This window comes from Gossypium arboreum, chromosome 5 (genome assembly GCF_025698485.1).
Source record: "Gossypium arboreum isolate Shixiya-1 chromosome 5, ASM2569848v2, whole genome shotgun sequence".
Lineage (NCBI taxonomy): Eukaryota > Viridiplantae > Streptophyta > Magnoliopsida > Malvales > Malvaceae > Gossypium > Gossypium arboreum.
In genome coordinates this window covers 89,698,031-89,770,119 of record NC_069074.1, presented here as the reverse complement: position 1 = coordinate 89,770,119, position 72,089 = coordinate 89,698,031, and the positions used below count along the sequence as shown (strand labels likewise).

The window sequence follows — 72,089 nt, the reverse complement described above, 5'->3', positions numbered from 1 at the left end:
TTTCGTGGTGGTCGTCCCCCTGGTCGTGGTCGTGGTCGAAGCTTTCGTCCTCGCATCCAATGTCAGATCTGCAGTCGATTTAGTCATCTCGCGCAGCGGTGTTACTACCGCTATCATCGTGAGGGGCAGCCGTCTTTGGAAGCACAGGTACTGGAAGAGAGCCATGGTGGTTTTGTGTTTGGTGAGAACAGGGAAGAATTTGGACGTGAGAATCGAATCCCTATGTATGGTCAAAATTAGGGTTTTTCTGGTCAACATTGGAGGCCTCAAATTCGGCTGAATGAAGTGTTTACTGACCTTCCATCACGTGGGCCATCTGCAAGTTATAAAAGTAATGGATTTAATCTATTTAATCAAGCTAGTAATGGGCAGAATGATGGTGCTGGCCCAAATTTCAATTCTAGAGCTTATGGGCGTAATGACTTTGGCATTGGACGGCGTTCCCTTGACCCACAATTTGGTGGTGATTCTTTGGGCCACCCGTATGGTGGGCCGACTTATAGACCCCGTGGGCCTAGTGGGTCGGTTTGATCCCGTTCAAATGATGACCGTATTTTGCCGAAGCCTTCTACTAATTGCGTCAATGTTACCCGATCTTGGCAGACTGTTCATGAGGCTCCGTGGCGTACTAAACCGTGTGCTCGTGTGTTTAATGTGGATTCTTCTTCGTATGATTCGTCTCAATTTGTTGGGATCCCTCCCCGGCTTTCTGAGTTGCATGCTTCGGGTTATTCTGATGCTACAACTTATGATTCCAATTTTAATACCACTGACTCGTATGTTCCTTTGTCAGTAGGAAGTACGTCATGGTGCCCAGACTCAGGGGCAACTCATCATGTTTGTCGAGACACTTCGGATCTCCATGGTTCCACTCCGTACTCTGGTAAGTCATCTCTTTTGATGGGTAATGGAGTATCTACTGATATTTTATCTATTGGAAGTGCGGTCATACCTACGAAGCAGAAATTACTATATCTTTTCAATGTGCTCTGTGTGCCCAGTATTCGAAAGAATTTGCTGTCTGTATCTAAATTTGCTACTGATAACAATGTTTTCTTTGAATTTCACCCATCGTATTGTGTGATTAAGGACATCTAGACATGGGAAATCTTAATGCGGGGCCAAGTTCGTGATGGGCTTTATCATTTCTCGGTTGGTTCGGATAGTGTTTTATCTTCTGTTCCCACAGCTGCTCACGTTTACTCTTTTGTTGATGATGTGTTTAGTTTGTTGCATAAAAGGCTGGGTCATCCGGCGGATAATATTGTAAAAAATGTTCTAACAAGTTGTCAGATTCCTTTCAATAAAAACCATCTTGATGGTGTTTGTGTAGCTTGTCAGAAAGGTAAATCACATAAGTTACCTTTTTCATCTTCTAGCACTAAAATGTTGACTTGTTTGAATTGGTTGTTTCGGATTTGTGGGGCCCACTACTGTTTCATGTGAAGGAAATTTGTACTATTTGTCTTTTATTGACATGACTAGTCGTTTTACCTGGATCTACTTGATCAGTAGAAAATCTCAAGCTTTAGAGTGTTTTGGTCAGTTTCAGAAGATGGTTTCCACTCAGTTTGGGAAGCATATTAAGCAATTTCAAAGTGACTAGGGAGGTGAGTTTCGTAAGTTCTCCTCCGTTTTAGCAAGTCAGGGAATTATTCATCGCGTCTTTTGCCCTCACACATCTGAATAGAATGGTGTTGCTGAGCGTAAACACAGACATATAGTGGAGACTGGTCTCACTCTTCTAGCTCAGGCTAATTTACAGATGGATTATTGGGGTTATGCGTTCTGTAGTGCAGTGCATCTCATTAATCAATTGCCTACTTCGGTTCTTGACGGGAAGACCCCATTTCAAAGTCTATTTGGTCATGCACCAGTTTATGATCATCTCCGTGTATTTGGATGTTGTTGTTTTCCGTATTTACGACCGTTTGGTAAACACAAGCTGGAATTTCAGTCTCAGCAATCTACATTTCTGGGGTATAGCTCGCGTCATAAAGGTTATTTCTGTCTAACGCCCGATGGGAAAATCATTGTTTCTCGACATGTTGTGTTTGATGAGAATCGATTTCTATTTCTGATTTCTCCTACAAGTACCAAGTTGCCTCTCAATATCACTATGTATGTGCTAGTGGTTCGGTCTGCTGTACCTCATACGGTTCGTTCGGATCCTGTCTCTGCTACTGAGGACTCTATAAAGCATCCTGGTCATAATGGTACCAGAACTCAGCCTGTTGCCCCTGATAGTGCTCATTCAAAACCTATTGTCCAAGAAGAGGTTACATCTAATGTACGATCTGTTGTTCAAGAGGAGGTTTCATCTACTGTAACTTTTCCTCCTGAGCCTCCTACTATTCCTCCTGTTTCACCTACTAATACTCATGCCATGGTGACCAGGTCCAAAGCTAAAATATTTAAACCCAAAGCCTTGTGTGCAGATAAAGTTGAGGTAGAGCCATGTTCTGTCAAAGAAGCACTTGATCATCCAGACTGGCGACTAGCTGTTCAAGTTGAATTTGATGCTTTACTGGCTAACTCAACCTGGGAGCTGTGTCCTCTCCTTCCAGGTCAGAGAGCTATCGATTGTAAGTGGTTGTTTCAGATCAAGAAGAATCCTGATGGGACGATTAACAGGCGTAAGGCACGCTTGGTCACTAAGGGGTGTTCTCAGGTCCCTGGCTGTGATTTTAAGGAAACGTTCAGTCCGGTAGTCAAGCCTGCTACCATTCAAACCATCCTGTCTGTTGCCGTGACCAAGGGGTGGTCTTTACGATAGGTTGATCAACAATGCCTTTTTGAATAGAGATTTAACCGATGAGGTGTTTAAGCAGCAACCTCCAGGTTTTGAGCAATCTGGTCCAACTGGTGAAAAGTTAGTATGTCGATTGACTAAAGCTTTATATGGATTACGACAAGCTCCTCGTGCTTGGTTTGACAAATTGAAACAGTTTCTTATTTCTGCTGGGTTTCAGTTGTCAAAGTCAGATGCCTCACTGTTTGTCCGCTCATCTTCTGGTCATACTCTCTGTGTTCTTGTCTATGTGGATGATATTGTTATCACTGGTAACTCGTTTGATGTAATAAATTGCTTTGTTCAGCAGCTTCACAACAAGTTTGCTCTAAAAGATATGGGTGAGCTGCATTATTTTTTGGGTATTGAGGTCAGTCGGTCATCCTCAGGTAGTCTTCATTTGTGTCAGTGCAAATACATTCGTGAGCTGCTTGCTCGGAGTTCTATGACTAATGTCAAAAGTGTTCCTACACCAATGGTAACTTCTTCTTTGTTATCAAAAGATGAGGGTGAACCTCTTGCTGATCCTACTGAATATCGTAGTATTGCTGGAGCTCTTCAGTATATCGTTTTGACAAGGCCAGATATTGCTTATGCTGTTAATCAAGTGTGTCAGTTCATGCATGCTCCTACTTCTCTACACATGATAGCGTTAAAATGAATTTTACAATATTTGTCTGGTACTCTTTCTTATGGTATATTGTTTCAGCGATCTGATTGACTGTCTTTGGTCGGCTATGCTGATGCGAATTGGGGACTTGATTTTGATGATCGTCGGTCTACTACGGGATATTGTGTGTATTTTGGACACACACCTATTTCTTGGTGTTCTAAGAAACAACAAGTTATTTATCGCTCTACGGCAGAGGCTGAATATCGGAGTTTAGCAGCCGCTGCTAGTGATATTACGTGGCTAGTCTCATTGTTAACAGAATTACATCGCCAGTCAATTGATCCTCCGACGGTATGGTGTGATAATTCTAGTGCTGTTGCTGTTGCGGCTAACCCCGTTATGCACTCTAAGTTCAAACATGTTGAGCTTGATCTATTTTTTGTTCGTGAGAAAGTGGCCAGTGGTGAGTTGGTTGTTGGCGAAGTTCCTGCCTGTGATCAAGTAGCCGATATTCTCACTAAGCCGTTATCTGTTTCGGTGTTTACTCATTTTCGTAATCGTCTTAGGGTCGTCCCCATTGAGGAAGCTAGGTGAATGTTATAGACTGAGGTTTATGCATGTGATTAATGTGTGGATTAGGTGGTTAGGCTAATATGTGGATTAAGTGGTTAGGCAGTTAGTGAGCTGGTAGTTTGTTAAAGGGTCTCAAGTGTATATATACATGTAGTTGGGCACTATTCAAGGTAAGCAAAGTTTAATAAAATCTGAATGAATATTATTTTCTAATTCTATCGTTTGGTAAAGAAATTCACTAGTTTACCAGGTTCTTATCACACTTCAACAAAAACATAATAGCAGCATAGTTGGCTTACAAGTAGAAGCATGCTTGTCTTGATATATATAATATTAACTTACAAGAATTTTTGTTAATATTTAGGTTTCAAAAAGGAAATCCAATTACTCAAAATGTTATGTAACTTATCTTCTTCTTCTTACCCTAACTGCCACGTTGTCTTCTTCATCTCCCATTTTAAGCTTCATGGTTTCTGATTTTTATAAGCATAAATTTTGTCAGCAAGCATTTTGGGGAGCATGCAATAGTTAATAAATAAACATGAAAAAAAATTTTAAAAAAAAAGGTTAAAGAAAGTTGAATTTTTACTAGTATTTGGTGCATACCCGCTAGCTTCAATAGGTTTTAGCATCCCATTTCCAGAAACCTTCTTATCCAACTCCTCAAAAGACTTAGATTCAACTTTGGCTTTATCATTTTCAAACTTGCAATTCTTACTTCTTAAGTCCATAATTTTGTGTTCTTTCTCATACATACTCTTCAATTCCTCTGAAAATCTATTACACCTTTCCTTAGCATACTTTCCTCTTTCCCTTAAAACCATACTTTCCCCCATTTTGTCATGGAATATCAGAGGCTTGGTTTCGGAACCCAAAATCGAAGCCATGGGTAGAGTTATTAGAAAGACAAGGGAAGATATTTTTTTTTCAAGAAACCAAGCTAAAGTCGGTATCTATAGAATCAGTTAGAAAACTTTGGGGGGATGACAGTTTTGACTTTAAGGTTTCTCCAGCTATGGAAAAATCAGGGGATTTTTTATCGATTTGGGACAAAAACAATTTCGTGAGGGGTTCTGGGATGTGTGAGCAGAGGTTCATTGTGGTTGCTGGTAAGTAGGCACTTGAGGGGATGGAGGCGGTGCTAATAAATATATATGCCCCGAATAGCAGTACGGACCAAAGAATTCTATGGGATGAGATCATTGGATTGAGAAACCAAGTCAATAGTGCTTGGATAATTGGCAGAGATTTTAATGTAATACGAAATAGAAGCGAACGTAGAAATTGCAAGAGTAATGAGGAGGGCTCCAAAGAGTTTGGTGAGTTTATTGATAAATGTAAATTGATAGACTTGTCGTTAGTGGGGGGAAAATTCACATGGTTTGGTCTGGGTTGTAAGCGCAGTAGATTGATAGATTTCTAATTGAGGAAGAATGGATGACTTATGTTAAGGATCTTCAGCAGCAGGGGCTTAACAGGTCCATATCGGATCATATCCCAATCTTCTTGTGTAATGATTCGATCGATTGGGGGCCTCGACCTTTTAAGTTTATAAATGCTTTGTAACAACCCAATTTTCGGGAATCCTGTGAATGTTGGCATAGGTTTAATTATGTTAGTGGGCCTCTAGAAAGCCTAAGCTTAAGATAGAACCCGACAATTTTAGTTAATTTTTGTTCCATAAGAAAAAGGGGGTGAAATTATGAAATAGGACCTATGTGAAAATGTTTGAAAATGCTATAGGCTAAATTGAAGTGGCCAAATAAATAGGAGTGCAAAATAGGAGGATTTGCATGACAAACCTCCCATTTTACATGAAGTGGCTAGCCATCATGTTGTTGTAGACAAAATGAACACTTGATATCCATAATTTATGGTACAAATTGATACAAATTGATAATATGTTAGGTAAATGTTTCATGATAATAGGTTAGGTAAGTGTTCCATGATAATAGGTTAGGTAAATGTTCCATGATAATAGGTTAGGTAAATGTTCCATGATAATGGGTTAGGTAAATGTTTCATGATAATGGGTTAGGTAAATGTTTCATGATAAGAATTTCATGTCTTTTGTATTAAAGAATTAAATGGATGAAATATGAAGTTTTATTAAAAGAAAAAGGGGTGAAAAGAACAAAGTTTTGTCCATCTTTGTTCATCATAGCTGAAAGTTAGAGAAGAGAAAAGAGAGGAGAAAGCTCTTGAGTATTTGGTCATTAGGAGGAGGAAAATTGAAGGTAAGTTCTTGGTACCTTGCTTCTATCTTGAGGTTCATGAGTTCTTCTTGATTCTACCTTAACTCTTGAAGTATATTTTGATTTTTAGTTGTGTTGTGAGCATTTGGTCATGAATTAAAATGAAGGAAATGGTTGTTGTTTCATGTTCTTTTGATGAAAAATGGAAGATATGTGAAGTTGAGCCAAACAAATGAGCATGCATGTGCCTTAGATGCTAAAGGAAAAATCGGCTAACATGTTGTGCTTTAAAATGATGAAATGGAGATTATGCTTAAGTAAAATCATAGATATGTGATGATTGATTGGTGATATACATGTTTAAATAACATGCATGCAAGATAGGTGTATGAAAGAGTGATTTGGTAATAAATCTGCTTGGGACAGCAGCAGTAACGTGACTTTGGAAAATCACCATAAATTGTGGGAGATGAATTAGAAGCTGAATAAATTATGTAATTAAAGCTTAATGAGTCTAGTTTCAAATGGAATAAACGAGAACATATTTTGAATTTTGTACAATGAGAAATTTGATTCGTAATAAAGAGTGGTCAGATTAGTCAAACAGTGAAACATGCGAAAATTTAAGAAAAATTTGGTATTGATTGGCCAAACCAAAAATTCTGAAAATCTTATGAATAAAAGATATATGAGTCTATTTTCAGGGAAAATTAACGGCACTTGATTTGGAGTTTCGTAGCTCCAGTTATAAATAATTTAGTGACTATTGCTCAGGAAGACAGCTTGCAGTGAAATTATGATTATGTGGTAAACATTAACAAAAATTTGTTAATGAGTTGCTTATTGATTTCTTATAAGCTTACTATGATCCGTAGGTGTGGTTGGCGAATATTGTAAGGGGTTAATATGTAGTTTGTATTTGAATAGTTAGATTAACGTGTTAGTAATCCAATTGTAGGCGGTTCGTGTGTGGATCTCGTCAACATATCGTCGCAAAGCAGTGTGTAACTAACACCCTCTTTCTTAGTCTAGATCAGCAAAAGTCGAAAAGCGAAATGCCGAAAACCGGTATTTTGTAGATTTGCGAAAAGTCTGAATGCTCGTGAAGTAAATCGATTAATGTTTTTGGTAAGCTGTAATGTTTGGACCGCAAAGTGCATGATTTACATATTTCGATATTTTTGGGCTTAATGGGCCAAAATTGGAATGATGGGCCAATCGGCCCAATTCGATAAGAACACTCGATGCGTGATTACATTAGTACGTGAAAAGTAGGAATATGCATGAAAAACCCTAAAATAGATAAATTACTGAAATACCTTTAAAAGTGGAAAATTTACGCTTTACCCTAGGAGATAAATTACCAAATACCCCTAGGTTAAATTGACCTAAATGCATGTTTGATTGTTGTTATTTACGCATGCCATGTTGTTATTATCGATGCATGGGACCGGGATATTGACGGAGGAAGTACTGAAAGTGGCTTGTCCACGTCTTGGAGGCCTTGCCTCAATTCTATGATAATCGAGCAAAGGCACAAGAATCGTGGAGTGTTAATGGGTGGGTTGAGCTATTCCTACATGGAGTGTATGGCTGGTACGGGTGGAGTGTAGTGGTTGGTGGGTTGAGTAGTCCCCCAAATGGGCTTGCATATGTTTTGATGTTGCATGTATTTTGAAATGAGCCTATGGGCCATCATTATTATCTGAATAAGGGCTAAGGCCCGGTTTATTATAATCTGAAAAGGGCTCTAGCCAGCACCACTGCTATTACTGAATGGGCTTAGGCCCAATGGGCTTGAGTGACTTGGGCTTTGAATGGGTTTTCCTTACACACCGAGTTTCCCCAAACTCACCCTTTTATTTTCATCCACACAGAAATCCCCAACCATAGTGGGCTTGGAGTCGTGAGGGAATTGAGTGGCCACCCGCTCAAAGTTTGATTTTTTCTCGTGAACTGGACATCCTTTTATTTACGTTTGAAGTTTTGGGTTTTAAATGTAATAAGGCCGCTTAATTATTTTTGATGGTTTTAATATGTATTACTAAGATAGGTATTACTTATTTTAAATGTTGACATTGGATAGCTTTAGGGCACGTTTTCAAAAACAACAATTGATTTCAAAATAACACGACAACAAGCAAAGCTTCCGCAATGAAAGTATTTTCCAAAATTAATCACTTTTCCTAAAAATGACTTAATCAAATCGGTTTCCTAGAAATATCCATGACGTTAAGGTGTGGCAATGGCGGTATGCATGTCTAGGATTGGATCCGAAGGAGCTTGGTATAGCGGTCCGATGGACTCACCACCTCTTTTCCGGTTTCCTACCTGGTGCACAGCTTCCATTCACTTTAACCCTTAATGAATTAATCTTTTGAACATCAAGTACGATTTTCTGGACTTAGAATGAAATTTTTTTTTAACATTTTTTATGTGGCATGCCGGATCCAGCCATAACTTCTGGGCCGAGTTTGGGGTGCTACATTTAGTGGTATCAGAGCCTAGGTTGCAACAACTCGGCTGTGGAATAGGTTTACAAAAACAAAGATTTTCGAAAGCGAAAATTTTATAAAGAATGCGAAAAACTCGATTTTCAAAATTTAGATCTTTAGAAGGTGGCATTCCGAATCTCCGGCTCAAGTCTGTAAGTATTACTCTGAACTTTTTGAATATTTTCCTGAATTATCTGCATCTTCAAACCCTACTAGGACACTCTAGATAGGATGATACCGAAAGCATAGGAAAATCGATAAGAGCTCAAACGTAGCTAGACTTGATTCTGCGAAAACAAACTCGAACTACTGTTTGATTCATAAAACATCTGTAATAAACAATGGAATATTAATTGATGCATAAAAATTCATAATCAAGATAATACGATATGAGTACAAGAGGCCGTGGATGGGGTCGAGGAAGTGCTCGAGCGAGATCTTCATCTTCGAGACATATGCCGGCGGTGGATGCACTGGTACCACTGGCAATAGAGGTAGAGTCTCATGGCCGCAGTGCCGGGGATGATGCCCTATCACAGGCAATGCTTCGTGTTCTGGAAAGGGTTGCCGGAGAAAGTACGGGTAATGGAGTTCGGGGATCTATTTCTGAACGACTTCGGGCTAACGGAGCGGAGATCTTTAGGGGCGTGTCTGGTACAGCCCCGAATGTGGCAGAATATTGGTTGGAGGCCACAAAACGGATTATGGACAACTTGGACTGCTCTGAGGAGATCGTGAGTGGGGTATCTGTACTAAGTCCCTTGAGTCACTCGGTTAGGGTAGACAAACTGTATAGGAATGTACCCTTAGAAACTCAAGGCAATATTTTTCCTGAAGATCTGATGGAGTTACCGTTCGAAGAGTTTGACCTCATTCTGGGAATAGATTGGCTTGTTAAGCATAAGGCGACTCTGGATTGTGCTTCTAAATGAATGGTGTTAAGAACTACAAAGTATGAGGAGGTTATGGTGATAGGTGAGAGAAGGGATTATTTGTCCAATGTGGTGTCGGCATTAAGAGTCGAAAAGTGGATTCGAAAAGGTTGTGAGGCCTAATTGGTATTTGTAAGTCAGTCGGAAGAGGAGGGACTGACAGTGGATAAGGTTAGGACCGAAAAGGAGTTCCAAGATGTTTTTCCGGAGGAGCTTCCAAGATTGCCTCCGAATCAAGAAGTTGAGTTTGGAATAGACTTGTTGCCTGGAATGGCGTCTGTGTCTATCGCACCGTATAGGATGGCACCAAAGGAGTTAGTAGAGTTAAATGCTCAAATTCAAGAGTTGTTGGATAGGGGCTTTATTAGGCCAAGCGTGTCTCCATGGGGAGCACCAGTGCTATTCGTGAAAAAGAAGGATGGTACGATGCGGATGTGCATTGATTATCGCCAGTTGAACAAACTGACGATTAAGAATAAGTATCCACTACCAAGGATTGACGATCTATTCGACCAGCTTAGAGGAGCTTCTGTATTTTCCAAGATCGACCTTCGATCTGGATATCATTAGTTAAGGGTCAAGGAGGCAGACATCCAAAATACGACATTCAGGACTCGGTATGGTCATTACGAGTTTCTGGTTATGCCATTTGGACTAACGAACGCTCCTGCAGCGTTTATGGATCTGATGAATCATGTGTTCCAACCATTTTTAGATCAATTCGTAGTCGTCTTTATTGACGATATCTTGGTATATTCTGAAACTAAAACGAAACATGATGAGCATCTCCGTATAGTGCTGTAAGTATTAAGGGAGAAGGAACTCTTTGTGAAGTTCAGCAAGTGTGAATTTTGGTTGAGGGAGGTAACTTTCTTAGGACATGTGGTCTCTACTGAGGGGATTAAGGTGGACCCTCGAAAAATTGAAGCGATTTTGGAGTAGAAGCCGCCTAGGTCAGTGTCAGAAATACGGAGTTTTCTAGGACTGGCACGATACTACAGAAGGTTTGTGAAAGGTTTTTTCTGTGATGGAAGCACCTCTGACAAAACACATAAGGAAAGGAGTACCGTTTGTATGGACTAAGAAACAGCAGGACGCTTTTGAGAAGTTGAAGAAAGTTCTGACTGAAGCACTTGTGTTAATTCAGCCAGAGTTTGGGAATAATTTTACTGTGTACAGTGACGCATCACACGTGGGTTTGGGCTGCGTGTTAATGCAAGAGGGTAAGGTGGTTGCATATGCATCATGATAGCTTAAGCCTCATGAGGAAAACTATTTGACTCATGATTTAGAGTTGGCAGCAGTGATATTTGCACTTAAGATTTGGAGACATTACTTGTACGAAGAAAGGTGTATTATATACACTGACCATAAGAGTCTTAAGTATTTATTGACTCAGAAGGAGCTGAACCTTAGGCAAAGGAAATGGATTGAGTTGCTTAAGGATTATGGCTGTTCGATCGAGTATCACCCAAGCAAGGCTAATGTGGTAGCCGATCTCTAAGTCGTAGAGTTGTATCTGATCTGAGAGCAATGTTTGCTCGTCTGAGTCTATATGATGATGGAAGTCTGTTGGCTAAGTTGCAAGTGAGGCCAACCTGGGTGGATCAGATTAAGGAAAAATAGTTGAACGATGAGTCTTTGGTCGCTCGTTTTCAACAAGTTAAGGAAGGGGAAACTTTTGAGTTTGAGAGCCAGAAGAGACGTTGCAACAGCAATACCCTCATCTGTTTGGATTACGTAAATTTCGAGGATGAAATTTCTTTAAGGAGGGTAGAGTTGTAACGCCCCAATTTTCGGGAATCCTGTGAATGTTGGCATAGGTTTAATTATGTTAGTGGGCCTCTAGAAAGCCTAAGCTTAAGATAGAACCCGACAATTTTAGTTAATTTTTGTTCTATAAGGAAAAGGGGGTGAAATTATGAAATAGGACCTATGTGAAAATGTTTGAAAATGCTATAGGCTAAATTGAAGTTGTGACAGCCCAAAATTGACCCTAGTCGGAATGTGGTCTCGGGACCACAAAACCGAGGCATAAAAATAATTTAAAATTTATTTCGATGCCTATATATGTGTGTATTCATGTGTGACATCTTTGATGTTTCGATTTAGAGTTATAAAGGTAAATTTCACTAGAGAGGACCTAGTAGTAAACTTTGAAAGTATGATGGGAAGATGTGTGATGACTGGTTGATCATGCATGCAAAAATAAAGGATTTGCATGTCAAATTTCCCCAAAAGAAGCTAGTGGCCGGCCATGACATGGTTTATGGGCAAAGAAAACATGTTGAAACATGTTTTGTTAATGCATGATGTATTAAATGATAAAATAATTAATGATGTTGGATGAGAAACAAAAAAATCAAAAAAATAGCTCATCATTTCCCCCATTGCCGTGCAAGTGAAAGAAAAACAAAAAAAAAATTGTTCATCCTTGTTCTTTCCTTTTTGGCCGAAAATACTAAAGGAGGAGAAAGGAGTTTTGCTTCATGCTTGGTTTGGAAGAGAACAAGAAGGTGATTTGGCTATACTTGTATCAAGATTAAGGTATGTTTAAGGTTGTGTCATGAGATTCAAGCTTGTTTTGGTTGCTAACTTGATGTGCATGTTAGCCATGGTTCAAATCCTTGCTATGCCATGAAAAATGGTATTTGGCCAAGGTTGATATTGTGTTAAAGCCATTGCATGCTAAATGTGAAGCTTGTTGATGATGCATGTAATGATGGATTGACTACTCTTGAGATTTCTTTTTAGTATTCTTGAGTAGGACATTGAATTCTTTGTTTAACCATGACCGAAGTTGAAAGAGTATGGTTGTGATGTATTCGGCCATGGTGCATTCATGAGCATGATTTATGCTTGTTACTTGATTGGTAAAATTTGTGTTTGGATGGGTATGAACCCCTTGAGATTGACCTAGCACCTATATGTGTATACATGTTTGCACATGATGTATTGGCATGACATATATACTATTTCAAGGTATATATTTGCTTGTGATGATGTTTCGGTTATGAAGTACATGAGATATGTGTATTGAGCTACAATATGTAATGCGTTAGTTAGTAAAATGCATGCTGTTTTTGTGTGGTATTAAGTGCATAATTGGCCTCAACATGGACATGCATATTCGGTCACATGAGGGAAAATTGGTGTGCATGCATTCGGTTAGAGGCAAGCATATTGATGCCTATTCTTGGCTTAGAAAATTGACTAAGAGGAATATTAACTAATGTGTTGAGTTCGATTCGTGATCTCGTACATATGTGACTTTGATGCCTAATGAGCATATATATTGGCTAGGTATCTTGAATTCCTCTTCGATGCTCAAATGATAAAACCAATTTATTTGTTAAATTAAGCTCAAGAGCAAAGGGAGCTAAATCCGATAAGGGAAGGAAAAAGTCGTCGAATAGCCGTCGAAATCGTTCGACCACGTCCGAGGTAAGTTTTGATATCGAAACTTAGATTTCGATTCGATTAAATGAAGTAATAAGCAATCAATTTGTGCCTTTGTATGTGGCCATTGAGCCGAAATGATATTTTGCTAAGTGAATTGTGCATAAAAGTTGTGTTATGAAATTGAAACAAAGATGTGTATGAATGTTCGAGTGATATCGGGCTAAGCCCAAGGCAATTGTGCGAGTTATGATATCCGGGCTAAGCCCGAAGGCAATTGTGCAAATTGTGATATCGGGCTAAGCCCAAGGCAATTGTGCGAGTTATGATATCCGGCTAAGCCCAAGGCAATTGTGCAAATTGTGATATCCGAGTTAAGTCCCAAGGCCTTTGTGCGGGTTACCATAACCGGGCCATGTCCCAAGGCGTTTGAGCAGTAGCTATATCCGGATAAACTCCGAAGGTATGTGATTCGAGAACTTTGAACTTGCTGGAAAATTTTCAGTTAATGCACTTGTGAAATTCCCAACAACAAGGTATGTTTTGTGTGCTTCGCACTATGAGTAAGTGTGTATGAATATTCACTCTAATGATAAATGAGCTATCGGCATTAACTAGGCCGTTATTTGTGTATGAATATAAGAGTTGGGATAGTGAAGTAAGAATGTCTTTGAGAAATTGTGCATATGAATTATTGTTTAGCTACTTGAATGCTATGCTTTGGTTGTGTGTATATTATGGCTCGAAACTTACTAAGCATAAATTGCTTACTCCGTTCCTTTGTTTCTCTGTTTATAGATTTTGCTCGTTAGCGATCGGATTCGGGATCATAGAAGTTGAAGTCAACCACACTATCAAAGCCCTTTTGGTACTCCTTTAGTTGAGTTTTGGATATGGCATGTATAGGACTACCCTCGGTTGTTTTTAAGTACTTGTGATGTATATGTGTGCGGCCACGCGAAAATGGTTCGTAAAAGTGGAGTATGGAATTCGACCATATGTGGTTTGTAATTATATTTGGTTTCATAATGTGATTATGGTTTGGAATGAGAGAGTTGGTCACATGATCAGCCATTGGAATGGCTAAATATGATCATATGTTGGACCAAAGTATGACTAGACTATAGTTGGTTCATGGGAACTACAATATAGGTAAAGCCTACCTTAAAAACAGATGCTGCCAGCTGCAGTGACGTGAATGTGGAAAATCACCAAAATTTGTAGGAATAGTGTTAAATAGTGAATAAATTACACGATCGAACCTTGACGAGTCTATTTTCATATGAAAGTAACGAAACGATCATATGAACAGTATACCGAGAGATATTAAAGTTCTCATGAGACAGGGCCGGAATGGTTTCTGGGGCCCCTGTCGCGACTTTGAAAATTTACTACAAACTATCCAGAAAGAATTAGAAGTCTTTCCTTATATGTGCAGATTCCTTTTTGAGTCTAGTTTCATTAGAAATAAACGGCACCAGTATTAAAGCCCTGTACAGAGAGATATTCAAGTTGTAACGCGCGAAGGTCAGTGTAGTCGACCCCTGTAACATGGGTGACTTTAACTAATAAACTGTACGAATTGGCCTGACCAAAAATTCTAGAAATAAATCCAGGGATGGATATATGAGTATAAATTTAGGGAAAATTTACGGAATCAGTTTCCGAGTTCTGTAACTCGAGATATGCTTTTTAAGGCAACAGTGACGCAGTTTTCCAGCTTGCCTGGGAATGTCAAGTTGGTCGGTGCTATAAGTGGTTTTGGCTTGTTAACCCCTCGTGTCCGACACCGGCAACGGTCTCGGGTTCAGGGTGTTACAATTTTATTGGTATCAGAGCCACGGTTTAGTCGATTCTAGGACTACCGTGATGTGTTTGGGGTCTAGCTATACATGCCATTAAATGATGAATCGATAGTGTGGTGATTTCTGACAATTTGACTTTGTGTTTGTTTATAGTAATGGATCCCGATCCCAACCGAGCCGATAGCTGATGATGTGGAGAGTGTGGCCCTACTCCCGCGCAAGGGACAGCGCCGCGGACTCTCAACCTATGGCCAGCAATCCGAATGATGAGGCTAGGCAAGCCTTTTATAGTGTGATGAATGATTGGTTTAACCAATACATTCGAACTAACACGGCTGTTCCACAACCTCCATTTCCGACTAATGCAACCCCCGCACCTACAATACCTCCGGTAACTGACCAAATAAGGTCAAGTAAGCCCCCAGTCGACAGAATTCGTAAACATGGGGCCACTGAATTCAAGGCTACGGATAGCGACGATGCCGAGCAAGCTGAATTTTGGTTGGATAACACTATCCGGGTGCTCGATGAGCTATCTTGTACACCCGATGAGTGCTTAAAGTGTACCATCTCCTTGCTACGCGATTCCGCCTACTATTGGTGGAGTACTCTGACTTCTGTGGTGCCTAGAGAGCAAGTGACTTGGGAATTCTTTCAAAACGAGTTCCGAAAAAAGTATATCGATCGAGATTCATCGACCAAAAGCGAAGGAATTTCTTGATCTTAAGCAAGGCTCTATATCGATTACCAACTCTGAACGAAAGTTTGTGAGGCTTAGCCGTGCAGACGCGAGAATGCATTTCGTCCGAAGCTATTATGTGTAAACGCAACGAGGATGGGCTGAATGATGATATAAGGATGTTCGTTGGCATTCTCGAAATACGAGAGTTCGTAGTACTTGTTGAGCGAGCTTGTAAAGTCAAGAGCTTAGAAAGGAGAAACAAAAAGTTGATGTGGGAACCGGAGAATTCCAAAAGGTCCTCGGAAAGTCTCTTCAACAGCATCGAAGAGATTTCGAGATGAGGTGAGCCGGTCTAGAGGCGCCGGGCTTTTCTAGACGAGGACACGATCGACCCCTGTGACCACACGAGTCACTTGATCGCCATGGTGGAAATGATCGCCGAGAGAGGGCGAGTGTCTGCATTGTGGCAAATGGCATTCGGGAGCTGTTGGTTCCGTGATCGCTCTCGCTATAAGTGTGGATCGGCCGACCACTTTATGAGGATTACCCGAGGTTGCTTGAACAAAATGTAAGTCGAGTGGAAACCCGGTGCTACCACTTGCTCAAGTAGGCCACCCGAAATATGGGCAATGTTAGTGGCGGTCGAGAGGATCTAGAGATGCTACCATCGATCGAGGCTCGTGCTCTGCTAGGACTTATGCCATCTGCCACGCGAGGATCTTGCCTCACCGGATGTCATTACCGGTACATTCACTCTTTTCGATACTAATGTGATTGCTTTGATTGACCCTGGTTCTACTCATTCTTATATATGTGAAACCTTAGCATCCACTAAGACTTTACCTATTGAGTCTACTGAGTTTGTAATTTGGGTGTCAAACCCCTTGGGTCATTACATGCTTGTCAACAAAGTATGCAAGAAAAGTCCCCTAGTATTCCGAGGTACTTGTTTTCCGGCGGACTTGATGCTTTTGCCGTTCGATGAATTCGACGTTATTTTTGGTTTGGATTGGTTGACCATGCACGATGCGGTTGTAAATTGCAAAACCAAGACCATTGATTTGAGGTGCGCGAATAACGAGATAATTCGGGTTGAGTCTACGGACTTAAAGGGATTGCCAGCTGTAATATCAGCAATGTTGGCTCAGAAATACGTAAGAAAGGGGTGTGAAGCATACCTTGCGTATGTGCTCGATGACAAAGAGTCAGAAAAGAAACCCGAATCTGTGCCCGTGGTTTGTGAATACCCGGATGTTTTCCACGAAGAATTGCGGGTTTACCACTGTTCGAAATAGAATTTGGCATCGAATTGGTACCGGTACCACTCCAATTTCGATAGCTCCGTGATCGTATGGCACCAACGGAATTAAAAGGAGTTGAAAGCTCGGTTGCAAGAATTGGTGGATAGAGGTTTTGCTCGCCTGAGTTTTTCGCCTTGGGGTGCGCCGGTGTTGTTTGTGAAAAGAAGGATGGAACCATGAGGTCAGCATCGACTATCGTCGACTTAATAAAGCGACGATAAAGAACAAATATCCGTTATCACGTATCGACGATTTGTTCGATCAACTGAAGAACCTCGGTGTTCTCGAAAATAGATTTGAGATCGGGCTATTATCAATTGCGAATTCGAGATTCGGACGTACCCAAACCGCCTTGAGCGAGATATGGTCACTCGAGTTCCTAGTGATGCCGTTTGGGCTTACTAATGCCCCTGCGATATTTATGAATTTGATGAATCGGGTCTTCAGACCATATTTGGATCGATTCGTAGTCGTGTTCATTGATGACATCTTGGTCTATTCAAGAAATGAGACCGAACATCTTGAACACCGAGGTTAGTCTTTGCAAATTTTACGGGATAAGCAATTATATGCTAAGTTCAAGCAAGTGTGAGTTACGGTTAAGAGGTTAGCTTCTTGGGTCATGTGGTATCTGCATCGGGCATTCGAGTTGACCGAACAAAATTTCAGCCATACTTAGCTGGAAGCCTCAGAAATATTACCGAGGTTCGAGCTTTTTGGGGCTTGCCGGTTATTACCGACGATTTGTAAAGGTTTCTCAACGATAGCCACGCCAATGACGGCTACTCCAAAAGGATGTTAAGTTCGAATGGACGGAGAAATGTCGAAAAGTTTCACCAATCGAAAACTTATTTGATGAAGCCCCAATTCTAGTGCAACCCGAATCGGCAAAGAGTTTGTCATCTATAGTGACGCCTCCTACTTGGGTTAGGTTGTGTATTGATGCAAGAAGGTCAAGTTGTGGCCTATCGTCGAGGCAATTAAAGCCACATGAGAAAAATTATCCGACCCATGATCTCGAATTGGTCGCCATCGTATTCGCCTTAAAGATTTGGCGACATTACTTATTTGGTGAGAGGTGCCATGTGTACTCGGATCACAAAAAGTCTCAAATATTTGATGACCCAAAGAGACTTAAATCTGCGACAAAGACGTTGGCTCGAGCTGTTAAAGGATTAAGAGCTGGTCATTGACTATCACCCGGAAAGGCGAATGTGGTTGCGGATGCCTTGAGTCGTAAATCATTATTCGCTTCTGACGATGAATGTGCACTTGTCCGCTCGATCCGACAACGTGTTAGTAGCTGAATTGAAAGCCAAACCATTATTGATACATCAAATTTGTGAAGCTCGGAAGGTCGACGATGAGTTGGTTGCAAAACGGGCCGAGTGTGTTCAACAAGGAATCGAGTTTGGATCGATGATGACGATTGTTTGAGGTTCGAAGTCGTCATGTGTTCCAAGGAATTGAACTTATTTCGATAATTCTGAACGAAGCCCATTGTAGCCGAATGGCAATCCACCCGGGGAGTACGAAGATGTACAACGATTTGAAACGTCGATTTTGATGGCATGGTATGAAACGAGACATCTCCGACTTTGTTTCGAGATGTTTGATATGTCAACAAATGAAAGCGGAACATCAAGTGCCTTCAGGATTACTTCAGCCGATCACGATACCCGAGTGGAAATGGGATCGAGTCACAATGGACTTTGTATCCGGACTGCCATTGTCAGTGAGTAAGAAGGATGCGATTTGGGTCGTTGTAGATAGATTGACTAAGTCGGCTCACTTTGTCCCCGTATGTACGGACTTTTCAATGGACAAACTAGTCGAACTGTACGTTTCTCAGATTGTGAGATTGCACGGGGTGCCTATTTCCATCGTGTCGGATAGAGATCCGAGATTTACCTCGCGATTTTGGAAAAAGTTGCAAGAAGCTTTGGGTACCAAGTTGCATTTCAGCACCGCCTTTCACCCCCAAACCGATGGTCAATCCGAGCGGATAATTCAGATACTTGAGGATATGTTGAGATGTTGCATCTTCGAGTTCAGTGGTCCATGGGAACGGTATTTGCCGTTGATTGAATTCGCTTACAACAACAGCTTTCAATCAAGTATTAAGATGGCACCCTACGAGGCTTTGTACGGTCGTAAATGCCGTACACCATTGTTTTGGACTGAGCTCGGTGAAAGCAAAATTTTCGGGGTGGATTTGATTAGAGATGCTGAACAGAAAGTGAAAGTAATCCGTGAAAGTCTGAAGATAGCCTCCGATCGTCAGAAGTCGTACGCGGATCTGAAGCGTAAAGACATCGAGCATCAGGTGGGAGATAAAGTGTTTCTCAAGGTTTCACATTGGAAAAAGATACTCAGATTCGGCCGTAAGGGCAAGTTGAGCCCGAGGTTCATTGGGCCATATGTGATATCCGAACAAGTCGGTCCAGTTGCATATCATTTGATTTTGCCCCTTGAACTCGAAAAGATTCACGATGTCTTTCATGTTTCGATGCTTCGACGCTATAGATCTGATCCATCGCACGTGATTAGTCCATCAGAGGTTGAAATTCAAGCCAATATGAGTTATGAGGAAGAACCGATTCGTATCCTATCACGTGAAGTGAAAGAGTTGCGAAACAAGCGGGTTACGCTAGTGAAAGTGTTATGGCTCAAACACGAGATAGAAGAAGCTACTTGGGAAACCGAGAACTCTATGAAAGAGCGATACCCAACCCTATTTACCGGTAAGATTTTCGGGGACGAAAATTTCTTAAGTGGGGGAGAGTTGTGACAGCCCAAAATTGACCCTAGTCGGAATGTGGTCTCGGGACCACAAAATCGAGGCATAAAAATAATTTAAAATTTATTTCAATGCCTATAATATGTGTGTATTCATGTGTGACATCTTTGATGTTTCGATTTAGAGTTATAAAGGTAAATTTCACTAGAGAGGACCTAGTAGTAAACTTTGAAAGTATGATGGGAAGATGTGTGATGACTGGTTGATCATGCATGCAAAAATAAAGGATTTGCATGTCAAATTTCCCCAAAAGAAGCTAGTGGCCGGCCATGACATGGTTTATGGGCAAAGAAAACATGTTGAAACATGTTTTGTTAATGCATGATGTATTAAATGATAAAATAATTAATGATGTTGGATGAGAAACAAAAAAATCAAAAAAATAGCTCATCCTTTCCCCCATTGCCGTGCAAGTGAAAGAAAAACAAAAAAATTGTTCATCCTTGTTCTTTCCTTTTTGGCCGAAAATACTAAGGGAGGAGATAGGAGTTTTGCTTCATGCTTGGTTTGGAAGAGAACAAGAAGGAGATTTGGCTATACTTGTATCAAAATTAAGGTATGTTTAAGGTTGTGTCATGAGATTCAAGCTTGTTTTGGTTGCTAACTTGATGTGCATGTTAGCCATGGTTCAAATCCTTGCTATGCCATGAAAAATGGTATTTGGCCAAGGTTGATATTGTGTTAAAGCCATTGCATGCTAAATGTGAAGCTTGTTGATGATGCATGTAATGATGGATTAACTACTCTTGAGATTTCTTTTTAGTATTCTTGAGTAGGACATTGAATTCTTTGTTTAACCATGACCGAAGTTGAAAGAGTATGGTTGTGATGTATTCAGCCATGGTGCATTCATGAGCATGATTTATGCTTGTTACTTGATTGGTAAAAATTTGTGTTTGGATGGGTATGAACCCCTTGAGATTCGGCCTAGCACCTATATGTGTATACATGTTTGCACATGATGTATTGGCATGACATATATACTATTTCAAGGTATATATTTGCTTGTGATGATGTTTCGGTTATGAAGTACATGAGATATGTGTATTGAGCTACAATATGTAATCGTTAGTTAGTAAAATGCATGCTGTTTTGTGTGGTATTAAGTGCATAATTGGCCTCAACATGGACATGCATATTCGCCACATGAGGGGAAATTGGTGTGCATGCATTCGGTTAGAGGCAAGCATATTGATGCCTATTCTTGGCTTAGAAAATTCAGCTAAGAGGAATATTAACTAATGTGTTGAGTTCGATTAGTGATTTCGTACATATGCGACTTTGATGCCTAATGAGCATATATATTGGCTAGGTATCTTGAATTCCTCTTCGATGCTCAAATGATAAAACCAATTTATTTGTTAAATTAAGCTCAAGAGCAAAGGGAGCTAAATCCGATAAGGGGAACGAAAAAGTCGTCGAATAGCCGTCAAATCGTTCGACCACGTCCGAGGTAAGTTTTGATATCGAAACTTAGATTTCGATTCGATTAAATGAAGTAATAAGCAATCAATTTGTGCCTTTGTATGTGGCCATTGAGCCGAAATGATATTTTGCTAAGTGAATTGTGCATAAAAGTTGTGTTATGAAATTGAAACAAAGATATGTATGAATGTTCGAGTGATATCCGGGCTAAGCCGAAGGCAATTGTGCAAATTGTGATATCGGGCTAAGCCCAAGTCAATTGTGCGAGTTATGATATCCGGGCTAAGCCCAAGGCAATTGTGCAAATTGTGATATCCGGGTTAAGTCCGAAGGCCTTTGTGCGGGTTACCATAACCGGGCTATGTCCCGGCGTTTGAACAGTAGCTATATCCGGATAAACTCCAAGGTATGTGATTTGAGAACTTTGAACTTGCTGGAAAATTTTCAGTTAATGCACTTGTGAAATTCCCAACAACAAGGTATGTGTTGTGTGTGCTTCGCACACTATGAGTAAGTGTGTATGAATATTCGCTCTAATGATAAATGAGCTATCGGCATTAACTAGGCCGTTATTTGTGTATGACTATAAGAGTTGGGATAGTGAAGTAAGAATGTCTTTGAGAAATTGTGCATATGAATTATTGTTTAGCTACTTGAATGCTATGCTTTGGTTGTGTGTATATTATGGCTCGAAACTTACTAAGCATAAATTGCTTACTCCGTTCCTTTGTTTCTCTGTTTATAGATTTTGCTCGTTAGCGATCGGATTCGGGATCATAGAAGTTGAAGTCAACCACACTATCAAAGCCCTTTTGGTACTCCTTTAGTTGAGTTTTGGATATGGCATGTATAGGACTACCCTCGGTTGTTTTTAAGTACTTGTGATGTATATGTGTGCGGCCACGCGAAAATGGTTCGTAAAAGTGGAGTATGGAATTCGACCATATGTGGTTTGTAATTATATTTGGTTTCATAATGTGATTATGGTTTGGAATGAGAGAGTTGGTCACATGATCAGCCATTGGAATGGCTAAATATGATCATATGTTGGACCTAAGTATGACTAGACTATAGTTGGTCCATGGGAACTACAATATAGGTAAAGCCTACCTTAAAAACAGATGCTGCCAGCTGCAGTGACGTGAATGTGGAAAATCACCAAAATTTGTAGGAATGGTGTTAAATAGTGAATAAATTATACGATCGAACCTTGACGAGTTTATTTTCATATGAAAGTAACGAAACGATCATATGAACAGTATACCGAGAGATATTAAAGTTCTCGTGAGACAGGGCCGGAACGGTTTCTGGGGCCCCTGTCGCAACTTTAAAAATTTACTAGAAATTATCCAGAAAGAATTAGAAGTCGTGCCTTATATGTGCAGATTCCATTTTGAGTCTAGTTTCATTAGAAACAAACGGAACCAGTATTAAAGCCCTGTACAGAGAGATATTCAAGTTGTAACGCGCGAAGGTCAGTGTAGTCGACCCCTGTAACATGGGTGACTTTAACTAATAAACTGTACCAATTGGCCCGACCAAAAATTCTAGAAATAAATCCAGGGATGTATATATGAGTCTAAATTCAGGGAAAATTTACGGAATCAGTTTCCGAGTTCTGTAACTCGAGATATGCTTTTTAAGGCAACAGTGATGCAGTTTTCCAGCTTGCCTGGGAATGTCAAGTTGGTCGGTGCTATAAGTGGTTTTGGCTTGTTAACCCCTCGTGTCCGACACCGGCAACGGTCTCGGGTTCGGGGTGTTACAGAAGTGGCCAAATAAATAGGAGTGCAAAATAGGAGGATTTGCATGACAAACCTCCCATTTTACATGAAGTGGCTAGCCATCATGTTGTTGTAGACAAAATGAACACTTGATATCCATAATTTATGGTACAAATTGATACAAATTGATAATAGGTTAGTTAAATGTTTCATGATAATAGGTTAGGTAAGTGTTCCATGATAATAGGTTAGGTAAATGTTCCATGATAATAGGTTAGGTAAATGTTCCATGATAATGGGTTAGGTAAATGTTTCATGATAATGGGTTAGGTAAATGTTTCATGATAAGAATTTCATGTCTTTTGTATTAAAGAATTAAATGGATGAAATATGAAGTTTTATTAAAAGGAAAAGGGGTGAAAATAACAAAGTTTTGTCCATCTTTGTTCATCATAGCTGAAAGTTAGAGAAGAGAAAAGAGAGGAGAAAGCTCTTGAGTATTTGGTCATTAGGAGGAGGAAAATTGAAGGTAAGTTCTTGGTACCTTGCTTCTATCTTGAGGTTCATGAGTTCTTCTTGATTCTACCTTAACTCTTGAAGTATATTTTGATTTTTAGTTGTGTTGTGAGCATTTGGTCATGAATTAAAATGAAGGAAATGGTTGTTGTTTCATGTTCTTTTGATGAAAAATGGAAGATATGTGAAGTTGAGCCAAACAAATGAGCATGCATGTGCCTTAGATGCTAAAGGGAAAAATCGGCTAACATGTTGTGCTTTAAAATGATGAAATGGAGATTATGCTTAAGTAAAAATCATAGATATGTGATGATTGATTGGTGATATACATGTTTAAATAACATGCATGCAAGATAGGTGTATGAAAGAGTGATTTGGTAATAAATCTGCTTGGGACAGCAGCAGTAACGTGACTTTGGAAAATCACCATAAATTGTGGGAGATGAATTAGAAGCTGAATAAATTATGTAATTAAAGCTTAATGAGTCTAGTTTCAAATGGAATAAACGAGAACATATTTTAAATTTTGTACAATGAGAAATTTGATTCGTAATAAAGAGTGGTCAGATTAGTCAAACAGTGAAACATGCGAAACTTTAAGAAAAATCTGGTATTGATTGGCCAAACCAAAAATTCTGAAAATCTTATGAATAAAAGATATATGAGTCTATTTTCAGGGAAAATTAACGGCACTTGATTTGGAGTTTTGTAGCTCCAGTTATAAATAATTTAGTGACTATTGCTCAGGAAGACGGCTTGCAGTGAAATTATGATTATGTGGTAAACATTAACAAAAATTTGTTAATGAGTTGCTTATTGATTTCTTATAAGCTTACTATGATCTGTAGGTGTGGTTGGCCGAATATTGTAAGGGGTTAATATGTAGTTTGTATTTGAATAGTTAGATTAACGTGTTAGTAATCCAATTGTAGGCGGTTCGTGTGTGGATCTTGTCAACATATCGTCGCAAACAGGTGTGTAACTAACACCCTCTTTCTTAGTCTAGATCAGCAAAAGTTGAAAAGCCGAAATGCCGAAAACCGGTATTTTGTAGATTTGCGAGTGTGTGAATGCTCGTGAAGTAAATCGATTAATGTTTTTGGTAAGCTGTAATGTTTGGACTGCAAAGTGCATGATTTCTGTGCGCTCGATATTTTTGGGCTTAATGGGCCAAAATTGGAATGATGGGCCAACGGACCCAATTCGGTAAGAACACTCAATACGTGATTCTGTTAGTACGTGAAAAATAGGAATATGCATGAAAAACCCTAAAATAGATAAATTACTGAAATACCTTTAAAAGTGGAAAATTTACGCTTTACCCTAGGAGATAAATTACCAAATACCCCTAGGTTTAAATTGACCTAAATGCATGTTTGATTGTTGTTATTTATGCATGCCATGTTGTTATTATCGATGCATGGACCGGGATATTGACGGAGGAAGTACTGAAAGTGGCTTGTCCACGTCTTGGAGGCCTTGCCTCAATTCTTTGATAATCGAGCGACAAGGCTACAAGCGTGGAGTGTTAAATTTGGGTGGGTTGAGCTATTCCCACATGGAGTGTATGGCTGGTACGGGTGGAGTGTAGTGGTTGGTGGGTTGAGTAGTCTCCCCAAATGGGCTTGCATATGTTTCTTGATGTTGCATGTATTTTGAAATGAGCCTATGGGCCATCTTGTTATCTGAATAAGGGCTAAGGCCCGGTTTATTATAATCTGAAAAGGGTTACGGCCAAGATTATCATTACTGAATGGGCTTAGGCCCAATGGGCTTGAGTGACTTGGGCTTTGAATGGGTTTTCCTTACACACTGAGTTTCCCCAAACTCACCCCTTTTATTTTCATCCACGCAGAAATCCCCAACCATAGTGGGCTTGGAGCGTGAGGGAATTTGGAGTGGCCACCGCTCGAAAGTTTGATTTTCTTCGGTGAACTGGACATCCTTTTATTTACGTTTGAAGTTTTGGGTTTTAAATGTAATAAGGCCGCTTAATTATTTTTGATGGTTTTAATATGTATTACTAAGATAGGTATTACTTATTTTAAATGTTGAAATTGGATAGCTTTAGGCACGTTTTCAAAAACAACAATTGATTTCAAAATAACACGACAACAAGCAAAGCTTCCAATGAAAGTATTTTCCAAAATTAATCACTTTTCCTAAAATGACTTAATCAAATCGGTTTCCTAGAAATATCCATGACGTTAAGGTGTGGCAATGGCGGTATGCATGTCTAGGATTGGATCCGAAGGAGCTTGGTACTAGCGATTCGATGGACTCACCACCTCTTTTCGGTTTCCTACCGGTGCACAGCTTCCATTCACTTTAACCCTTAATGAATTAATCTTTTGAACATCAAGTACGATTTTCTAGACTTAGAATGAATTTTTTTTTTAATGTTTTTTATGTGGCATGCCGGATCCGGCCATAACTTCTGGGTCGGGTTTGGGGTGCTACATGCTTGGTTTAAAAAGAAAGATTGTATGTGTTTAATTGAGAATGAATGGTTAGGTTTGCGTTGTTTTAAAAGGAAAATGGCTGTGAAATTGAGAAAGCTGAAGGGGATCCTGAAGAAATGGAATGTGGAGGATGGTAATATATTGGAAAAAAGAATCATCGAAAGCGAAAGTAGAATAAAGGAGATGGATGAAATTAGTAAAAAAAGAGAGTTAACAGTGAAGGAATTAGAGGAATTAAAACATTTGAACACTGAGATGTGGGATGCAATAAGATTCAAAGAATCCATTTGGCGGCAGAAATCAAGGATGACTTAGTTAAAAGAAGGGGATGCCAATAGCGCTTTCTTCCATAGAGTAGTGAAAATCAAAGTGAAGAGGAGAATGGTTTTTAGTCTAAGAATTGGGGACCGATGCTTGAAAGAGACAAAGGAAGTAAAAGAGGGCTGTACAATTATTTCAAAAATTACTTCAATTGCTCGGTGAGAAGGTGGAAAATGGGACTAGATTTGAAATTTAAAACTCTTAGCGAGGTTAGAATGAGGAAATTGGAGGAATCGTTTTTTATGGGAGAAATTAAAGAAGCAATTTGGAGTTGTGACGAATCAAAAGCACCCAGGCCGGATGGTTTTAATTTGTGCTTTTTCAAAAAATGTTAGGAGACTGTTAAGGATGATTTATGTGATTTAATATCGAAGTTTTTTTCAACAGGGAAGTGAAAAGTGTTTAAAATTTTTTTTTATTACTCTAATTTCGAAGGTGGAGAATCCTATAGAAATTATAGATTTTAGGCCAATTTGCTTGGTGAGCTCATTGTACAAGATTGTGTCAAATGTGTTGTCCAGAAGATTAAGAGATATGGTTGGGGAGGTGGTTAGTGATACTCAATGAGCTTTCATAAGAGGAAGACAGATCTTTGACGGGGTTTTAATAGCGAATGAATTAATCCATTCGGTTAAGATGAAAGGCAGTGATGGGGGGTTTTTTATTTTTAAGTGAGATTTCTCTAAAGCTTATGACTGTGTTAGGTGGGATTTTCTGGAGCTAGTAATGTTCAAAATGGGTTTCGAGGATAAATGGAGAGGTTGGATGATGGAATGTATTTCCACGGCTCGAGCTGTGGTGATTATTAATGGTTCCTCAACTAAGGATTTTGGTTTTCGTAGAGGGCTCCGTCAGGGTTACCTATTATCTCCTTTCCTGTTCATTTTAGTTACGGAAGTGCTCCATTTGGTGTTGGACAGTGCAATGGAGTTGGGGCTTATCGGAGGATTCAAAAATATTATCTCCGGGTTGAATTTTTCTCACCTCCAATTTGCAGACAACATGATCCTCTTTTTGAAAGCTGGTGACATAGAGGTGAGCAATGTGAAGTATATCCTTAGGTGCTTTGAGTTATTCTTGGGTTTGAACATTAATTTTAAAAAATCATGCTTGGTGGGTTTTAATGTAAACGAAGAACTCCTATCTAGATTGGCAGTAATTTGTAAATGCAAAATAGGCTCGTTGCCATTTGACTATCTTGGAATTCCACTTGGTGCAAATCTGAAGAGAATAGCTACATGGAATCCGATCATTGATAGGGTAAGGAAAAAATTAGTTGGTTGGAAATGTCATTCTTTATCATGGGCTGGAAGAGTGGTTCTAATTAACGCTGTGTTATCGGCATTGTCGATCTATTTTATGTCTCTATTTTACGCTCCAGTATCTGTAATAAAAAGGATCGATAAGATTAGAAAGAATTTCCTATGGGGGAGTATTGATGGGAAGAAAAAATGTCAAAAATTAGATGGAATATTATTTGTAATCCTAAGGTCAAGAGGGGTGCAGGAGTGGTCAACTTAGGTGTTAAAAACAAAGCCTTATTAGCTAAATGGAGTTGGAGATTTGATGTTGAAAAAGAAGCTTTGTGGCGAAAGGTCATTTTAGCAAAATATGGTTCGAATGTCCAAAGTTGGCGATTCAAGACAATCTGTCCAATAAATATGTCTTCTATATGGAAAGGAATTATTGAAATTCTATGGATGCCGCTGTTTCTAGATGTGTTGGGGTAGATTCTTTCTATTGGAAGACTGGGAATGGTAAGACAGTTTTATTCTGGTAGGATAAATGGTGTGGGGATCGGCCACTAAAATTGATCTATCCAAGACTCTTTCGTATTGCTAAGAGTAAGGATTATACTATAACGGAAGTGGTAAGTCTGTTAGGGAATGACAGTACTAATTGGAATAAATATTTTACAAGGTCGTTGCTAGGGAGGGAGGAAGGGTTGGGCAAAGAGTTGGCGGAAAGAGTGATTGGCACGGAATTGAATTTGAACATTAAGGATAGGTTGTGATGGGTAAAAGATAAAGAAGGGTATTTTTCGATTAAAAAATGCACGGAATTATTGATGCTGAAGGATGGGAAGATCAATAGGTTTGATTATGGTAAATTATAGAATGTCAAGGTGCCTCCTAGAGTGCACTGTTTTCTATGGATGCTAGCGATTGATAGACTTCCAACAAAGGAGTTTCTGGCAAAAAGAGGAGTGTGCTTTCAAAATTTATCATTAAATTGTCCATGGTGCGAGGGTGTTCCGGAGTGCGCTTCCCATTTATTTTTTCAGTGTAAATTTATTAATGGCTTTTAGGGGGATAATCTTCAAGTGGTGGGAGGTGGTATGGAAGCAGGCGGAAGGCTTTTCAGATTTCTTTGTCTTATGTAACAATGTGCGTATAGTATGTTTAGGAAACGATTATGGTTGATTGCTATAGCAGCAGCTTGTTGGACAATTTGATTAGCAAGAAATGGTTTGATCTTTGACAAAAAGAGAGTTTACATGGAAAACTTGGTGTTTCTATAAAAAATGAGAGCATTGTTGTGGATTAGATCTATCCATGATGAAATTTTATTGCAGGAGGATCTTTGGTGGATTTCTCTACTCAAGTGTCGGGTAGAATCTGTTAGATCCAATTCTTTCATGTTCTGTTGGAGGTCCCCTCCTACTGGTTGGTTAAAATTCAACATCTGTCGGATTGAACTTGAAAATAAAGCAGGGTGTGGAGGAGTCTTGAGAGATATGGAAGGGTTGGCTAGAGCAATATTCTCTGGTGCTATTTTTGCAAATAATACTGAGGAGGCAGAGATTGGTGCTGTGAAGATTGCTTTAGATGTATTTATAGCAATGAACTGGAAGCCAAAAGAGTCTCTATTTATTGAATTTGGTACTTTGGTGGCTTTTTCGTGGTGTGTTAACAAGGTGATAAGGCATTGGTCGCTTCATTTAGTTTTTGTAGATATTGAGAGATCCATGATGAAGGTGGGAAATGTTGTCTTATCATTGGCAGATAGAAATGGTAATGGTATGGCGTTTTCCTTGGCGATGACTGGGGTAAATCGGATGCAAATGTTTAAAGCTTGGTGGTGATGTTTTAGTTTTAAAGAATTAGTACGTTTTTAGGTTGTTTTTGGCCTGTGTTTTTATTCTGCATCTACTATAAGTTTCTGGTTTTGGCTGCTACTTTGTTTCTCTTTTGACAGTGTAGTTTAAATGTTGCAAAAAAAAAAAACTTTCTTTGAGTATTCACTCATCTTTGTTGTGGTAGAGAAATTGGAACATTTACGCACATACAAAAATTCAAATATGAGAAATATTTAACTCTAAACCAAAAATCAATTGTAATGGAGAGTATTTATAACTTATTGGCTTGATGCGTATAACACATAAATCAACATAATCTCATGTTGAAATAGGAAGTTTAGTTCTTATAAGTAACGGTTTAGATATTAATCAGAGGCGTTCAATCAGTAGCTTCTCTAAATTGTTATGCACATAAATAAGAAGCTTTTAAAAAAGTTTTTCAAACTCAATCAATAAAAGACTGAGATATAAACTCATTAGCTTTAGCAATATGAATTGTCTTAATTGCATAATCTAAAATTAAATATTCAAATAAGCAATTTTGAAAATGACAGTTGCAAGTTGATAACACATATGTATAAACTAAAGATTATTATTTAGTATGCTAATATTGAAAATATTTAACTACAAATGAAGTTAGAAACTATTATTTGTCTTATTTTTAAATATTAATTAAAAGTTAATATCAATTCGTGGAATTTCAAACCTTTACCGGTAATAAACCACATAAGAAATATTAAAGTCTACAAAATAAAATAAAATATATTATTGATAAACGCTAATATGCTTTATTAGTATTCATTTTCAACATTTGGTTTCGATATTTAATTTCCTTGTATTATACTTTACTCTTCTTTTCCCCATGTTTTAAATGTTTATAATATAAAATATGCATAATGATTTATTTTATCCTTTAATTTTATAAAAAAATTGACAACTCAAATTTAATTAATCTATGCTATTGAACCGTTGACTTGAAGTTAATTCTGTGTAAATTTATGTCAAGAATGAGCTTGCTACTTCATTGGCTAAGCATTCGTCTATCCTATGGTCTCGTGATCGAGTCTTTCTTTTTATTGTTCTTTCTCTTCCATTTTTTCCATCTTTTCTTCTTTTCTTTTTCCTTTTCTTCTCTTTCCTTGGGTTGTTGTTATAGTTTCGATGTGTGTAACACCCTAAACCGTCTCTGTCGTTGGATTAAGGTTACAGAGCACTTCTGTACAATCAGAAAGCATTTAACATCATAACATTTAATAAATTAAATATATCATAAATCATTCAATCACATGCATGTTGTCTCTAAATTAAGCCTTCGAAGCCCTAAAAATAACTTAGAAGTAATTCAGGACTAATTTAAAATAAAACAGAAGTTTTAAGAAAAAGATGCAAAAATTGAAAAATAGGGGTCAAACAGTCGTGTGGCCAAGCCGTGTGACATAGCCCAGGTCGTGTAACATTCAAACAAGGGACACACGACTGTGTCCTAGCTTGTGTCCTCACCCATGTAACTCACTGAGTAAGGTCACACGGTCATGTCGCAGGCCGAAAACCCAAGTTTTTGCAATTTTTGAATGCCAAAAAACATGGTGGTCGACGCCAAACGGTCATGTGGTAGGCCATGTGATAGCTGTGTAGTAGGTCATGTAACTCACTATCTACCAAAAACGAGCCATACGGGCAAGATGACATGGGTGTGTGTCTAGACCATGTGTGGTCATGTTAGTACTGAGTTTACACGGGCCAAAGACATGGGCGTGTGTCCAAGCTGTGTAACTCATTGATTACAAGATAAGGATTACACGGGTTAGGAACACAGGCGCGTGTCCAAGCCGTTTGACTCACTATTGCTATTAAAGACCATATGGGCCAGAGACACGAGCATGTGTTCAGGCCGTGTGACTCACTGTTTGCTATTTAGGACCACACTGGCAAACAATATGGGAGTGTTTCAGGCCGTGTGAGACACACGGGTAGGCACACGGGTATGTGTTAGGTTGTGTGGGATCATACGCTAGTTGTCTTAGCTATATGGAACCACAAAGACGTGTGGGTCAGATCTAGAATTTATCTCTGAGGCTATAAGCGTCTTCTAATGCAAACTTAGGCCTTCCGTAGAGTACTTATGATTTGAATTAGACCGTGTGAGTGATATCTGATGATATGAGACTGAGTTGTTGATTATATAAATGTATATTGATTGTGATGATTGTCGATGATATTGATCTATACCACCTGATTACGAATTGAATCTGAATGATTGTGTGTATGTTCTTGATATCTGTAATCTGCATTTGCACTGGATAAGAATTATGTAAAGGAGGAAGTGATCTCTTCTTATTCAATGGCTAAGCCACAATTTATATGTGAATATAGCATTTTATCGCAATTTAATTTGGCAGCTGGTCTGCATCTCATTGAACGTGTCAGGGGTGTATGAGGCTAGATAGGTATTAAATTCCATTAACGATGGGTTGGGACAGTTGAAGATGGTGTGTAGCAGATGGGGGTAGGAATAACTGCATCTATATCTGATCTGTTATGTATCTGAACTGGAATTGTTCTACCATTTAACTGATACGTTAAAATTGTACAGGATATTCTCTGACTTTGATTGGAACTTGAGTTTAAGAATTTATTATTATAATTGTGCTTCTAACTGAATCTATATTGGTTATACATTGAGTTCTCAAGTCATTTTGTTGTTGACTGAATTTCAGGTAACTCACAGTCTTGATCGGGTAGGCATAGTGGAAACTTGATCAATATGTTTTATCGCACTTTATTTATATTATTAGTAGTTTCAGTATTTCTTAGTATTATGACTTTCTAAGATTGTTGAATTATCGGCTGGATTTTATGACTGTTATAATTTGTCAAATAGTTTTTAACTGTGTTTATAAAAGTTGGTTTTCCTAATAATGTCAATGTAACTCTTCAAACTTGGTATTGATGCCTAGGCTGGGTTCGGGGTGTTACATTTCTTCTTCAAAAGGGGATTGCAACTTTGTAATAGGTTTGTTTTTCTATTAATAAAATAAGGTAAAAGGTTAAGTAAAAAATCCAAAAAATTAATTGGGTCTTTAGAGAAAAAGTACATCCAATTGAACTCTTATAATTAAAAAAACCAATAAAACCTTTCTATTACTAGAAACTGTTAGTTGATTAGTTTATCCATTAACGATATTGCTGTGGTCAACAAAATTGGCACATTGTATGTCACACGGAAAGTTACAGATGTGATATGCCATGCCAACAAGCATTTTAAAAATAAAAAAATCTTAAAATTTTATTAAAAAAATACTAAAACATTTAGTCCAGAATAAATATGGACAAATGGTTTTCAAATTCATTTGAACATGGATAACCATTTTGTCCAAGTGCATTCTTGACATAAATTTCGAATATAATAAAGTTATTAAAAATATAAAATTATTAAGATTGTAAAAATATAAATAAAATAATTAATAAAAATAAAAATTATTTTTATAAAAATCATAGAACTTATAAAATTACTAATTTATAAGCTCGAAATGAACTGGTCAAATTGTTGTCCAAATTGATTTGAATCGGATAATTTTTGTCGGATAATTTTGTCTAGGTTCATTCTAGATTTAAATTTTGAATATTGTAAAACTATTTAAAATTATTAAAATGATAAAAATTATGAATAATTATTAAAAATTAATATATATTACTTTTTATTTTTAAATGATATGTGATAATATAATTTGATAAAAAGGTGATTGTGTCTCGATTATCGAATTAAAAATTAAAATGATAGCACAACCAAAAAAAAATGTTAGTATGATATTACATTAATACGTGACAAAATATACTAAATATTTAATTATCTTCATATGTACGTTCTTGTCAATGTATAAAACATTACACAAGTACAATTTTTTTATAATCTTTTAGATTGTTAATAAATATTTATATTTTTACCATTTTAAAAATTATAGTTTTAAATAATTTTTGAAAATATTTGAAATTTACATTTTAACGTGTAAAATAATAATTTCTTTATAATTTTTAGGATTTTTATATTTTTAAATTTAAGTTATTTTATAATTATGTTATATTATTTATATTTTTACCATTTTAACAATCTTTACGATTTTTAATAATTTTTACTATATTTCAATTTTATGCTTGAATGAGCTTGGGCAAATTTTGTTCAAGTTCAAATTTATGTAGATAACTATTTATCTAAGTTTATTCTAGATGTAAATGTTTTACTAACTTTTAAGTATTTTTTCAATATTTTTTGGCATAGCATGCCATATCAGCAACTTGTCCACATGGAATGCCATATGTTAACTCTGTCAATCACATCATTGTCAGTGACAATTAAATCAATCAATTACTAGTTTCTATTAATGAAAGGGTATAACTTTTTTATATAGTGTTTTTTATATGAAATGTTTAAATAAAATAGCTAAAAATTAAATTAACTTTAAATTAATAGGCATTTATTTATAACTACTTTATCATTTCGTTCGTGATTTAATTATTGAATATATTTTTAATATTAAGTTTTTCTTGTAATGTGACAAAATTTAATTTAATTTAATTTAAATGTTTTAATAGTAAATTCCACATGTTGTACCACCCCAAAACTCGACCCAGAAGTTTCGACCAAATCCCGAAGGTCACATTAGCCATCAAAATGGCTCAAAACAAAACAAAATTTGAAGTACAAAAACTTCTATCGAAAATCTTTTTCCTTTTTATATGTAACGAAAACCTGATATAAACTTAACTTACATGATAAAACAATGATTTTAATTGTCGTTAAAATTTAAAATGGAAATTTTCTAAATCGTTTTGAACACATTTCAGATATAACGAATCGTCTTTCAAAATTTAAAGAAAACATGGCTAAAGATTTGTTGTTTGACTGTGATTCCAAAATTCGTAGATTTGACATTTCAAAATTAGAGCATTTAAAACATTACAGTCTCAAAAATTCATATTAGTACCATTTTCGTAAAAACCATGCATGAGCTTCCAAAATTTAGGATCAGTATAAAACTTGTAGTTTCTAAAGTCCAGTTGAAAAAATACTTTATGAGAGTCTAAAATAAAATTTATACTACAGTTCATATAAAATATTTACAACTCAATTATTGAAAATTGAAGAAAAACTTTATTAGATTAATTCAAAACTTATCAATCTGAGACCTCCAGTTGCCGAGTCTAGCCTCAAAACACGAAAATTACCTGAAAGGAATAAAAAACTAAGGGGATGAGCTACACAAGCTCAGTGTGAGTCCAAAACATTAGCAAATGAAAAAAGGCGGAGTAACACAACGAATATTCTAAAAAAGTATATGTATACAAATAACAGACGAAAATCTCAAACCGGTAATCCGGTATACAAAATTTTTACATTAACAACAAAACAAAATTATATTATTCCAACATTCCCTTAGACAAACATATACTTAGTTATGTAATGAATGCAATGAACCCAAATCTCACCCAACCAACTAAACACCACTCAGACCACTCTGCACACAACAATTGGGCTATGGTAAGCCCATCCACCCTGCACATCACAAAGGCTATGGTAAGCCCATCCACCCTATACATCAAAATAGTGGAACTAATCCACTCAAATGATAATATGCAATTGAGCTAACATATGTATATATACATTGCCGTATTATCGCTATAACAAAATTTTGCAATTAAACTGTCGAATCAGACTTCCTTCTCTCCATAACCAAATCCCAAAATTTTCGTGCAAATGCAAAAATGCACACTACATGCAGACAAACATACAGAAATAGAAATACACATATTCAGTCAATCAACTTCAAAATCAGTTCTACTTGTATTCAATTACTAGATAATATCTCAAATCCATTTATCATATCACATTAATAGTTAAACAAACAATTAAATTTAATCCTATAATTACAAATACACACACGAGTCCAAGCTGAAACGGAGTCCCAAACACATTTACAGAGGCCTCAACGAGTGTTGGATTACACAGGAATTAAAACGAGTCAGTTTACAAACAAAGAATAATAACTATAAAAACAGGGCGAAACCACACCAAAACTGGATGAAAAAGGTGAAATCGAGTATCAATTCAATCTCTAAATAATTTAGTTTCAGAAACACACCTTAGAACGCAATTCCAACACTAGAAACCAGTCAATTCGATTGAACTCAACCAATCTGAAACTCAATTTTGAAAACACACAATATCTTTAATAATTCCAATCTAAAACTAACAAAGAAATCAGAGAAAACAATTTAAATCACAAAAGAGACTATATTTACACTAAACTGTTCCAACACTATGAGAAGAGAATAAATTGAAGAACTACCGAAAGCCGGAGAGACGACACAAAACTACCAAAAGGCCGAGAAAAACAACAAAGAAAATAAAGGAAGAAAACCAAAAACAAATTTACAAATGAGATGACCAAATGGATGCAAAAACAAGAAAGATCCCAAAAATCCAAATTGATAGAGTAACACTAAAACTATCGTGAAAATGAGAGAAAGTACGTGAGAGAAAGAAAGTAAATGGGGAAAAACTTGGAAACAAATTTTGGGACATATAATTTTTTTATTTTTAATTTAAAACTTAACTAACAAATAAATAAAAATAAGGAATTAATAATTTAGTTAATATCTAAAAAAACCAATCAAATTTATTTTTATGAATAAATAAAAAAAGGTACGTCTATAAATATTAAATCAACTTGCTATATGATTTAAATATTTTAAGATGGTCTTTGAAACACCCTAAACCCGGCCTTGACGTTATGACCGAATCCGGAGATGTCACTTTAAATGGGTCTTGATATCAAACTCTACCTGTTAAAACCATTTCAGTTTTTAAAAAAAAACTCCTAATTGCGTTAGTCTAAAACGTTCATTCAATTAATTTACTAGTCTTAAATCGTGTTTAATAACTGAAGCTTACGAAAACATTGCATTTTAAGAATTTAGTCCGTATTTTAAGAAAAACCTTCGTTTAGATATCCAGCACAGATCAAATACTAAACATAAATCCAAACCCAAAGGAAAACCAGTCAAAAAGTCCAGAAAGTCCACTTGTTACAAAAATCCATAGGAAAATCTTTAAATTAAAACCATAAATGTAACCAATTTATAAATGCGTGGTCACTGAGAGGCTCCGTCGTACCGATCCGCCTAAGTCTGTTGATTACCTGACAAAACAGACAACATATATGAGTTTACGAAAACTCAGTGTGTAACCCAACAGAAATAAGCATGCAATCATATAGAACTATATGCACAGTCAGATACAAATACAGATTCAAATTTAGATGACAGATTCAGATATGCAAAGTCCTACCCCTATCCTCCACACACCATCTCCGACCATCCCAACACACTATGTGGGGTTTAAAACACACACCCAGCCCTACACACCACGTTGTGCCTTTAAGGCACTTATCAGAACATATGCAGCCAATCTGCCAGAAAGGAGGCGATTAACGCCGAACAGAATACTTCCTCCATACATAGAAATCTCACCCCAATAACTGATACAGAATATTAGATTAACATGCTCAACATGCTTATAAACGGATATTGAAATAATCAGACATGTATAGTATTTTCACACTCAGAACAGAACACCAGACTATCAGATTCAAAGTTTTAGGGTTTGGTTAGCCCTTATCGACCCTACGGTAGGCCCACGGTTGTTTGGAATGACCCGTGCGACCCTAAGGAAAATTTTAGAATTATGGGCCCACATGCCCGTGTGGCTTGCCCGAGTGTGCCCACACGCCCGAGATTGGCCTTGCCCGTGGCCAATACGGCTTGGCCCAAGATCCACATGCCCGTGTGGAATGCCTGTGTGGGCTCACACGCCCGAATAGCCCCCACACCCAACTTCGCCAAGCCCATGTGGCCCACACGGCCACACTCGAGCCTCACATGGTCATGTGCTACGCACGGCCATGCCTTCGTCGACCACACAACCGTGTCTCACACACAGCCATCCATACAGGCGACCACACGCCCGTGTGGCGTCGACAGATTCATTTTTTAGCTTTTGTCGATACCTCATTTTCTACATTTTGGGTACACATTTGGTATCAATTTGATGCGAAACCACACCCAAGCCTTCCAGAACCTACAATCGTCAATACCAAAGTCCGGATTTAGTAACACTAACGAAACTCAACCGCGATTCTTTCAAAACCAAAACCTTACAACATTAATTAATGTATGCGAATACTTACCAATAATGAACAGAAACCACGAACACTTAAACCGCTGCAAGAGCCCCAGCCAAAACTTGTCCTTTGCTTAAATCAAGAGTCACAAACACAAACTCTCCCGTTAAACATTTAGTCGAAACAATATTAAAATTCTAATAATACGCAACTTACTGAACAAGTGAAATCAAAAGTTGTACAAAAGAAGACGGATTGAAAAAGAAATCAAAAAGAAGAAGGAGATGGAATGGCAGATTTTCGGCAGAGGAGTAGAGAGAAAACAAAACATAAAAAAAAGGGATTTTTGGAAAAATAAAATTAAAATTAAAATCCTAATGGATGTTTTCCCAACTTCCCACTAACTACACAATCTCAACCACTTCAGCATTTAAGTCAAATTGAAACTCTATCAATCAATCAAGCAAAAATAAATATCCTCGCTCCCACAAGGATTCTATCACAGGACCTCCAACATACCATCACCCTTACCACTCTAACCAACAGGCTCATTCTGATATGGTTTCACAAGAAATTTAATTTAAGCCCACCCAGAAAGGTAAAGCTTAATTCCAAAAATAACCAAAATTTACAAACCTGGGACCTAAACCCAAGACCTCCCTCACACACCCAGAACACTTAACCACTAAAGCAGATACACAATTGTGTCAAACTTTACAAAGGCAGAAATAAATAATTTGGGGCATTACAGCCTTCTTTTTAAGTTTTGATTACATGTATTACATATTGTTTTAAGCATCACATTTATTCATGATAGTGAATATTAACTGATTTATTTATATCACTATGGTAGGTTTTATAATTAAATAACATATCTGATTAAAACATGTCTAGTATGCAAATTTATATTAACAAACCAATAAAATTTATGGTTATTTAGATTTGATTTAGTTCAAAGAATGGTTAAAGGTAGTAGTTCATACGTTTTATATTATTCCATTTGTTAATTATTTAGATAAATAACATGAGCAATTGTAAATGAAAAGTTCTATGAGCTTAAATGGTTGGATTTTGAATTAAATTTCATGCATGTTTATGATGATGGTTATGAAAAAATATTGCTAGTTTTCATTATGTCATATTTTTATGTTTGAGATGTGACGTTTATTGATATATTTAGTATAGACTTGTTTCTATACATGACCTAGGCAGTTATTCTTGGTAGTTAATTAATTTTTTAAAACTCTTGTTAAAAGGGTTTTAAAAGTATTTTGAATCAAACTCGGCACTTCTCGCATTCGAAGTAAGAATCATACCACTAGACCATATATCTTGCATTTGAAGATTTTGGCATATTCCCTGAACTGAATATTGCATATAATTATTTGAAAAGTATATTTATTGACTTAGTGGCATTATAGACTTCACATTGATTTAGAATTTCCAATGGTAAATGTCACAATAGTACTTGTCAAAACCATTTTTTTGAAAACGGGAAATCGACTTTTGAAAACTAAAAGTTGGGAGTCGCCACCAATCGTTTTTAATAGGGTGTGATTGGATCACCTCAAAACACGGTCTTTTTTAATAAATAAATAAATTTTTCAAAACGAAGATTTTGGTCTGCGAAAATAGAAAACCGGTTCGGGAGTCAGTTACGTACGAGGAAGGATTAGCACCCTCGACACGCCTAAAATTGGTACTTGATTGATTATTTAGTGTCTTAATGTCGAAAATTAAAGATTTGGACAGAGTTCAAAAAGGTGATCCTCCTTTTATTGGCTTTTAAAACATTTAGGTAAGTCAAATGTGTATTAAAGACCATCTCACCTCAAGGTAAAACATTATATCCAGTACGTTAGGACACAACATTTTTTGACCCTCAATTGTAAGCTTGCCTTTAAAACGTGCATTTTAGCCTTAAAAGGATATTCGAATATTCAAAACAAACAAAGAAAGCAAAACCCAGTACGTTAGGGCACGATTCTTCGAATTCTTTAAATACCGAACATTTCATTTATTTTGAAAATTTTTTAGAGTGAACTGGTAAGAGGATATTCGAATATTCAAGACAAACAAAGAAAGCGAAACCCAGTACGTTAGGGCACGATTCTTCGAATTCTTTAAATATCGAACATTGCCTTTATTTTGAAAAATTTTGAGAGAAGATCAATGGATAAATGAATTAAAGACATAGATTTTTTTTTTAAAATGATGATAATAGACATGAGAATAATGCTAACCATATATAAATAATAAAAATAATAATAATAGTAATTAATAGAAATAATTAATAGAACAACAAGAATAATAAATACAAGAATGTAATAAACATTGTGCTAATAGTATTAATAATAATATTAAAAACATTATGATAATAACAAAAAATATGTTGACGATAACATTAAATATAGGGATAATAGTAAAAAAATTGGAATAACAATGTTAAATTAGTAATACTGAGAAATAGTAAATAGTAATAATTTGATATAAAAATGGTAACCGATAATAAACAATGGTATAAAAAATAATATAATAAGTCTATGTATAATAGAAATTTATATTTAAAATAATTAACTTCGCTTAAAAATATATATATATATACATAATAAATATATAATAATAAATAAATAATATAATAATATGAAACATAACTCAAATTAATTAAATTAATAGAAAATAATAAAAAATATAAAAATAATGAGAATAAAGCTCAAATTAATTAATTTAACAATAAAATAACAAAAATAAAAAAGAGGTCAAATTGAATTAAAAAATGAAAACTTTGGGGCCAAATCAGAAAGGAAATAAAATCAGAGGTAAACCCCCTCTCTTTTCCCTTTTTTCGTTTGTGTACAGAAAAAATGTGAACGCCAAAGTAAACAAAATTGAATAATATAAAAAGTTACCTTAAAAATCTGATTTGTATTCTCTTTGATTTCGTATGTGTATTCTCTCAAAAAATTCCCCCCTTACAATAGTTTTTCCATGGCTTTTATAGCCAAATTTTACAACGTATAACAAGTAGGGTGATGGAGGTAGTGGATGGTTTAGTAGGGTGTGGGGCTGATGGAGGTAGTGGATGGTTTAGTAGGGTGATGGAGTTAGTGATCGGTTTAGTGGGGTGTTTAATTTGGGCTGGTTTGATTGGGCCCGGGCAGAAATTGGGCTCAACAGCTGCCCCTCTTTGCTCGTTGTCATGTAATGGGAACGAAGCAAAGATTACAAAAGCCAATTTTGCCCGGTCTTGTCAGATCTTGGCTTCTTGGTGTAACCTTATCGCAACCCACTGCATCCTATTGCTTCTAAATGAAGATACGTTTGTTGGAACTTTATTTGATCCGCTCTTGCTCAACGAAGATAAGATCTGCAATTTTAGCCTGTTACCCTACTGCTTAGGGGGTTAAAGCGAGTCTTCAACCTGTTCCACCACTGCTCGAAGAGCCAGGATCTGTAAATTTTAGCCTGTTACTACTGCTTAGGAGGTTAAGGCGAGTCTTTGACCTGCTCCACCACTGCTCGGTGAGCCCAAGTCTGTAAACTTTAGCCTCTTACCCTACTACTTAGGGGGTTAAGGCGAGTCTTCGACCTGTTCCACCACTGCTCGACGAGCCCAGATCTGTAAATTTTAGCCTGTTACCCTGCTGCTTAGAGGGTTAAGGCGAGTCTTCGACCTACTCTGCCACTGCTCGGCGAGCCCAGATCTGTAAATTTTAGCCTGTTACCCTACTGCTTAGGGGGTTAAAGCGTGTATCTTTGATTTGCTCCAATATTACTTAGGGAGATAAGATCTATAATCTTCAGCTTGTTACCCTATTGCTTAAGGAGTTAAAGCATGTATCTTTGATCTGCTCCACTATTACTTAGGGAGATAAGATCTATAATTTTTAGCTTGTTACCCTATTGCTTAGGGAGTTAAAGGCTGCTGAAATTTTAGTCAATCTTGCTACGTTGTCCAATGGGGAATCCACCTGTAAAAGTGATTTCCTAGGGCCTATGCTTATATCAAATGATTAGGATGTCATGATCAGAATGAATCAAATGCTCCTAACTAAATGTATTATGAATGTTTAGATGCAAGATGTCATGAGAATGATCCATTTTAACGCTTGATTTGTCATTACTTGCTGTTTGCTAAGGTAATATCCCTAACGTATGTTTTCTCATTCAACTAATAGCAGAGAACCTGGAGAGATGGTCGGACCCTTATCTCTCCTACGTTTCCAGCCCTTTAAGCCTAGTGAATTCTAAATAATTGTCCTATTTCAGGTTCTTTTATTATTTAGAGACCTTGCAGAGTAATATGCAAAACTTCTTTTGTGAAAGCGTTATTAGTTCATTAATCATTATTTCAATATGAAATGCTTGAAAAAGATTATAGACATGGGTAAGACTGAAGTTTATTATGAACAAAATCCATAAAGAATGGATTGAGCAAAGAAAGCAAATATTGTTAAAATACAAAGAATGAGAAAGTGAAACTGGTGTCCCATATATCTTGGCTTGAGCTTCTCTGTACTAACTTTTTGAAGACCACTCTAAGTTCAACATGTGTCTGGGAGATCTGTAGTACTTTGTCGATGCCCTTAAGATGTAGCATATCTCATTATTGTTAATTCAAGTACAGGATGGCTAACGCATGCCCCATTTCTCATCAAACGTTTGAATTTCCCTTTTATTGGTTTTCAATTCAAAGCCCCTTTGGTCTCAAAGCACCGTTTGCGGGTTTTCGCCTTGGCCTCTCTACTTTTTTTTTTGAACTCAAGGCGCCCTTTGCGGGTTTTCACCTTAGCCCCTTTCCTCCTCAGGCGAAGTACTTCTTGACTGAGTCCACATTCACTGGGTTAAGCCGACTCTTGCCATCCATTTCAGCTAATAATAATGCTCCTCTAGAAAAGGCCTTTTTCACTACATAAGGTCCTTCCCAGTTTGGCATCCATTTTCCTCTGAAATCCTTTTGCATAGGGAGAATCTTTTTCAATACTAAGTCCCCCTCATGGAATACCCTGGGGCAAACTTTTTTGTTGTAAGCTCGCATCATTCTCTTTTGGTACATTTGACCATGACGAATAGCCTTCAGCCTCTTTTCTTCAATCAAGTTTAGTTGATCATAATGGGATTGGATCCATTCTGCTTCGTCTAATTTTAGCTCTGATAAAACCCGAAGAGAAGGGATTTCAACTTCAATGGATAAAACTGCCTCCATCCCATAAACCAATGAGAAAGGTGTTGCCCCCGTATAAGTTCTAACAGAAGTTCGATAGGCAAAAAGGGCAAACGGCAACTTTTCATGCCAATCTTTGTAGATTTCAGTCATTTTTCCCACAATTTTCTTGATATTTTTATTAGCTGCTTCAACTGCGCAATTCATTTTTGGGCAGTATGGTGACGAGTTGTGGTGCTTAATGTTGAACTGGCTGCAGACTTCCACTATCACGCTATTGTTCAAATTCAGTGCATTGTCAGATACGATTCTTTCCGGCATACCATAGCGACAGATGATCTCCTTCTTTAAGCACTTGCTAACTGCCGACTTTGTGACATTGACGTATGAAGCAGCCTCAACCCATTTGGTAAAATAATCAATGACCACAAAAATAAATCGATGACCATTAGAAGCCTTTGGCGAAATTGGCCCAATGACGTCCATGCCCCACATTGAAAAAGGCTATGGGGAAGTCATAACATGGAGAGGTGAAGGAGGCACATGGATCTTGTCTCCATAAATTTGGCACTTATGGCATTTCTTGGCTTAACGGATGCAATCTCCCTCCATCGTGGTCCAGTAATACCCGAATCTCATGATTTGTCGGGCCATTGTAAAACCATTAGCATGCATCCCACAGACACCCTCATGGACTTCTTCTAGGATTTTCTTCGCTTCGACAGCATCAATGCATCTTAACAACACCTGATCCTTCCTCCTTTTATACAAGATCTCCCCATCTAAGACATAGTCATTAGTGAGCCTTATCAATGTTCTCTTGTCATTTTCAGTTGCTTGCTCTGGGTATTCACGATTCTTTACATATTTTAGAATGTCATGATACCAAGGATGACCATCTCTCCCCTCTTCTTCATCTATATTGTAGCAATGAGCTGGAGACTCACAAATACTCATCTGGATTGGCTTCATATCCTCTTGTTCATTTATTCTGATCATAGAAGCTAATGTAGCCAGGGCATCGGCCATCTGGTTTTCATCACGTGGGAGATAAAAGAAGTTGATGTCATCAAACTGCTCAATTAACTCCAAAACTAACTTTCGATAACTAATCAGCTTGGGATCCCGCGTCTCTCATGCACCTTTAAGTTGATAAATCACCAATGCAGAGTCTCCATATACCTCTAGCACCTTGATTTTGCGGTCTATGGCTACTCGAATTCCCATGATACATGCTTCATATTCTGCCATATTATTTGTGTAGTCAAAATCCAACTTACAAGTGAATGGATAATGATCTCCGTTTGGGGATATCAAGACTGCCCCAACTCCGTTACCAACGGCATTTGATGCTCTATCAAAATTCAGTTTCCAAGAATGATCTTCGGGCGTGTCTTCTTCAGTAGTCGCTATATACATTAGATCCTCATTGGGGAAATCAAATTTCAAGGGCTCATAGTCTTCTAGAGCTCTACTGGCTAGAAAATATGCTATTGCGCTCCCTTTCACAGCCTTCTGGTTGACATAGATTATGTCAAATTCAGATAGCAGAATTTGCCATTGGGCTATTCTCCCATTTAAGGCGGTTGACTCCATCATGTACTTGAGAGGGTCTAGTTTCGAGATTAACCAAGTCGTGTGGTACAACATGTACTGCCTCAACCTCCGAGTCATCCAGACCAAGGCGTAACACAATCTCTCAATTGGTGAGTATCTCATTTCACACTCAGTAAATTTCTTGCTGAGGTAATATATCACCTTTTCCTTCTTTCCTGTCGCATCATGTTGGCCCAACACACATCCCATTGAACTGTCAAACACGGTCAAATACAGAATCAAAGGCTTATCAGGACTGGGTGGTACTAGCACCGGAGTATTAGCCAAGTACTATTTAATTTTGTCAAAAGCCATTTAACATTCGTCGTCCCACACGCCTGGATTATGTTTCTTGAGAAGACGAAATATGGGATCACATTTTTCTGTCAGTTGTGAAATAAACCGAGTGATATAGTTTAACCTTCCCAGGAAACCTCAAACTTCTCTCTGAGTGCGGGGCGGAGGTAGTTCTTGTATAGCCTTGACTTTATCTGGGTCGACCTCAATTCCCTTCTCACTGACCACGAAACCAAGTAGTTTTCTTGACCTGGCTCTGAAAGTACATTTAGTTAGATTAAGCTTTAGCTGAAATTTCCTCAATCTCGAGAATAATTTTCTCAAAATTTGAATGTGCTCCCACTCTGTTCGGGATTTTGCAATCATATCGTCTACATAGACCTCGATCTCTTTGTGCATCATGTCATGGAACAAGGTTACCATGGCTCTTTGGTATGTCGCTCCAGCATTCTTTAACCCGAAGGGCATCACCTTATAACAGAACGTTCCCCATAGAATTATGAATGTGGTTTTTCCCATGTCTTCAGGGTGCATCTTGATCTGATCGTATCCAAAAAACCCATCCATAAAAGAAAACAGTGAATACCCTGTCGTATTGTCCATTAGGGTGTCAATGTGAGGCAACGGGAAATTGTCCTTTGGGCTAGCCTTGTTTAGATCTCTATAATCTATTCACATTCGCACTTTTCCATCCTTCTTAGGGACAGGGACAACATTGGCTACCCATTCTGAGTAGTTAACCGTTTGTAAGAACCCAGTATCAAATTGTTTATTGACCTCTTCCCTTATCTTTACTGCCACATCGGGTCTCATCCTTCGAAGCTTCTATTGAACTGGCTTACACTCCTCTCTTATGGGGATGTGATGTACCGCAATATCAGTGCTTAACCTTGGCATATCTTGATACGACCATGCAAAAACATCTATGAATTCTTGTAATAGCTTAATGAGATTTTGCTTGGTTTCCTCTTTTATACAAGTGTCAATTTTCACCTCCTTCCCCACTTTCAAGGTCACAATCTCAATTGTCTCTTCGTGAGGCAAAATCTGATTTTCTTCTCATTCCACCATCCTTAGCAAATCCAAAGATAAACCACTATCTTTGTCATCTTCAAAAACTTGTAATCCCTGTAGGCACAGGTCTTACTCGAAAGAGCATTCTGAATTCATAACAGTGTTGCTTATGACATCGACATCTGGGTACCTATTGTAGGTATGAAAGAATATCTAAGAACCTTATTTGTATGGTATGAATGGAATGAAGAAGGAAAAAAAAAGAATAATTACTTGAAGAGGTATGAAAAATGCATCTTTATTGAAAGCATAAATGATTTGAACATGGGCCTATTTCACAGAAGATTTCTTATTGTTCCTAGGCTACAAAACAATAAGCGTGTTTTGAACATTACTCTGTATTGGTTCTAAAAACTACATGAAGTTCCTCTACAGTCCAGTTGTTCAGAACACTTCCAGGCTCATAGGGGCGAACACCCACTAGGTTTGCTTCTCTCGATCCTTCTTCTAATATGGTATTGATGCTCAGAATCTTCATCATTCCCTCAGCCGTTACTTCATCTGTGAATTTTAATTCAGGATGGACAACTCCTCCTGCTACGAATGTACTAGATATATGGGGAAAGGTCATTGGCTCTCATTTGACCTCTGCCCTGCTTAATCTTGCTTTTCTCTTTTCCTGCTTCCTCTCCAGCTCTTTCTTTCTCTGTTGTGCGTCTAGCTTATACCCCAAGCCAAAATGGTCCCACGTGCTTGCTAAAATCGGCACTTCCACTCGTCAGTGGAGATATTTCCCAAATCCCCTTCTGAGAAACGCTCATCTTCCTACTGTCAGTTGTAAACTCATCCTTGTAGCTTTAGGGAGTCTGGGCACCGGGATCCTGCCTCCTTCAGTGATGAAGGTTGCATTCACAAACTCTAACGATCGAAACAAACATTCAACCCCTTCACTTTCACTATCAATGTAAAGTGCATCACTAGTAATGGATGCGATAATGTCCTCTTCAGCGTTTATTGTTATTAGCCGGCCCTCCGTCACCAACTTTAATTTCTGATGCAACGATGATGGTACTGCCCCTGCTGAATGAATCCACGGCCTCCCCAATAAACAATTATAGAAAGGTTTGATGTCCATTACTAGGAAATCTACCTCGTAAGTATTTGGCCTGATCAGAAGAGGTATCTCTATCCTTTCCATTACCTTCCTTTCAGTGCCGTCAAATGCTCTCACTATATTTTGGCATGTCTTCATATGAGAGCTATCTATAGGCAATCGGTTTAATATGGACAGAGGCAGGACGTTTAGTGCCGAACCATTGCAATCAACACCGCCGGTAGCGTATACCTCTTGCAGCGAGTAGTACTGTGCAAAGCTTTGGTAGATCCCATGACCCCCGGTGGTATTTCATCGTCACTAAAGGAAATGAAGTTGTCGATGCTTATGTTGTTGACAAGACGGTCTAGTTTGTTTACTGAAATATCGTCAGCGACATAAGTTTCGTTCAACACCTTCATCAGTGCCTCACAGTGCGTCTTCGAGCTCAAAAGTAAAGTTAATATTGATATGCGAGCCAGCTGCTTGTGTAATTGTACCACAACACTATACTCGTTGTGTCTCAGGAACTTCAAAAATTCTTGGGCTTCGTTCTCCATTACTGGTTCATTAACCAGTGGTTCTGTCATTTTTTCTCCTTGTCTGATCACAAAAGACTTCTTTTTTTATAGGTTCAGCTTTCGTGCTTAGTGTACCGACCGAACTCTCCTTTTCTGGAACTATCACACTACCGCTATAATTCCAAGGCACCCTTTTGCTATCCTTGAAATGGAAAGCCCTGGGCTTTCGGATAACGATTCTTGGTGCCACCCTTACTTCAGCTTCACTGATTTTTGGCTATGAAATGATGACCACTGGGTGACTAGCCTCACAAACCTTCTCTATCGACTTCTCCTCAGCAGCACATACGTCCTCTTCTCCGGTAAGTTCAAAGAACTCTAACTCTTTATTGTCCATTAAGCCCTAGACTAAGGCTCTGAATTTCTTGCAACTATGGATTTCATGGCCCTTCTCGCCATGAAATTCGCAATAGTCCTTCACTTCTCGGGAGTTGTTCCTTGAACTCTGCGTGATCAACCCCATTTCCAGCATTTTCTTCCAAACTTCCCTGAACGAAGTTTTTACTTCATCCATGTTCAACTTAACTCTCCTCCCCACATTCTCGATTATTGCATTTACCCCACCATCAGCATGGTTGGGTAATGTGTTACCTACCACAAGTGTGTCATCGAACTTCACAACACCCATGTTGATAAGCTTCTCGACTAACTTCTTAAACGAGATGTAGCTTTCTATTGAATGCCCCACAGCCCCCGTATGGTATTCACACTTAGCATTTGCGTTATACCATTTGGGGTATGGGGGCTGCAACGGTTTTAGATAGGATGGTGCTACAACATGCGCATCGAATAGGCTTTTGTATAGCTCCTTATATGTCACTAGGATAGGGGTACACTGTATCCTCTCCGTATCTCTCTTGGTGCTGGGCTCTTGCCTTGGTGAAGCTTGTTGGCCTATGACTTCCATTCTCGATTGATTAATGGTGACAGGTTTTGAATAGCCTGAGCTCACATTGCTTACCTCACTTTCCTTGTTCTTTGGGGCTGACCTTCTCATGTTTTCCCCCATTTCTATCTTCCCGCACCTTATTGCATTTTCTATCATTTCATCAGACATCACTATGTCTGCGAAACTCTTAGTTGCGCTCCCCAACATATGATTAATGAAAGGTGCCTTCAAGGTATTAATAAACAGCATAGTCATTTCTTTTTCCAGCAGTGGTGGTTGGACTTGCGTAATGACTTCCCTCCACCTCTGGGCATATTTCCTGAAGCTTTCACCTGACCTTTTCTCCATGTTCTGTAATGTAATCCTACCAGGCGCTATATCGGTCACATGACCATACTATTTCATGAAGGCTTGCGCCAAATCCTTCCATGATTTGACCTGAGCATGACTCAACTGATTGTACCATTTGGCTGCGGCCCCAGTCAAACTATCCTGAAAACAGTGAATCAACAATTGGTCATTGTTGACATATCCTGTCATTCTCCGACAGAATATTGTAATGTGAGCCTCAGGGTAGCTGGTTCCATTATATCTTTCAAATTCTGGCATCTTGAACTTCGGAGGAAGTACTAAGTCCGAGACCAAACTGAGTACATTTGCGTCAACTCCACAATAATGATCAGCACTTTCTAGCTCATTGAACTTCTTTTCTATCCATTTGCACCGATCCTCGAGCTGTTTTGGGAGCTCCGCCCTTACTTTTTCCCCTTCAACCTCATTGAAATCAGGGATCGTAGGATTTGCCATATTGTCTCCAGGGTTAGAGCACGAGCCCGTTGGGAAGTTTACCGGTGCCGAAGTGTCGGCTTGATAAAGAGGTTTAACATTAACAGACACCCTTGGTGGCTATGTTTGAATGTTTACTGGGGCAAAGCTTGTAGGACAAGCAGAGTCATCGTTGTCATTCCCAGTATCACCCATAGGGCCCTTTCCTTTGTCAGACCCTCCCTTCAGCAGCTGTGTCAATTGGCTCATCATGTTGTTCTGTGACTCCAGCATGTTTTTCTAGGACTCCAGCATTTGATCCCTTATCTCCTGCTGGATCCTAGCCAGCTGTTCTTGCATCTGAGCTTGCAGTTGCTCCTGCATCTCCTTTTGCATTTGTTCTAATTTCTCTAACCTTTGATCCATATCCCTTGTTTTCCTCCGTGTATAGTAACGATGTTCTAGGGTAACTAGATAAATTATCACTAATTAATAGGGTTCTTTTGTGCAACTTAATGTTTATGATGCTATGTAATGCAAATGCATGACATGAATACAAAAAGGAGACATCGATTCAAATTCAATTCCATTTAGAAAACTTCATTGAAAAACAAAATCTTTTAGATAAAATGAATTACATATACGGTCTTGCCCTAACACCCAAAGCTTTTACTTTCCTAAGAGGGCAGGCTAACTCTCGCCCCCGATCTAACTCTAACTCATATTTAACTCCTAGCACATCTGCTTGGACCGCCAAAGTCTGCAAATGATCAACCACCTCTCGTATCTGAGTTATAGCTTCGCCCATGAGGTAATCCCTATCTCGGACCTGATCCTGAGATCGGTGAAGTTGCTCCCCTAGTTTCTCATTATTTGGTTCTAATAATTCAATTTGATTCTCACAGTTCTGAAGTGTAGTCTCAAGTTCTTCCAATAATCACTGAGTTACGACTCCGATGTTGCTGTAGTGCCATTTCTAACTTTGCCACCCGAGCTCTTAACATCTGTTTTTCATTCTGGCTATCATCCAAACTCTTTTTACAAGTGAGTTCTCGAGCTTGAGCATCATGGAACTTTTTCTCCCACCAATCAGCCCTAGCCTTTTCCTCTTGGATTTCTTGCCTCCACTGTTCAGACGTTTTACCCAAGCCAGCATTTCTCATTAACTTATATAGCTGCTTGTAATCAGTCTTCAGACTATCTAGGTCCACCTCAACCTCTCTCTTTCTCTTCTTTAAATTCTCAGCCTTGGATTTTTGAACATCAACATCCAGCTTTAAGTACACTTTTTCCTCCTCCAACTGCTTATTTTCCTTTCTAACTCCGAGGTTTTCTTTAAGAAGTCTTGCTTTATGATTTCTAATTCGGAGGGGACCACTCGCAGATATTTCTCTATCGGTCGAACTTCTTCTAAATTTGGCCTCGGGATATTGTCGTTAACCCTTCTACTCCATCATTCATTATATTCAAGATTCAGCATTGGATTCACAGTAACTCTCATTATCCGGCAGGTTTGGTTCTAGGCATTATAAATCTCGCGGCTCTTTTTCTTGGAGTCTTTCTCCCCATACGAGAACCCACTCTGAGCTAGCCCATGCGTCATCGGTATAAATTGTCTCGATCTATATTGCCTCAATACAAGCAAAGGAGCGTATCTAACGGCTCCCCAAATCCCCAACAAAGGAACCCAATCATAACTTCCACATTGGTAAAGAATCTCATCAGAAGCCATCCAAGGGGCCTTCTATTCGATATCCTCCTCTTGGAGATTCTAAAGTATCGCTATCCATTTTCCTCTGTTATGTCATCTCTTCTCGATATGGTTACTATCTTCTTCAAAGGTGAGTAATCTCCGAGAAAAGGTCGGTAAGAGGCCTTTTCTACCCTCCAAAACTGGCTATGAAACCATACTAACAAGAGTTGTGCACACCCAATAAATCTGCCTTCACCTGCCCTCCGACATGCACTCAAAGATCTGAAAGCCTCAGCCAAGATTGCAGGAACAGGAGTGACTCCTTTACCAAATCGGTCAAATAGATCGGCGACTGCTTCATCTACATACCTTAAAGCCTTAGGGAAAATAACCAAACCATAGACGCTCAAGGCGAAGACATCAACTCTTTTCTTCATATCAGGGTGTGTCAGGATCAGATCTCTCAAATTTTCCCTAGGGATGCACTTTCCATTGCCTTTCTGCTGGACTCGAGCTGCAACCCACTACTCACTCATCCCAGTGATGTTCATCAACCTCTTTACAAAGGTTGGGGTATTGACAGCTCTAGAATAAATCTTATCAACTTGAAACCTCGGACAACGAAGCAAGGCTGTATATTCCTCGACAGTAGATACTAGATCCACCTTTCTGAAAGAAAAACAACTGTAGGCGAAATTCCAAAATTGAGCCATGGCGCGAAACAAATACCTATCTACCTTAACATCGAGGAGATAAGGAATATCACCATAATTACAATAGAGTAGCTGCTTCATCTCCTCATCCCAGTGACTCCATAATTCTTTCAACTCTTGAAGATCATTCTGAACCACACTAATATGCGTAAAGTCCCATAACTCCGACGTGTACCCCTCTGTTAAACTGTCACCTTTCTCTAACTGTGCATTCTCCGACCATCTTTGGATAAACGCGTTATCTTTCACTTTATCAAGGAATTCGTCCTTCATGGCAAAACTTTCTATTAGTAATCGAACCGTATATCGACACCTCCTTTTTATGATGAAAATGTTATGCAATCACTATTAAAGAAAGAAGGAAAAACACAAGTCAGAATTATGCATAAGAATAGAAATCAAAGCAATCAAGAAATTATCAAACGCCTATTCGGGAAACCACTAGGGCTAGGTGTAATTCTACCTAAGGCGGGTTCCTACAGCTTACTATATGTCGTTTAGTTCTAGAGTAAAGGTACCTGAACCAGTAGATTCCTCGATCCTCGCCCATTATAGGTTCATATGGATCAAGTTCGGTTCAGGGGAATACATTTCCCTATACCAATGCGGAGGTGAAAACCTCACGAAGACATAAGTACGGATGTATTCCGGAAGCGATCTCTTAGCCCATGCAGAAGTGAAAACCTCACGAAAGCATAGTTTCTCACTCCCACTTAAAATGTGTGACCACAACGGTCATGCGATATGATGCGAGAGTATATAAAGAAATTCAACGAAACAACAAACTCAACAAGAACACAAGAAATGCAAAGCGAGGATCGTGTATTTTTAGAAAAACCGAATTTCTAACTCGACTCTCTTATTGGTCCCCAGTGGAGTCGCCAAGTTGTTGAAACCATTTTTTGAAAACGAGAAATCGACTTTTGAAAACGAAAACTTGGGAGTCGCCACCAATCGTTTTTAATAGGGTGTGATTAGATCACCTCAAAACACGGTCGTTTTTAATAAATAAATAAATTTTTCAAAACGACGATTTTGGTCTGCGAAAATAAAAACCGGTTCGGAGTCGATTCGTCACGAGGAAGGATTAGCACCCTCGACACGCCCAAAATTGGTACTTGATTGATTATTTAGTGTCTTAATGTCGAAAATTAAAGATTTGGACAGAGTTCAAAACGCGATCCTCCTTTTATTGGCTTTTAAAATATTTAGGTAAGTCAAATGTGTATTAAAGACCATCTCACCTCAAGGTAAAACATTATATCCAGTACGTTAGGACACAACATTTTTTGAGCCTCAATTGTGAGCTTGCCTTTAAAACGTGCGTTTTAGCCTTAAGAGGATATTCGAATATTCAAAACAAACAAAGAAAGGAAACCCAATACGTTAGGGCACGATTCTTCAAATTCTTTAAATACCGAGCATTGCCTTTATTTTAAAATTTTTTTAGAGTGAACTGGTAAGAGGGTATTCGAATATTCAAGACAAACAAAGAAAGCGAAACCCAATACGTTAGGGCACGATTCTTTGAATTCTTTAAATACCGAACATTGCCTTTATTTTGAAAAAATTTGAGAGAAGATCAATGGATAAATGAATTAAGGACATAGATTTTTTTTAAAATGATGATAATAGACTTGAGAATAATGCTAACCATATATAAATAATAAAATAATAATAATAGTAATTAATAGAAATAATTAATAGAACAACAGAATAATAAATACAATAATGTAATAAACATTGTGCTAATAGTATTAATAATAATATTAAAAACATGATGATAATAACAAAAAATATGTTGACGATAACATTAAATATGGGGGATAATAGTAAAAAAATTGGAATAACAATGTTAAATTAGTAATAGTGAGAAATAGTAAACAAGAATAATTTGATATAAAAATGGTAACCGATAATAAACAATGGTATAAAAAATAATATAATAAGTCTATGTATAATAGAAATTTATATTTAAAATAATTAACTTCGCTTAAAAATATATATATTTACATAATAAATATATAATAATAAATAAATAATATAATAATATGGAACATAACTCAAATTAATTAAATTAATAGAAAATAATAATAAAACAAATATAAAAATAATGAGAATAAAGCTCAAATTAATTAATTTAACAGTAAAATAACAAAAATAAAAAGGGTTAAATTGAATTAAAAAATGAAAACTTTGGGGCCAAATCAGAAAGGAAATAAAATCAGAGGTAAACTCTCTCTCTTTTCCTTTCTTTCGTTTGTGTACAGAAAAATTGTGAACGCCAAAGTAAACAAAATTGAATAATATAAAAAGTTACCTTAAAAATCTTATTTGTATTCTCTTTAATTTCGTATGTGTATTCTCTCAAAAAATTCCCCCCTTACAATAGTTTTTCCATGGCTTTTATAGCCAAATTTTACAACTTATAACAAGTAGGGTGATGGAGTTAGTGGGGGTGATGGAGGTAGTGGATGGTTTAGTAGGGTGATGGAGTTAGTGATTGATTTAGTGGGGTGTTTAATTTGGGCTGATTTGATTGGTCCTGGGTAGAAATTGGGCTCAACGGTACTTATATGTAGATACAAAGTAAAAGGAATGATAGTAAAATTATCAATTTGTTACAATTTAGTACAATTGAAATGCATGTTAAAGTAAACCAGAAGTTTACTCATACAAATGCATTTACTACTTGGCGTGACCAATTAGACCATCATTGATCATAAATGATGTAAAAATTAATTGAACATTCATATGGACATTCATTAAAGAACCCGAAGATTCTTTAATTTAAGGAATTCTCATTTGTTACTTGTTCTCAATTAAAATTGATTGTTAGAAATTCACTAACTAAAGTTGATATTTAATGTCTTGCATTTCTGGAATGAATATGGGCTCATTCATCCACCATGTGGATGGTTTTTGTAGACACTCAATTTTGCCCGACCCATTTCAGTATTTAAAATAATAAACCCCAAAAAAATAAAAATAAAACAAGGTCCAAGTCCAGTACAAAATTACAAACATATAATTTGGCCCAATCGAAATGAACCATTACTTGAAAAGATTTAAGGTCCATCTATAAGCTTGACTCATATAGAAATACAATCTTTAAGGATATGCAATCTTAGTTATGATACAATCTTAGATATGATATGCAATCTTAGATATGATATGCAATCTTGAAGATATGATCTTGTAATCTTGGAGATTTCATTTGTAGATATCCTTTAATCTTAACCGTTGATGTAATTGATCTGTACCGTTGGATTTGGGGAGGCTCAATTATAAATAGAGGCCTCTCCCTTCATTGTAAATCACATGAGTTTTGGGAAGCAATAAGAATTCTTGAGAGCATTCACTCAAATTTCTCTCCCTCTTGCGTTCTTACTCTCTATGGTTTGTTCTTATTTTATTCTTCGTCTATCTTAGTTTTTCAACATTTTTATTTTAATTTCTTCATTTTTCAAATATGTATATTTATTCCTATCTTTTATACATTTGATTATGTATTTTATATATTATAATATTTAACCTTTTCATATAGTTTATTTTCAAATATATATTTTCTATGCATGTATATATATTAATTATATATCATGTATATCGTATATCATCTATTATATTATTTATGTTTCACATTATTCATTCTATTATTTATAATTCTAAAATTTGTAAATTATCATCATTAAATATCATATTTTTTGTATTGTATGTATATTTTGTTAACAATTACTCACTTTATTTTATATTGTTTCTATATACTAATTCTTTTATATATTTTTATATTGTATATATCATTTATGTATTAAATGTTATTTTAAAATTATTATGTTATGTTGTATTTTATGAACATGTACATTGATATTTTATTACTATTTTTTTATATATCATGCATCATTTTTAAATTAATTATTACTTTGTATGTTTGTATGTTTTGCTTATTCATCTTCAATATATGCTATGTATAGCTTTGTACGTATATTGTTAAGATTTGCTATATTTATTATATGTATGTATCTAACGTATGATTTTTATGTTATTGCTAACATATTGTTTAGATGCATGTTTTATTATTGCAATATTCTTTCTTATATGTTACAATGTGTATGATTCTTTACATATCAATAAAAAAGAGATTCCAAAGTTTTCAAATAAAAAAGGCAATGCTTGGTATTTGGAAGCTTCGAGAAAGGTGGTGCCCTAACTTACTGGGTTGCAGCTTTTCTCGTTGAGTTCGAATAGTCAAGCACCCTTCTAAGTTTTTAAGGTTTTCAAAATACGAGCAACTGTCTTGGAATTTCAAAGCGTTGTGTCCTAACTTACTGGATATGGCGTTTTGTTGTTTCAAGATAGGGATTTTCAAAAAAGGCTAGCTGAGTTTCGAATGTCTTAAAAATATTGCATCCTAACTTATTGGATGTGATATTTTGATTCATTTGATACAAGTGAACTGTAATTTTTTTTAAGGGGATTACATCTGAACACTTTCAAATTTCCGACATTAAAGACACTTGATAATCAATTAGGTACGAATTTTTGGGCGTTACGAGGGTGCTAACCCTTCCTCGTATGTAATTGACTCCCGAATCTGTTTTCTCGACTTTCGTAGACCAAAACTAATGATTTTAAAACAAAATGTTTTAAAGGTGATCCAATCACACCTAAAAGATTGGTGGCGACTCCCGTTCTCGTTTTTCTTAAAGTTGATTCCCATTTTCCAAAACTTGATTTAAAAATGGTTTCGACAGCCTAGCGACTCCACTGGGGACTAATAAGAGAGTGAAGTCGTGTAATTGATTATCTCTTGTCTTAATGTCAGAAATTAAAAATTTTAAAATTTAATCCTCTTTGCATTACATGTGTTGCTATATTCTGATACACATTGCATTTGCATGACCGTTGTGGTCACACCCTTAAGTGGGAGTGAGAAGCTACGCCTTCGTGAGGTTTTCGCCTCCGTGCAAGATAGTAGATCACTTTCGGGATACATCCGTACCTATGGTTTCGTGAGATTTTCATCTCCGTATAGCCATAGGGAAATGTATTCCCCTGAACTGAACTCGATTCAAATGAGCCTATAATGGGCGAGGATCGAGGAATCTGCTGGTTCGGGTACCTCAAACTTTAGAAACAAACCACATATAGAAAAACCGTAAGAGCTCAATATAGATAGAATTATACTTAGGTTATCTTTGTGTTTATTAATATCATATGATACTGACTGTTTTCTTTCTTTTGTGCATGTCATTTTGCATTTAAAAGGTATCGATTCACGGTCATTTTCTAAGTTAGAAAGTTTTATTATGGAGAACGGACTTCTTGATAGAATGGAGGGCAACGCTAACGTCCATAAATGGTCAAAGGAAACGCTGAAGGATACACATCAGAATTATGGGGTTACGCTCGCATCAGCGTGGCCCAAAATAATCTCCAAGAGTTAAAAAAAATATGGGATCAATGGTGTAATGAAGCCAAGCAGTTGTTCTACAATAACTAAGAGGACTTGCAGTATTTGCTTGACAGGAGGATAGATGAGCAATTCAAAGTGAGTGTGGGAGTATTGATGGAAACTTCTACCATTATAGCATTTCTCTTTCATATGAAGACAGTTGCCATGTGGATGGTAAGGGTATTGGAAGGAAAGTGATTGATAGAGTGCATGAGGCCTACAAATATGAGTTGGATGGAAAGAATTTTGCCTATGATGGTAAAAAGCTCGTTTACTATAGGACCGCTACCAAACAACAAGCTTGAGTTTACTATTGTACTTATCAGAAATAATGGAAATGCAAGCCCTGATGGCCTAGATAGCTCAAGTAAGCGTGAAAGACAGCGAATAAAGAAGACCGTATCATACAAAGACCTTTAGAGATTAGCTATGTTGCGAAGGTACCGAGGCAGGATACTCTGCGTGGGTAGAAATCTGAAAGCTCTCAAGAAACATTGAGGATATAGGATATTATTTTAAGGTAGCACACTGCAGAACCAGATACCTACCTGTTCGCTAATCTATCTCAAAATAATCAGAACAACTTCACAGGTATTGGAGGAGGTGCCCTTAGCTGCACGGATTACCCCACAGGTGAAGTCGTAGCTCAAACTTAGGAGGCAGCTAATTATTTACAGACATTGGCGGCACAGGATGACATATTGAGCACCAATATGAGCTACAATCTGATCGTGGCCAAGAGTTTATTTTGTTGTTAAAACTTTAGGCATTAGGGCAAAAGCGTATTTGTAATCCATTTATATGTAAATATATTCTTTTTCTAAATAAAGTTTTCTAAATGAGATTGAATCGAGATCGATACCTTTTGCATTCATTTGCATCTTATAGCATTTCATTGCATCATTTGCATTCAAAATTATAAAAAAAAACCCTAATTAGTTAAAGTTATTAAAAAGAAAAAGAAAAAGAAAGAGAGAGAAGAGGGTCACGGCTGAGTGAAAAAGAAGTTGAACGGGAATTAATGACGTTCCCTTACATATCCCCGACTTTTGTGTCAGGAGGGATAGCTTACCCGAAAAAAGGGGTGTTTGGAAATGAAAATCATCCCATCAATGTCATACATGAGGAAGGGACTGAACAAAGAAACCTTGAGGGCATTCGCTCTTACGAACCGGGAAGTTCTTTAAACAATTGGACTGCAGAAGAACTTCCTGTAATCTTTAGGAATTTTACGGAGTAATATTCAGAACACTCTTGTTGCTCTAAAGCCTGGGAGTAATGAGATTTCTTTTGAGAAGTGGGCTCATGTTCAGACATTTTTATTTTCAATAAAACATACTTTTATTATTTATTCAAGTAAATATTCTTTCATTCTTATTCTTTTGACCTTTAATATTCTTTATAAATTTTCATTGCATTCATAACATGTAAATAGTCATTCTTGAATTCATTTATTCCTTGTATATTCTTTTGTATGCCTATCATAGATCCCTAGATATCAATGACACGGGCAACGATACTACAGATTTAGAGTTCCTTTTGACTGCGATATGTGTTTAGAGGAATCTAAGTACTTTGAAGGTGACAGAAATTGTGACTTGTTTCTGAATTTGTTGAAAATGGTTTTTACCCCATGAAGTGGTGGTAGGAAATATAGCCTTAGAGGAAGGAAAGATTGCGAAATTGGAATTAGCTAAGGAGACAAAACAAGACCTTGTTGAGACTATTATGGGAATTTAAAAATATGGTCCAAAGACGCATACAGGAGGATTTGCAATTGCCAGGATAAACATGAGGTTTTGGAGCACTATTGGTCCACTATGGAAAGGGATCGTATCAGTTGTACAATGAATGCCAAATTTAAAGGAGTCAAGACTTATGAGGCATGTATGTTATGGGCCCGAACTCGTCAAAAGTTTCAAGCTGACAATGACTCATCTTTGTGGACGTCAACTACTCCATTAAGAGGGGGAGATAGCTTTATATGCCAATATTACAAAGTCAAAAGTCATCCATTTCCAAAAAAAAAGATTATATATAACTACACAATGCCAAAAGTTTGCAGTCTTTTCAAAGATAATGCGTCATACCACAGTACAACAAAGGTTGCCAAAAGGAAAGAAAAAGAAGAAAAAAAATTACAGAAGATGACCGAGACTGGTAAAAATTGGCATAAGAAACTACCGACCACTCTCTATGCTTACATTGGGGCAAACACCTTCAATTCCAGTTGTTTCAAAGGTTCCAACCATCATCCTTGGAATGGGTGCATTGTTTGGCTTTCCGAGCGATCGATGTCAAATCAACAATGCGATGGTTAGCTCCAGGCGGTGGCCATTGATTTCCAGCTATGAGGTATCAGGCCGTACACAGTCCCTGAAGCTTAAAATGATAGATTCTTTCTTCAAAATCAGTTTCTGACAAAGTGGATGACGGTATCATGAAGGAAGCTCTCTTAGACTTTTATACAAGTTCAGAGAAGAGGAAACCTGATCAAATCATTATTTTCAAGGATAGAGTTAGCGAGTCTCAATTCAATCAAGTTTGGATCAAGTTATTGAGGTTTGTATATTCCTTGACGAGAAGTGGGACCCTAAAGATTGTGGTACGAAAAACCATCATACCAAGTTTTTTCAGCAGGGATCTCCTGACAATGTGCTACATGGTATTTTCATTGACAACAAAGTATGTCATCCAAAGAACAATGATTTTTACCTTGGTACCCATGCTGGAATGATTGGAATCACGAGGCAGACCCACTATCATGTTCTCTTAGACCAGGCTGGGTTTTCGGCTGATGATCTGGAAGAGTTTGTTCATTCTCTATCCTATATGTATAAAAGAAGCACCACAGCCATATTTGTTGTGGCTCCTATTTGTTACGCTCATTTGGTAGCTTCACAGTTGGGGGAAATTTATGAAGATTAGGGATACTTCAGAAACATCATCGAGTCACGGTGGGATATATGCTCCGGGAGTAATCTCTATACCTCAGCTTTCCAGGTTGAAGGATAAAGTTAGCAACTTCATTCTTGTCTGCTGAGAATCATTGAACCATCTTTTTGTAGGGTTTGACAAACAACGGCCAGGACTGCTGCTGGGGCAATCCCTTTCTCATGGGTTTATGAATCAAGATTTTTCCTCCAAGCTTTGATGGAATCAAGAATTGAATACCTCTAGTAAACTTAACTTGAAAGTATTTATCCTAAGCAAATGTACCAAGAATGGATGACACAGACTTATGACAAAGAAGGTTCATCCAAAAGAATTTCATAAAAGAAACCTTGTGCTGAAAGAGATCCTTCCCATGCAAAAGGATGCCGAATTGGGAAGGGCCATATGTTGCGAAGAGGGCTTTCTCTAGAGGTGCACTAATTTTGACAAGAAATGAATAGGAAGAATTTATCTGATCCAGTGAATTCGGACTCGATCAAGGAGTACTTTGTCTGAAGGAGAAGGGAAGCCAATGTGAAAACCTGCAAAGGGCATTTTGGGACTTCTATTTCAAAAAAAAAATAAAGAAAAATAAAAAATAATAATAAAAAGAAAAAAGAAAAAAAAGAAAAATGGAGAGGCCAAGGTGAAAACCAACAAAGGGTGCCTTGAGACCAAAGGGGTTTTAAGTTGAAAACCCGAAAAGGCAGCTCAAATTTGGAAAGTCATGCAGTGACCTTGCTATACCAGATTCGAAGAGAAGTGAAGTATATCGAGGCATCAACGAATTACTTTGGATCTTTTAAACACATGTTGAACTCAAGAAAGTCTTCATGGAGCTGGTGTATAGACGCTCAAGCGGCGATATCTGGGGCATCTAATTTCTGTCCTATTTACTATCTTTGGATTCTTTTTCTTCGCAAAGATATGTTCTCAAGTTAATCCTTTTGTATTCTTTCCAATAATTTGTCCAAATCTAATTATCCTCAGGATCAATTTATTTGTCTCCAATTATTCATAAAGCATGTTGCATTGAAATAATGATAGATGAACTAAAATATCTTCACAAATGAAGTTTTGCATATTACTCTGGAAATTTCTAGATAATACAAGAAACTGAAACAAGACAATTGTTTAAGGAATTCCCATATGTGAGGGTTGAATGTACTCGGGGAAACTAAAATTTCTTCTTTAGTCTAAATGATGATTAAACAAATCAAATGATTCGATCCTAGGAGAGGATCATCTTACAGACATTTTCAGCGGGTCATAGCATTTAAAGAATGGTACAAACCCACAAGTTGAGTTGGAATGAGACTTCGAGAGAAGTAAGGATAAACTTCGATGAAGAAATGAGTGATCCGAAATAGGAATCATTTTCATAACATTTTGCATTATAACATGTCTAATTAGGAGAATTTGACTCACTTCGATCATAGCATCCTAATTATTAGGCATGAACTCATATGCATTCTACAGGTTATGTCTTTTATGGGACAATGTAGATCAAAGAAACAAGATTTGGCATCCCTGTGTTTATAGGGAACAGATCGAAGATAGCAGATCTGACATTCTTGTGCTTATAGTGAAGCAGATCGAAGATTTCAGCATGGCATCCCTGTGTTTATAGGGAACAAGTTGAAGATAGCAGATTTGGCATCCCTATGTTTATAGGGAACAGATCGAAGATAACAGATCTGACACTCCTGTGCTTACAGTGAAGCAGATCGAGGATTTCAGCATGGCATCCCTGTGTTTATAGGGAACAAGTTGAAGATTGCAGATTTGGCATCCCTGTGTTTATAGGGAACAGATCAAAGATAACAGATCTGACACTCCTGTGCTTACAGCGAAGCAGATCGAGGATTTCAGCATGGCATCCCTCTGTTTATAGAGAACAAGTTGAAGATAGTAGATTTCGCATCTCTGTATTGTCAGAGAGCAGATCGAAGATACCAGATTTGGCATCTCTGTATTGGCGGAGAGCAGATCGAAGACATAGCTGATTTGGCTTTCACGTGTTTACGTTGAAGCAAATCTAAGATGATTTGGCATCTCTGTATTGTTAGAGAATAAATCGAAGTCTGGCATCTCCACTTCGACTGAGGGCAGACACATAGCAGATCCAACCTTCAGATGTTTATACTGAAGTAGATCCAAGATGGTTTGGCATCCTTGTGCTTACAAGAAGCAAATCAAAGACATAGCTGATTTGGCTTTCATGTGCTTACGTTGAAACAAATCTATGATGATTTGGCATCTCTGTATAGTCAGAGAACAAACCAAAGTCTGGCATCTCTACTTCGACGGAGGGCAGACACATAGCAGATCCAAACTTCAGATGTTTATACTGAAGTAGATCCAATATGGTTTGGCATCCTTGTGCTTACAAGGAGCAAATCGAAGATATAGCTGATTTGGCTTTCACGTGCTTACGTTGAAGCAAATCTAAGATGATTTGGCATCTCTGTATTATCAGAGACCAAATTGAAGTTTAGCATCTCTACTTCGACGGAGGGCAGACACATAGCAGATCCAACCTTCAGATGTTTATACTGAAGCAGATCCAAGATGGTTTGGCATCCTTGTGCTTACAAGGAGCAAATCGAAGACATAGCTGATTTGGCTTTCACGTGCTTACGTTAAAGCAAATCTAAGATGATTTGGCATCTCTGTATTGTCAGGGAACAAATCGAAGAAGCAGATTTGGTGTCTTTGTGTTTGACGGAGAGCAGATCGAAGCTATCAACATGACAGTCATGAGTTTGCAATGAGCAGATTAAAGAAGCAAATTTAGCGTCTCTGTATTAGACAGGGAGCAGATCGAAGATAACAGATTTGGCGTCTCTGTATTAGCCGGGAAACAGATCAAAGATAGCAGATATCGCCTTCTTAAGTTGCAGTGAAGCAGATTGAAGCCGTCAAGAGGCCATTTAAAGAAGATCAAGGATCAAGAACTCAAGACTTGGCGAGCCCAGGCAAAATTGGTCTTTTTATAGTCTTTGCTCTATTCCTGTTACACAACAATGAGCAAAGAGGGGCAGCTGTAGACACTCAATTTTGCCCGGCCCATTTCAGTATTTAAAATAATAAACCCCAAAAAAATAAAAATAAAACAAGGTCCAAGTCCAGTACAAAATTACAAACATATAATTTGGCCCAATCGGAATGGCTCATTACTTGAAAAGATTTAAGGTCCATCTATAAGCTTGACTCATATGGAAATATAATCTTTAAGGATATGTAATCTTAGATATGACATGCAATCTTAGATATGATACAATCTTAGATATGATATGCAATCTTAGATATGATATGCAATCTTGAAGATATGATCTTGTAATCTTGGAGATTTAATTTGTAGATATCCTTTAATCTTAACCGTTGATGTAATTGATCTGTACCGTTGGATTTGGGGAGGCTCAACTATAAATAGAGGCCTCTCCCTTCATTGTAAATCACTTGAGTACTGGGAAGCAATAAGAATTCTTGAGAGCATTCACTCAAATTTCTCTCCCTCTTACGTTCTTACTCTCTGTGGTTTGTTCTTATTTTATTCTTCGTCTATCTTAGTTTTTCAAAATTAAAATTTTAATTTCTTCATTTTTCAAATATGTATATTTATTCCTATCTTTTATACATTTGATTATGTATTTTATATATTATAATATTTAACCTTTTATATAGTTTATTTTCAAATATATATTTTCTATGCATGTATATATATTATATTATATATCATGTATATCGTATATCATCTATTATATTATTTATGTTTCACATTATTCATTCTATTATTTATAATTCTAAAATTTGTAAATTATCATTATTAAATATCATATTTTTGTATTGTATGTATATTTTGTTAACAATTACTCACTTTATTTTATATTTTTATATATACTAATTCTTTTATATATTTTTATATTGTATATATCATTTATGTATTAAATGTTATTTTACAATTATTATGTGATGTTGTATTTTATGAACATGTACATTGATATTATATTACTATTTTTTTATATATCATGCATCATTTTTAAATTAATTATTACTTTGTATGTTTGTATGTTTGTATGTTTTGCTTATTCATCTTCAATATATGCTATGTATAGCTTTGTACGTATATTGTTAAGATTTGCTATATTTATTATATGTATGTATCTAACGTATGATTTTTATGTTATTGCTAACATATTGTTTAGATGCGTGTTTTATTATTGCAATATTCTTTCTTATATGTTACAATGTGTATGATTCTTTACATATCAATAAAAAGAGATTCCAAAGTTTTCAAATAAAAAGGCAATGCTTGGTATTTGGAAGCTTCAAGAAAGGTGGTGCCCTAACTTCTGGGTTGCAGCTTTTCTCGTTGAGTTCGAATAGTCAAGCACCCTTCTAAGTTTTAAGGTTTTCAAAATACGAGCAACCTGTCTTGGAATTTCAAAGCGTTGTGTCCTAACTTCTCGGATATGGCATTTTGTTGTTTCAAGATAGGATTTTCAAAAAGGCTAGTGAGTTTCGAATGTCTTAAAAATATTGCATCCTAACTTATTGGATGTGATATTTTGATTCATTTGATACAAGTGAACTGTAATTTTTTTAAGGGGATTACATCTTAAAACTTTCAAATTTCCGACGTTAAAGACACTTGATAATCAATTAGGTACCAATTTTTGGGCGTTACGAGGGTGCTAACCCTTCCTCGTACGTAACCGACTCCCGAATCCATTTTCTCGACTTTTGTAGACCAAAACTAATGATTTTAAAACAAAATGTTTTAAAGGTGATCCAATCACACCTAAAAGATTGGTGGCGACTCCCGTTCTCGTTTTTCTTAAAGTCGATTCTCATTTTCCAAAACTCGATTTAAAAATGGTTTCGACAGTTTTGATATTATATGATTTTGGTAGATGAATCTACAAAATAATCACATATGTGTTATCAACTTGCAACATGTCATTTACAAGATTGTTGGTTTAAATAATTAATTTCATATCATGCAATTAAGACAATTCATCTTGCTAATACTGATGAGTTTATATCTCAGTCTTTTATTGATTGAGTTTGAAAAACTTTTGTAAAATTTTGTTATTTATGCGTATAATGGTTTAAAGAAATTATTGATTGAACACTTCTAATTAATGTTTAAACCATTACTTATGAGAACTGAACTTCCTATTTCAACATGAGATTTACCTATTATACGCATTAAGCCAATAAGTTATAAATACTCCTCATTACAACTAGTTTGTGATCAAGTGTTAAATATTTCTCATCTTTGAATTTTTGTATGTGTGTATATGTTCCAATTGCTCTACCACAACGCACAAAGATGAGTAAATCCTCAAAGAAAGTTGAGAATATATATTAATTACATACAATTCTCTTTATATTATTAGATATTTTGAATGTATTGAAGATTCAATTATGACATGATTTGTGATTACAATTTTGATTCAACAGTTTTCTCGACATTAAGGGGAGAGAAATAATAACTTATAATGAGTTAGGGGGAGAGTAATTTGAACCAGAAGTTCAACAAGGATAACTCATTACTAGTTAACTGTCAGATGTATTTACAAACTTAATGAGAATAACCAAGTTAATATTTTAATTTGAATCAAAATCCCAGTAAGACAAACAGTTAGAATAAATAATAGATTGATTGGTTCCAAAGATGATAATTCTTCTAGATGGTCATATAGTGGAGTCGAGTGCTCCAGAAGAGACCCAAGACATAACTAATAAGTAAAACTCCAGAAGAAATTCAGGTACCTGAAACTAAATTTTAAAATAATGAAAAGATCTCGATAAGTTATATCAATTCGAGAAAATATGGAATTGAATAATAAAACTGGTCTACAATGATTTTGCATGCAATTTTATTATTGAAATAATGAAATAAAAGGAGGATTTTGAATAAATCTATTGAGAAATATAGATATTGAACAAATTAATCAAAATAGAAAAATACAACTTAAGTACAATTAAATTCGTGGAGTTTTTGGACCAGTAGTCCAAATATCTAAAGGTATAAAGCCAGTAAGGGTGCAAATGAAGTAGTTTTACAAAAGCGGAATAAAAATATGAAGTTTTTCGCTAAGTCCTAACATTGATTATAAAAAGATATAATATTCTTTTGTGGTGGATGCAATAACCTTTAGATATATTATTTTGACAATTCATAAAAGATTTAACTCGCATCTAATGGTTGTTGTTACAACATTTTATGAACCACTATTTAGTAAAGTTTGTATTAAAATCTTTGAAGGATTTAGGATGTTAGAAACATATTGAAATTCTCAGAAATTGTTCATTTATATGAATTGAAATAATTTGTTCATTTATATGAATTGAAATAATTTGAACATATGTGGTAAATAGTAGTTAAAGGAGGATTATAAAATGATCCAAAATACCTATTTGTGTTTTTATAGAAGAATCGTGATTAAAGTTTGCTATGATTATTGTTGAAACTCCTGAAGTGATCAAAATATATTTCCCCAAAATTTTCCCTCACTCATGACTTTCAAAAGAATTGTGATATAAATGCTTAACGAATACATTCAAATAGTCATTTGAAAGACTAGTATTCAAGATTGAATACGTAGAATATAAGAAAGTATGTGATGTTTTCATGAGAGGGAATAAATACGTGTTGTACTCTTTTTTCCTTAACCGAGATTTTGACCCATTGGATTTTCCTGATAAGGTTTTTAATGAGGTAGCATATTGCGTGTATTATAGATATGTGTACTCTTTTTTCTTTCACTAGGAAATTTTTTCCCACAAGGTTTTTATCTTAGTAAGGTTTTAGCGAGGCACATTATCTACTAATGGATATCTAATGGGGAGTTTTATGAATATCTTATTAAGTGAATGTCCATCAAGATCAATATAAGTTTTGATGTACTTTAAATCCTAATAATCATTAGAAGTAGTATTTTTACTTCATTTATATTTCTTATGTCTATAAATAGAGATTTTAGAGAAGCTTTGTAAATATTTCGATTGATCAATAAAATACACTCTCTCTTTGCTCTCCCATTCTCTTTGTTATTTATTCTCTATCTTTTATTTTATAACAATTATTACTATTAAAATAGATTTAAAAACAAAATAATCAATATCCAACTTGGTAAAACCCTTTCAAAATTTAACTAGGAAAAATATATATATAAAAAAAAAATTCTCACATTGCATACATGTAGACTCAAACTCGAGACCAAAGATAAACTACCAAAAAATTAGCCATTAAATCAACAAACTCATTATTCTCTTCAAATGTGAAAACAAACTTAAGAGCCCCACCAACCACTGATCCAACCATTACTAACCTGAATAATTCTAATTCCAATTTCGGGTGATTGCACATGTTGAATCGCATTGGTCAACAGATAGACTATTGTGGCTAATAAATGACATACCAAAAAAAATAAAAAAGAAAAGAACAAACAACTCAAAAACCGATATCTCCCTCCGCTATTATTTTAAGGTTGTATTCTTTTGACTTAAAAAAACTCAATTGAAGCTAAAACTAAAAATATTTCAATAATTTTATCATGTTATTGATAAATATAATATTTTAGGAAGTATAAATTTTTTTAATTTCATAAAGATAATATACATATGTAACTCTTCAAGGACAATTTAATTGTCAACTTCCGAGAAGTTTTGCAATCAATAAGTTGTTTTCACTAAATTCAAGATAATAAAGTATATGTCATTCTATTATTATTATTTAATTGGAGGAGACTTTTATTCTTTTATATTTATGATTTTATTTTTAAAATAAATTTGCAATTTGCAATTTTAAGTAATATATATGAGAAATTCTGTTGTATGTGTATATATATATATATGGAAACCACAAATTTAGAATACAAATGTATGACTAAAAATAATATACAATAGATAATGAAACTTGTGGTTTGAAATTAATTAATAATAACATATGAAATATATACGTTATTAGAATAAGAAAATTAGATTAAATTGTTTATCATGTTGTTGTCATCAACTTGAGTCCTTGTCAAGTTAACTTGTGACACAAATTTATCTATATTATTATTTAAATTCTTGACTAAGTCGGTGTCACTAGTCAACTGAACACCAACTTGGTTTAGAAATTATGAGAATGCCCTTTTATAATTAAAAAAATAATATTATTCAAGGGTATTTTAGTCTTTTAACTTTAAAAAACCAATAAAAACAAGCATATGGTATGATTCAAACCCACAAGTTGCATTAATAAAACTTTTAATTTACCACTCAACTAAAGCTTTATTTTAATATTTCTATACACTTTAGTTTTATTATACACACCCTATTACTTCTATAAGTTGTATATCTATACTTATTATTATTAAACTCCGAATAAGTTGATGTCATCCTCAATCGAATCACCAACTCGGTTAAAAAATTACGAGAATGCCTTTCTATAATTAAAATAAGTAATATTATTTGAGGGTATTTTAGTTTTGCCACTTAAAAACTAATAAAAGACATATATTGTGGGATTTGAACCCACACCAATTGCATTAGTAAAACTTTTAATTTATGACTCAACTAAAGCTTTATTTTAATATTTGGTATACATTTTAATTTATAACTAATTTAGAACATATATGTGTTTAAAATATTGGTTATAAAATGACAAAATATTCTTAATAATTAATTATTGGTTATAAAATGAAAAATATATATATTTATGGTTGTATAAATTTATAATTTATTAAATATTTTAAATAAATTTATTAACTGTTATCTATTTATAATTTAAAATATTTGTATTAAATATATAAAATATCTATATAGTTGTATAAATTTATAATTTATATTAAACATATAAAATAAGTTACTCCTTAAAATTAATAAATTAATAAAATATAATTTTATATTTTTGTAATTAAATTAAAATAAAATATTTTTGAAATTGATTTATATTTCTACCAAGCTAGGTTGGGTTGACTCAAGGACAAGAAGGGACAAGCTAGGCCAACTTGGTTGATGGATCACCCAACACATGAATAGTTATACTTGTTATATGAGGTTGCTGGGTGAGGATAAAAGTGGGAAAAATAATAATTGACGTTGAGTAAAGAGAAGTGATATTTAAAACACACCTTCATATAGGTGAAAGAAATCGCCCAACTTGAGTAAAAATGTTAAATGATCTTGTTATTTATCAACGCTACTAAATGCTTTATTATTTGAAACTCATGTCATGATTACGCAATAAATCAACTATCATAATTTAAAAAGTGCTTTATTATTTTAAGAATCATTTCATCTCAATTGAAAACGCAAATAACTTCTTAGGAACAAATCAAACTCTACTTTCATGTTGCTCTTCTATTGCTTTTTCTTTTCATGTTTTTTTTTCATCCGATTTATCATAATCTTTTTCAGCATCTTTTTCCTGTTTTGAGAGAACAAATTTCAAATTTTCTTATTTTTTTGCATCTGATACAAGATCCCTCTTCACCTATGGATTCTTCTTCTTCTTGATTACGATTCTCTAATCCAATAATCTTTTTTTCATTTGGTGCGGTAAGGGAGTTCATTTCTAGTTTCAAGCAAACCAAAGTTGACTTTATTTTTCAAAACCTTACTTTTAAAGTAAATTATTTTCTCATTTCTTAAAAATTTTAAAAATTCTAATTTTATCTTTAAAAACTATTCAAAATAAAATAAATAATACCATATTATTGTGACCAAAATACTATTACTCAAAAATGTTGAAAATTTTTTATATTTACCAGAGTAGGACGATTTTTAGAATAATTATAGGAATAGGCCGATTTAGGGAAAAATATTTACAACTGGAAGCATTTTCAGGTCAAAGGCAGAAAAAGGCTTCTAGTTAGAAGCGCTTTTCGCATGATACCAACTGGAAGCATTTTATTGCATTTCACCTGAAAAAGCTTCCAGCTGAAAGTGTTTTCCCCCGTGTTATATTAGGGTTCAAGGTTTTTTTAAGGTTTGTTTAGGGGTTTTTAGGGTTTTTTAGTGTCTAAGTTTTTGGGATTAGGGTTTTTAACTAGGGTTAATTATGGGTTTTGGGTTTTAAATAGATAAAATATTTAAAATAATAATTGTAATTATTGAATTCAATATTTAGAATATTTGTATTTATACCAATAGTATATTCGAATTTCATTTTGTAAATCGATTTAAAATCAAAACTCGGAGTACTCGATTTGGATGCAAAACTAGTTCTAAAAATTTTTGCATTTTTTTAATCTTATTTTGATATGATTTTTTAGTAAAATACTTATCCAATGCATTATTTTTTACGAAATGGGTTTTGAAAATATATCCCAGGAATCTTGGGATATTTAAAATATGATGTGAAATTCCTCGATTAGTGAGGGTTGACATTTGTAGAGACAAAACGCTTCAAGTAGGACGCATTGTCTGTAGAAGTACTGAAAGCGTGTCCAACTAGAAGCATTTTTTGTAGCGCGTCCAACTAGAAGCGTTTTTTGCTAGGTTGGCAATGAAAATGCTTCCAACTGGACATGCTTTCAATACTTCTACTGATAGTGCGTCCTGCTTGGAGCATTTTGTCCCTACAAATTTCAACCCCCCACTATCCAAGGATATTTTTCAGAATCAAATAGGAGGTCATGCCATGTGCTATAAATGTAACATATTTCAACCTCCGATGGCATAAGCCATTTACAAGGAAATAAATTTTTTAGAAGTTCAGAATAATAGAAGTTTGAAGAGAAGTCATAAGTTGGAGCAACGATACTATTTGTATAAAAAGTAAGCATAAGCATTGATTTTTGTTGTTAATATTTATTTGAAGCATTATCTTTTTTTTCATAATTTTTTTGTTTCAAACTTCTCTCAATAGATAATTTGGTTCAAAATGAGTAGACGGATTAATGCTATTATTTATTACGATGATAAGGTCTGTGACATCGAAAATAACGTATTTTTTTATCGGACTGTCATTTAACCGAACATACAGTTGTCAGAACTCTGGACAAGAGTTAGGTGAAAAATTGTTGGATCCAACCAAATGAGAGTATTGTCTATTAGGTATCAATTTTGTGCTTCGATCAACCTTGTGAGATATGACGCTTTCGATATCAAAGTTGCTAGGGGCTTAGAGGCGATGGTGTAGACACATATTGACCGTAGGTCATCATTTCTCGAGTTATATATGGAATTTTCAAGCCCAGATGAAAGGCATTTGGATGTTGACATTTGTTCCTTTTCAAGAGGCCAGAACGGTTGAAAATGCCGATAGTCCAATGACATAGTTGTGTGATGGGTTCACCACTTTGTTAGAAAGTTCTCATTATGATATCCCAGAATCATCAATGGGAAGACACTCATCCGTCATGGCCTTAGATTTTAACCGTAAAAGGTAGAACATCGAACAATTAGGTTTTGGTGGTAGAACGGAATACACAACCCCTGCACGACACTCAATTAATGGGTTAGACATGAACTTCGGTTAGTCGATGTTCAACGTTGGGAATACTTACTGGGAAATTGCATCAACTTCCAACAGTTGGCAATCGACAAATGATTCTGGACACTTCGACAACTACATTAGAAGTGATGATGTACTCCCTACGATGTCCACCAGTGAGGGGATATTCAACACGACAGATGTTAGTGGGTCAGGGAATGAAGATGTCAATGAATTGATGTCGATCCAGTCCGGGAGCCCAGTGCCAACTGTTTAGAAATTGCATTATTTTCTGAACTGAAGCTTGTTCCAACTTAACCAAAAGACAATAAAAAGGGTGAAGAAGAAGAAGAAGATCAATGATTCACGGGATACTCGCCTCCAACCCACATACATAATGTCGACCTATCGGGAAAGGATGGTTAGAGTTTGCAAAACTACCACACAGGAGGTCGGGCCATGCAAGTTCTTCGTTAGATTAGGGTAATTTAGAAGTAGGCAAGGAGTTTTCCACTAAAGATGGTTTTGTCGATGCAGTGAAACGATACAACATTAAGAACGGGGTTAACTTCTACGTGGTTAAATCTTGATCTAAGAAGTTCGAGAGTGTGCAATGTGAGACAGTAGATGTACATGGAAAATCATGGCTTCTGTTAAGAAGAAGATGGGGTTGTGGATGATAAAGAAGACTGTATAAATATCGATATATATTATGACATAGTTGAATTACCAAATTTAACGTACTCGTGGTGTTGTAGGTATTTCACGAGATCATTCAAAGTTGGATTCAGAAATGATTGTGGGCGTAATACTACCGATGGTAAAAGCGAGTCCTAGGATTGTTGTATTAGTCTTAATTGCAAATATTTGTAGCTAATTCAATTACACGCCTTCATACCATAAGACGTGGATAGTAAAGTAGAAGGCATTGGAAAATATGCATAGTGGGCGTGATACGTCATACAACAAGGTATAGAAATGGTGTCAGGTGCTAGAGAGGTACTGTAATAGCCCAAATTTGACCGGGCTTAAATAAAACAAAAAAAAAAAAATAAATATTTATTTATTTTAAACAGTCTATTAAAGGTCCAGGTTACAAAGCCCAAAACAATGGGGCCCAACGTCTAAACATAATGGACTGACCCAAACCCCACATCAGACCCAAGTCCTA

At 36.4% G+C, this 72,089-nt stretch overlaps 1 protein-coding gene across 1 annotated transcript; it reads right to left on the bottom strand.

Moving 5' to 3' along the window:
- Positions 1–43,042: 43,042 nt before the first annotated feature.
- Positions 43,043–43,873, bottom strand: LOC128292736 (uncharacterized). The gene is made up of 2 exons (XM_053027653.1): positions 43,616–43,873; positions 43,043–43,528 (listed from the first exon to the last, which is right to left on the bottom strand). Exons 1-2 carry the CDS (start codon positions 43,871–43,873, stop codon positions 43,043–43,045), a joined length of 744 nt encoding a protein of 247 aa, XP_052883613.1.
- Positions 43,874–72,089: the final 28,216 nt, after the last annotated feature.

Coding starts and splice junctions, on each gene's coding strand:
- LOC128292736 (XM_053027653.1), bottom strand. CDS start 43,873: ATGTATATAGCGACTACTGAAGAAGACACGCCCGAAGATCATTCTTGG. Junction 43,529..43,615: donor TATATGGAGACTCTGCATTG/GTGATTTATCAA, acceptor TTAATTGAGCAG/TTTGATGACATCAACTTCTT.